General features: G+C 39.2%; 2 protein-coding genes across 4 annotated transcripts; both read left to right on the top strand.

Moving 5' to 3' along the window:
* Positions 1-20,989: 20,989 nt before the first annotated feature.
* VDAC1 (voltage dependent anion channel 1) lies at positions 20,990-48,035 on the top strand. Of its 2 annotated transcripts, none has more exons than XM_081935812.1 (9): positions 20,990-21,125; positions 32,213-32,282; positions 35,088-35,137; positions 35,548-35,700; positions 35,796-35,848; positions 38,277-38,504; positions 41,240-41,390; positions 43,075-43,132; positions 47,109-48,035. In XM_081935812.1, exons 2-9 carry the CDS (start codon positions 32,216-32,218, stop codon positions 47,198-47,200), a joined length of 852 nt encoding a protein of 283 aa, XP_081791938.1. In that variant the 5' UTR covers positions 20,990-21,125; positions 32,213-32,215; the 3' UTR covers positions 47,201-48,035. The 2 variants fall into 2 exon arrangements, with proteins under 2 accessions (XP_081791938.1, XP_081791939.1); XM_081935813.1 differs by having other exon boundaries at positions 21,024-21,276.
* Positions 48,036-49,718: 1,683 nt separating this feature from the next.
* Positions 49,719-56,666, top strand: LOC309383603 (keratinocyte-associated transmembrane protein 2). 2 transcript variants are annotated; one of them, XM_081936358.1, is made up of 4 exons: positions 49,719-49,979; positions 53,312-53,886; positions 55,027-55,107; positions 55,703-56,666. In XM_081936358.1, the coding sequence occupies exons 1-4, from the start codon at positions 49,841-49,843 to the stop codon at positions 55,802-55,804; spliced, it is 897 nt and encodes a 298-aa protein (XP_081792484.1). In that variant the 5' UTR covers positions 49,719-49,840; the 3' UTR covers positions 55,805-56,666. The 2 variants fall into 2 exon arrangements, with proteins under 2 accessions (XP_081792484.1, XP_081792485.1); XM_081936359.1 differs by having other exon boundaries at positions 55,027-56,666.
* The last annotated feature ends 15,423 nt before the right edge of the window (positions 56,667-72,089 follow it).

The raw sequence follows: 72,089 nt of genomic DNA, 5'->3' as shown, positions 1-72,089 counted from the left end.
CACAGGTGGCATGCGGAGACATTTGTCAGGGCACACGAGGCGTTTTAAGCGCTCCGAAGGCTTCAGAGACCTTCAAGAGGCTTCCCTGAAGCCCCTGGAGCAGTCTGGGGGGTCGCGCATTGCATTATGGGTGCGGCACGCCTGCACAAGACCCCCCTGCGCTCCCCCCACTTATGGTACGCGAGCCAAAAAAGGTTCGCCATCGCTGCACTGGCCAGCTGAGTTCACCCTTTTTTAAAGCCATTTTTGCCCTCCCCAGGCTCCAGAGGCTTTATAGGAGCCTGGGGAGGGCAAAAGGAGTCTCCCCCCCCCCGAGGCCCTCCGGAGGCTTCATGAGCTTCCCTGTAGCCTCCGGAGCGCAAAAAAACGGTCCTCCGGGCAAACCGGAAGTTCAGGGACGGACTTCCTGTTTGCTCGAAGGGTCATTTTGACTGCTCCGGAGGCTTCAGGGAAGCCTCTTGAAGGCCCCTGAAGCCTTCGGAGCGCTTAAAATGACCCTCCAAGCAAACTGGAAGTCACTTCTGGTTTGCTCGGAGGGTCGTTTTGACTGCTTCGGAGGCTTCAGGGAAGCCTCCTGAAGGTCCCTGAAGCCTCCGGAGGGCTTCCGGGGGGGGCGGGGGAGGCTGTTTTCACCCTCCCCATGCTCCTATAAAGCCTCTGGAGCCTGGGGAGGGTGAAAAAAGCATGCAAAAATGGGGGGTCCGCACCTGTGGTGCACGCATGCACATTGGGGGGGTCGCGCATTGCATTATGGGTGTGGCACGCCTGCACACAACCCACCTGCGCTCCCCCCACTTATGGCACGCGAGCCAAAAAAGGTTCGCCATCGCTGCACTACACCAAGGCTGGCTCACCTAAAATAAAGGTAGTCAGTCCTTGATTTATGACCATAGTTGAGCCCAACATTGCTGTTGCTAAGCAACACAGTTGTTAAGTGAGTTTTGTAAGTGTGCTAAACGGTCATAAATCTCTTTTTCAGGGTCATTGTAACTTGAAGCAGTCACTAAATGAATTGTATCTAATTAAGTATCTGTCTCTTTCAAGGCTGCAGCATGGCCACGTCATCAAACTTCGACACCTGGCAACTGACACATATTTATGATGGTTGCAATGTGATCCCTCTTTTTTGACCTTCTGACAAGCGAAGTCAATGGGGAAGCCAGATTCACTTAACAACCGTGCTATTAATTTAACAACTGAATTGATTCACTTAACAATTGTGGCAAGAAAGTTCGTAAAATGGGGCAAGACTCACATAACAACTGTCTTGCTTAACAGAAAATTTGGGCTCAGTTGTGGTTTTAAGTCAAGGACTATCTGAATTAATACAATTGGGTACGAGAGCAAACCTATATCTTCCCATCAAAAATGGAGAAAGCCAAAGCAGGCAACAAGGATTCAGCACAATACTTAAGCTGCTGAGAAAACATTTTAGAAATGTGAAGTCAAAATATAATATATAATAGATTAGAATACTTAGAATACTTAGGACAGTATAATCAAGAACATTAAACACTGCAAGAGTTTTGTACAACCATCTTGAATAAGAGATGCACATGAACTGGGAAAACCCTAATTTATAGCTTAGCTATTATGCTACAGTACAATGGAAAAAAATCATTCTTACTCTAAGCTGATGAAATAAACTTGAAATGTTCAGTTTTGTTATGTGCAATACAAATTTGGGAAAGATTTCCTATTATCAACTTCATATCTCCAGGTCACACACTTACTGGAGTTTTGTAGGCAGCTTAAAATTTCCTCAGTTATACTTTTCAAATGTGAATCGTTTTTGGTGTCATATCATACTGAATAATTCAAATAATAAAAACAAACTGTCAGAATTTGAGGGGAAAGTATGACATGAAAAAGGTCTTGGATTTGGGGTGCTCATTAACAGCACCCAAATGTTGAAACATCTTTGAAAAAGAATTGCTGTTGTTGGGAGTTGTTTTGTGTCCTTCCCTCCCCCAGATCATTTTTTTTTTGCAGCCAATATGATTTCAAATAAATTCAGGGATTGTGTAGCTTGATGTCACTTGACCCTGTGTCACCATGTGGTCAGAATTGGCAAAGAGAGGGCATTTTTCTTGGCAAACAATGATCTTGTAGTAAACCAACCCATGTAATATTTTTAAGCTATAGTATGCTTGTTCAAGGTGGCTTAGTGGATAAGACGTTGAGCTTGTCGATCAGAAAGGTCGGCAGTTCGGCAGTTCAAATCCCTAGCGCTGCATAACGGAGTGAGCTCCTGTTACTTGTCCCAGCTTCTGCCAACCTAGCAGTTCGAAAGCATGTAAAAATGCAAGTAGAAAAATAGGTCACCATGGAGACGTCTTCGGATAGGGCTGGCTCTTCAGCTTTGAAACTGAGATGAGCACCACCCCCTAGAGTCAAGAACAAATAGCACATATGTGCAAAGGGAACCTTTACCTTATGCTTGTTCAATTCAAAGACTTTTCATGAAAGGGTACATTTAGCAACTTCTTCCTTCCAGGGTGAAAAAATATTATTTCTCAAAACTTGACACAGAACTCAAATGAACTTGACACGAAGTAGGAAGGACATGATTGTCTTAACATTTTTTTTCTTTGGAAGCTGCTGCCTGCACTGCAAATTTGACAGGGGAAGTGGTCCTGAGTGTTTAGTAGATTCTCCTTTATCACACACACACACACAAAACCCTGCAGCTTCTCTCTGAGATTTCTATGGGTCTCTAATCCCCGTGTGAGGCTAACAACAGCTGGGGACAATTGAGTTTGAAGAAATGACATGGAAAAAAAAAATGACTCCTCTGGCACTGTACTGCTTCCCCCATCAAATTAACCCTCTCCCACAGTTGCTTTGAAGAAAAACAAAACATCTGTTTTGCCTTCAGGAGTAATAAAATTTTATAAAGTAGCACCATTATGTATGCATGCATGAAAAAGTGATCTTCAGAAGATGGCATCAGCAAATAGACATAAGGGGATATGGAACAGAGTAATGAAACCTAATCTCAATGTAAATATAATTACCAGTAGAACAATATAAAAGTATTTATCCAAGTTATTATGCCCATTGGAAGATAAAAAGGATGTTGAATTTCAGGAAGGATGGTTCCTCTCTCTTTTATCTTAAAAAAAAAAAAAAGAGGTGCTTGAAGGCTTTCAGTGTTGCATTTAAAGATCTGAAAAACTTCAGGGGCTGTTTTAAATGTTTATTGAATAGTTGAAAATGCCATGTTTCTCTTTTGCCTCCCTCTCCCCCAAGAGTCCACATTTTTTTTTTTTTACATGATGGGTCTATAATACGCACACTGTTCCATGAGATTCAGGAAAAATATTGGCAAATGTTTAAAACAAACACTTTACATAAAAATCCAGGAGACTATTTGTATAATGACATTGACATAGATTTCAGGAAATTATTCTGAATCCTATATTGTTCCCAATATTGTTCTATATTGAGAATGTTACATAACATTTTTATTTCTTTTTTAAAGATAAATTTAAATAACTAGATTTTTAAATAAAAAGATAAAACCAACCCAAACAATTAGGAGAGAAAAGAGAAAAAGAAAAGAAAAAATAAAGAAAGGAAAAAGAAATTCAGAGAAATTACTTGCAATTTTCTTTGACAACAGTTATAAAATGTAAACTTACCTCTTACAGCAACATAATTTACATGTTTTCCTATTATCTATTTTTCCCATCATCAAACACATATATCACAATGACAGTTTTTTCCTGTTTCACACAGAAAGTCCCAAAGGAGTTTCAAATCAGTATTAAAATAAATCAATGTCTTTTCTCTAATCAATATTATCAATTTTGCCATCTTGGCCAATTCAATCAACTTTATTTCCTTAGTTATTTGTAAAATTTATTGCCTGTCCATCTTACCACAAGGTACCATTAGTCGGCATTACCCTCTTTACCGATAATGTCAGATCTTTCCATCATTGTACATATAAAACTCTTGCTCCTGTTAATATGCATAAAAATAAACATGAGTGCCCCCCCCCCCAACTGTTTGTCAATCAGTTGCAGAAGAAACATCTCTGGCTTCAGTTGTATCATAATTTTTAACATCTTCCGAATTAATGTATGAACTTGAATCCAAACTTTTTTGGCTTTTTTACATGTCTGCCAAGGATGCTAAAATGCCTCTGCTTGTTCATATTTCCAACTTAAATTCAAAGTACATTTGTACATTTTAAACAATTTTTCTAGTAACACATACCAAAAATACATTGTTTTATAAAAGTTTTATTTAAGGGAACAATGCAAATTTTGATGCTTTTATTGCACATATTATTTGTATGTGTTAAAGCATTGATCTATTTGTATATTATAACCATATTTTTCATAAATTCTTTTAGTTGTTCTTCTTCCACTGTGAATTTTAGTAACAGTTTGTATATTTTAGATATAACTTGTTGATAAGTTCTGTTTTCAAATTCATTCCTACAATGTTCAAAACACAATTACTGAATAAAATTTCATTTCTACCAGTCCAGCAAAATTCCTGTGAGCCATTTAATAAAATCCCCTTAGGAGTCGTATTCTTTCAATAAATAAGTCTTTATTTTGAGGTCTTGAGTTTCTTCTTTATAGATCTTTCTGAGATGAGCAAGAGACGAGAGATTTTCATTTCCCAACTTTGGCTGTTTTTTTCTCTCTACTGCCTTTTCTTAGTGTTTAGGCACATGTTTGATTGTCTTCCAATAGTAGAGACAACTGTAAGGCCTCAGTATAGGAGTTTCTTGCCATCTTCTCTACACAACACCTGGGAGTCACAAAACCAGGGAGGAGACTAACCTATGTTCTTTCCATTTCTTTCTCATATATCTTCTATCTATCTTCCTCATCTAGCTAGATAGCTCTCTCCCCATCTTACCCCCTTACTAGGGATTCCATCTTTAATAGATTACCATTGTTCTTTTCTCTTGATACATTTCTCTCTAGCATATAGAGACTCTTCTTCCTTGACACATTCCTCTATACTTTCCCTTTAGGACACTCACCCCCAATTTCTCCCTTTCTTCAACCACTATTTTTGCTCTTTCTTGGCCACTGTATCCCTATGACTTTTCCCTCCAAATATTTTTTTTCTCTTTGCTGACGTTCTTTTAATTTCAGCCCGCTGTTCCTTGTTTCAGTAGAGAACATGTCTATAGCCCCTCTACAAAACAGCTTTCTAGCTGTATGTAGAACTGGATCATAGTGCATCTCCTCTTAGTTTTCTCTTTTGCAAACTAAAAACATCCAGCTCCTTTAACTGTTCCTTAGGGGTTTGGTTTCCAGACTCTTCTCATTTTGCTAGTTCTTCTTTAATCCAGTCCAGCTTTTCCATGTCTTTTTTATACTATAGTTCTGCTGAGAATGGCAGATTCAAGTGTGATCTTACCATTGCAGCAGAATTGAGTACTGTGTTTTGTTTGGTCGGGACACAATGGTTCTATTAATATTATTTCTCTACAAAATAAGTGTGTGTGTATATGTACACACCTACAAACACAATGGTTTCTATTTTTCCCATTTATTTAATGAAACATCTAAAGGGAAGAATATAAACCATGAAAGATAAATGAAACAGAAGAAAAAAATTTTAAAAACAGGAAAAACTAAAAATCATGTTTAAGCATTTAAATAAGAATCCCTGATTAATATGATATAAATTGCCAACTAAAATCAAGGTAGATATTTTAAGGAAGGTAATATTGAAGCACTCAGCAAAACTCACTGTTTAATTATCCAACTGATAATATCAGGGTATTAACTACAGAATCGAATTCAGAATAGACAGCTGCTGCAGTAACACTCACAAATAGAATCTAAAAATGCATCTTCAGTTTCAGAGGAATGCTAGACATGGTCGAATCTTGCTGCTTCTGATCTATCCAGCATATCACGATGATTTGCTAAGTGTTACGTGAAGCAAGATTTGTCTGTGAAAATTCTTAAGACATTTAGATTATGATTGTTTCAAAAGGTGCTTTTTCCCCCTTCCAAATGTTAGTTGGATTTTCTTGATTTTTTAAGATGATGTTTCACTTCTCATCCAAGAAGCTTCTACAGTTCAAATTAACTGGAGGGGAATGGAAATATTTATACTCTTTGCAGCCCGTTTCCATTCCTTCCATTCCACTCCAGTTAGTTTGAACCAAAGAAGCTTCTTGGATGAGAAGTGGAATGTCTTCAAGAAAAATCAAGAAAGTCCAGGTGCCATTTGGGAAAAAAAAGTATCTTTTGAACCAAAATTTATTTTCTTACATCACCTTGTCATGGAAGGTTTTAGTCTCCCCCTACAGATATTATGTGTGCATAACATGCTATTAATTCTACATGCCTGACAGTTTAACAAGGCCATATATATTTGTTCATTCACTGTCATTTGTTCAGTATTACTTTGAGAACCACAGTATCAGGGAAGTAGTAATCATTCTCTGTACATATACAGTATATATAAGTGTAAAATACTGAAGGATAGCTCTGAAAACAGAGAAGATATAAAGAGCAGGGAGGCTGTGTGTGAGTTCATGCAAGCTTGTCTGTCTGATTTCAAAACACTGCTGCCATTGACTTCCGCTACAATCTGAAGTATATCAAAATGATGATATATCTGGGCCTTGACTTATGTCTGTTCAAAGATACAACAGACCTCCCTAGGGATATTTATAATAGCAATAGCACTTCATCTTATATACCAGTTTACAGTCCTCTCTCTACGCTGTTTACAGAGTCAGCATATGGCCCCCAACAATCTAGGTCATAATTTTACCCACCTCGGAAGGATGGAAGGCTGAGTCAACCTTGAGCCTGGTGAGATTTGAAATGCCTGCAGTACTGCACTTTAACCACTGCACCACTGAGACTCTAGATTTGATCTGGATTTGAAGTTGTGACAACTGCCCCATATTGCATATGGGGTACTTGACAACTGGCACAAATTTTCAGGCATTTGAAGTGTCCTGCAGTTACATTAGTAGGGTTCAAATGTTTTGCCGGAAACTGGTGTTTGTTTCTGGCTAAAGAGGTCATAAAATTGGGCACTGTCACATGATAACCCCTTAATGTCTGGCATGACTTATGACTCTAATTCCACGCCTAATTATGGTTATAAGTTAAACATGTATGACATTGTGCTGTAAATCCTGCCCTTATGCACTTGCATCCTGACCTCTCATGCATCATGATGCGCAATTTGCCATTCTCCCTCCTCCTATTCTAGAACATGGCTGTTTGCTGTTCACTGGATGCTGAGATCTAAAACTTAATTGAAGAAACCTGTCCTCCTTTACTGCAAGCCAAGAATACAGCCAAAGAATCACTAACCAACTTGTAACTTTGGACATTTCATAGGCTCTTAGGCCTCTGTAGCAGTGGTGGGATTCGATTTTTTTTTACTACTGGTTCTGTGGGTGTGGCTTTGTGGGCATGGCAAGGGAAGGATACTGCAAAATCCACATTCCCTCCCCACCCCACTAACCTGCTTTCCAGCTCCGTTCTCCTGTTCAGGGCAACAAAAGAAGATCGGCTGGGAGGCTGGGAGGCAGCGGGGGCGGGGAGGCAGCCTTTTTGCCGGTTCTCCAAATTCATCAAAATTTCCGCTACCGGTTCTCTAGAACCTGTCAGAACTGGCTGAATACCAGCTCTGCTCTGTAAGGTAAATTGGACAGATGGCCTGCTCAGTAGCAGCCCATTTAAGAGACTACAGGATCACAGGACGTTGCTTAGAGCAGGGCTCTCCAACCACCAGTCCACAGCATGCCAGAAGCCAGGCCACACAAACAAATGTAGCCCTGTCCATGGGATGCAGGCAGCACATGTAACATGTCCCCTCCGATCAGTGGAAAAACCTCTCTCCACAGAACCAGTCCCTGGTGACCAAAAGGTTGGGGACCACTGGCTTAGAGGACCATTATCTAGGCTCTCAATTGTATGTTATCTGATGCCCATACGTTTCTCAGGCATTGCAAAAAGCTAAGAATTCCAGCTACTGCTATGAACAACATTTCCTTCCTCCAGTCTTCATATACCAAGACTTTAATCCTGTATAAAACAAGTCTAACTTAATTCAGTGAGCCTTCATTCTGAATAAATACACTTAGGATCACCTTACATTCATTACTTTATAAATATAATTATTTCAGCAGTAGGAAACATTTGATCTACTGATTTTGTTAAACTCTTCCCATCATGTAAGAGCGACCTGCACTTGTGAAGAATAGGGAGGAAATTCAAAGTACTATTATGTGACACATAACTCCTTGTGGTGTTTCTTTTCTTATATTTGTATATAGAAAACATATGATTTCAGAAGCCAAAGGCTTTGGAGGAAATAACTTTTTCTTTGTGTGATCTACTTTGTTTTTAAAGCATTTAAGAACAACTGCATGAAATTAATGTTACAAAAACAGTGTGGTTCATAGAGATTCTAGGATTCTTTGCCGAAAAGAAGGCTGTTCATAAAAGCAGCTTAAATCTGGGACTCCTTAGCTGCATTGCTACTTTAGAAATTCTGATTATTTTCAAGATATTATTAATGGTTATTTTACAGCAGGTGCTGTGCGCGTCGCTGAGCTCAATTTTCACTGGCAGAGGGCTGCAGGAGTTTGTTGCGGGCAAAAATGGATACGCCCACCCCCGGCCCTCTGAGGTCAAACACAACCCTGATGCGGTCCTCAATGAAATCAAGTTTGACACCCCTGTTCTATCAGTTCTGGATGCATAATTGTAGGAGAGTAGGAGTCTAGTCTCTGTAGGAGATTAGAAGTATGTGAATTCTAGTCTCATGTTAGGAATGAAAGCCAGCTAGGTGAATTTGGGCCAATCACTCTCAGTCCAATTCACCTCATTCCCCTGTTGTTATGGGGAAAATGGGAGGAGGAAATAATACAGGTAGTCTACGACTTACAACAGTTCATTTAGTGACCATCCAAAGTTATAACAGCCCTGAAAAAAGTGACCTATGACCATTTTTCACACTTATAACCAATGCAGCATCCCCTTGGTCATGTGATCAAAATTTGGATGCTTGGCAATTGGTTCATATTTATGACAGTCCGGGGGACATATGATCAGTTTTTGCAACTTTCTGACAAGCGAAGTCAGTGGAGAAGCCAGATTCACTTAACAACCATGTTACTAACTTAACAACAATGACTCACTTAACAACTGAGGCAAGAAAGTTTGTAAAATGGGGCAAAACTAATTTAACAAATGTTTTACTTAGAAACATAAATTTTGGGCTGGATTGTAGTTTAAGTCGAAGATTACGTATATTAGATATGTTTACCGCCTTGGGTGCATTAATAATAATAATAAAGCAGGATATAAATAAAATAAATATTTTTTCTGAGTTTAGTCTGGTTTGGCGGCTGGATCATTTTTCTTATTTTGATAGATGACCTCTTGTGGTAGGAGACAGAAAAAGTACAACTATTGATCTTACTAGATCCCTGGCTGTTTTTGATACTCTTGACCACAACATCCTTCTGAATTGAAGATTGGAATCATTCTTCTGTAGTGAATTTTCTCTACTTGGCAGAATGTTTGAAATGTCTGTATTGTGAACCATTATTCTCTGGGGTGTCAAATGGTAAACTATCTTTTTCCTAACACTCTCTACCACTACATGAAATGTTGAAGTAGTCGTCAGAAGCTTCACATAAAGCAACTATCAAAATGCTGATAACATCCAGCTGTTTTTCATGGTGACTTCTGAAATGAGAGAGGGTATGCAAGTCATAAACTGGAATATGGATTATGAAGGCCAATAAATTGAGGCTGAATCATGACAAGATGGAGATGCTGTAGACGGATGGTACCCTGAGCACAGTCTGCCTGTTCCAAATAGTTTTACATTTCTGCAAAAGAAGGTTTGTAGCAAGAAATATTTGTTTAAACTGGAACCAGGACACATTACACTGAAGCACAAATTGGTTTATTGACAGTGCTAGAGGCAAAGGCAGAAGTTAGGGTCCCTTTATAGACTTATAGAAGGTCTGTGGGTATGTAGCATGGAAATCATAACAAAAATAAGAGGAGGAATCAAGGAAAAAGAAAAAAAATCAGCCTAGCAAAAAACAAAGCTGAAGAGCCAATATAGGAAAGAATATTTCCCTAGGCATAGCCTACTTTATTTCAGATAGCCACAAACACAGAAATGTTTTTCTATGGAGTAATTTAAAAACTCATGGCTTTTAAAATCCTTCTCAAAATATGCTTCTGGAATGTCCTTTCCAATCTCCAATTTGTTTGATTCAGATTGTGGGATTTTCAATTGCATGAACCAATATTTTGGTAGTGGAATCTAAATGTGTATGGAGAGACATGATAGCAGTGTTCCAATATTTGAGGGGTTGCCACAAAGAAGAGGGAGTCATATTGTTTTCCAAAGTGCCAGAGGGCATGACAAGAAATAATGGATGGAAGCTAATCAAGGAGAGAAGCAACCTGGAATTAAGGAGAAACTTCCTAACAGTGAAAACAATTAACCAGTGGAACAGCTTCCCTGTAGAAATCGTGGACGCTTCATCACTGGAGGATTTTAAGAAGAGACTTGGACATTTTAGACATGTTGGATAACAACGTGTCTAAAATGGTGTAGGGTTTCCTGCTTGAACAGTGGCCTGGACTAGAAGACCTCCAAGGTTCCTCCCTATTCTATTCTATTCTATTCTATTCTATTCTATTCTATTCTGTTCTGTTCTATTCTAATTCCATTCCATTCCATTCCACAAAATTGTACCTATGTAGGAAGAACATGAGGGCTGCAGAGTCTGCTTCTGTATTGCTACCAAGACAACAATATGAATGGATCCATACCAGTGGTGGGATTCAATTTTTTTTTACTACTGGTTCTGTGAGCGTGGCTTGGTGGGCATGGCATGGCTTGGTGGGCGTGGCAGGGGAAGGATACTGTAAAATCTCAATTCACTCCCCACTCCAGGGGAAGGTTACTGCAAAATCCCCATTTCCTCCCAATCAGCTGGGACTCGGGAGGCAGAGAATAGATGGGGGCGGGGCCAGGCAGAGGTGGTATTTACTAGTTCTCCAAACTACTCACAATTTCCGCTACCTGTTCTCCAGAACTGGTCAGAGCCTGCTGAATACCACTTCTGGTCCATATTGCCTTTGGGATTCATACTTAATTCCTGACTTTACCTTGGAATTTTCTAGTTGCATCTTAAACTGACCTACTGTACACTGTTATGATGGCTCCATCATGGTTACTCTATTCCTCCAACCCTAGAAAACAATAACATACAGTAATAATAAATATAAATGACAGCTGCAACTTTAGCTGGACAGCTACAACTTTAGCTAAATCTTAGTTCATTTCCTTGTGGCTGAAGGAAATATTATGGGTCCATGGGTCTGCAGAACACTTTAAACCCATATCCAACATAGAGCTCTACAGTTCTGTTGCACTTCAATTCCCATCACTCCCAGCCAGCGTGGCCATTGTTAAAGCTGAAAGTTCAATATGTCTATAAAGTGTTGTGTTGGAGAGGGCTATGCTAACCATGTTTTAGAAATCCAAATGACTTTTTTATACTGTTGGAAGAAATGTCCTTCTGGGTTGAGTTCCAAGTGGGGAAAAAGACACTGGAGACATGGAGGCTCCTTGGAAAGATGGTTTAATGGTGGACAAGACCACATGGCTTGAGTCCTGAACAGAAAAGGTGATCACATGCTTCAGATATTGTGTGAAGAAGAAAAGAGAGCGAGATGCTAAAAGTTCCTGGTTTTATGTCCTCTCTGGGCTTTGATCTTGAGCGTGTATTCGGATTGGGTGTCAGCCTCCCATGGGGCCATGCAGGGGCAACTCTCTAGGCTATGTTTTGAGTCCAAGTTTGGTTGAGCATTGCTTCTTCACAGGTGCCCTGTGGTGAGACAGGTAAAGGGCTAATACTATCATGCCTTAATCCTATCACCCTGAAGCTGAAGGGAGGAGATCTTCGTTATGCAGAATAGACTGGCTCAGGCATTTTAATGGCCCATTGACAAAGGTGGGGGCTATTGAGAGTGAGTCTGTTTCCTACCTAAAAAACATGTTTCTCCATTTCTTATCCAGGGAAATATAATATTCTGCCTTTTTCAATATTTTCCAGGATATTTCATTTTTCTAGGAGAAGGGTGCATTTTAACTTCCTACAATAAGCACATAAATATGAAACTAAATCAAGCAACAAACAAAGGAAAATCACCATTTCCTTAAATAGAAGCATATCTGTAAGTGATCTCTGGGCATAAGAGGACCCACTTTATCAGGCACCAATTATTCTTTTACCACCAATCAGTGAGGGAAGCTAAATAGTGTATGTCACACCCTATAGTCATTTTTAAAGATTTCACATTTTGAAAAGTCAGTTGCACCCTTCAAAGTGTTCCTAACTAACTAGATGACCTACAAGGTCCCTTCCAACTCTGTTAACCTATTAAGAGGCTGGTTGATTGTCTCTTTTGCGCAGTCTATAGATGTTGTTAATGTCTATGTGTCTATGTCTATCTGAAGGTTGATTTGTCAGAGTGCCAGGCTTCTAGAAATTCCCTGGCATTTTTGGACTTGGCCTGGTCTAGGATTGTCACATTTTCCCAATTGAAACTATGGTTAAATCTATCTATATTTGGGGAAATTAAAGAATTTTTGTCATGTCTTCTGACTTCCAGTTGGTTTTCATGGATGTGTTCTCCCAGTCTTCTGCCTGCTTCTCCTGCATAGTAGTATGTTGCATGTTATAGATGACTCCTGTTTTTTCTTCTGGGGTTGCTGGGATCTTTTGGTTTGCTTAGGATGTTTTGAAGGGCTTTTTGAAGGATATTTTGAAGAGTTTTACTGCCATCTTCTGGAAGATAAGCATAACAACGAAAGCCTATTTTCATTTTCTTTTAGACGTAACAGTATACATTTTTAGTGGCCAGATGTGACCCCACATATGCATCATTATAACAAAGCAAAGTTACTGAAAGATATAGCCTGCTTCAAATTAATCTAGGACATTTTCTATAAAATCCTGAAACAGCTGATATTTGGGTCAGATCAAATTGCACCTCTGGATCATAGAAGACTACTGTATTTCCTAAGGACTCCCCTTGTTAATGGTGAAGTCATTTGATATGAATTTACAGAAATTAAAATAACATTTTTTCACTGAAATAATGTCTCCAAGATTAGAGTCAGGTAGCCCCTTTACTATGACAATTAATGATCTGTAGCAGCTAAATGAACAAGCACTACTGAAATAAAAGTAAGAAAATAAGACAGGGTCTTATTTTCTTTTGATCCCCGAAATAAGCACTTGGCCTTATTTTCAGGGAGGTCTTACTATTTTTGAGGTGCAGGAGGAGGCGAGCGTGGTCACCTCATGGCTGCTGCTGTGTTGCAATATTTTCTGGAAGGGCTTATTTTTGGGGGAGGGCTTATTTTAGCACATGGCTCAAAAGTCTGATTGGGCTTATTATCTGGGGAGAGCTTATTTTCAGGGAAACAGGGTATGTCTGAAAGCTGCTTTACCCACAATCTTGGCCTGCAGAAAGCAAGTGGCATCAGATAATATAGTAATTAAGTTTTTTTAAAAAAACATTAAAGCAACTAACACAAATAAGAATTGGTTTGTTGTACTAGTTAAGGCACTAGATTAGAAACTGGGAGACTGGGAGGTCCAGTCCCACTTTAGGCACAAAGCTGGGTGACCTCAGGCCAGTTATTGTCTCTTACTCATAGGAAGGAAGCAATAGCAAAACCACTTCTGAAATCTTGCCTGCAAAACTGCAGGGACTAGCTTGAAGCTTTTCCCCATCTCCCAAACTGCAACCTTAACAAACCAGTGGCGAATCAGACAGTAAAAGAAAGAAGCTACCAAAGAGAACTCAAGCAGCACACCGTGAGTATGTGAGACTGTAACAGGGAATGGCATCTGCTGTTTGTTTATATTATTTACAGATCATCAGATCTATAAGGACTCCCAGTTCTTTACACTGTATTCATAAAATCATAAAATAGAGAAAGACACAAAAATGTCAGCTCTGCCTCAGCATCCAAGTTCCAGCAGCTTTACAGACTAAGCTTTAGAACATAATTCTGTTTTCACTACTTTCCTAAGACTGTCAGGAAGCGGTTTATAAGGATCTCCAATAGTAAGCTTTCAAACTGTTCCCCGGGTGTGCAGGTGGAACTGAAAAACATTGTTCTCCTCCTTTCCTACATCTCAAATGGGGGGTGGGGGTGGGGAGATCCTCAACATCACAATTTGGGACTCAGACACCAAATGGATTGATAAGCTTGAAGCAGGTAATTGGCAGGTTCTTAAATTCAAAATAAGGTAAGGCTTGATAGATAACGAGGATTTTGCACTGTATTTGGATAACCAGTGAGTTTGTGATCCTGCCAGCTCTCATTCAACAGTGGACAGACTGTTGCATTCTGTTCTCATTTTACTTTATTTCCATATGCCAGTAAATGCAAAGCGAACGCCAGGGCAAACATAAGGTGGACAGTGGTATGATTTGCTATATTGTTGGCTGGGAACTGGGGGAGTAATTGGCCAGAGATTACTTGAGACCTGCCTTGAAACTTGAGGGAGCAATCAACAATCAATTAGCAGGAGAAAGGAGAGGTAGAGATATGAGTATTTCTTGTAACACTCCAGTTTTCTAGTGTCAAAGAATTCCATGAGTTGCTTCTGATGGATCACAAGGAGTTTGTGAGCAACAGGAATGCATATCCAGTGTTAGATAGTTAACTCTAATAGCTGGAAAAGGACCTGGGGCTGCTCTTATCTATAATCTCAGATACTGCTGCCCTTTCCTCTCAGAGATGTGTTTTACCTTTGTTTTGCCGTCTGTAGCTGCTGGCATGCTCTTGGGCTAGGCCCTCTTTATCTCAACTGGCCCCCATCTGCAGCAGCTCATTATCTCCAAGAGCTGCTTCAGGGGATCTGGATGCCTGCCAGGTCTTCAGACTGACAGTTTGGAAGGTCTGCCTTATTCAGCCTCTGATTCAGAGAAGTTCCACAACACTTCTGGGTAGTCTTTGGGAATTACTTCTGCTCTGCTCTGTTCTAGCGTCCAAAGAAAGTAACATCCACACTAAAAAAATGTTATTAAGTTATTGGCTATCATGAATGAAACACACCAGTGGTGGGATTCAATTTTTTACTACCGCTTCTGTGGGCATGGCTTGGTGGGTGTGGCATGGCTTGGTGGGCGTTGCAGGGGAAGGATACTGTAAAATCTCCATTTCCTCCCAATCAGCTGGGACTTGGGAGGCAGAGAATAGATGGGGGTGGAGGCAGTCAGAGGTGTTCTTCAAACTACTCAAAATTTCCGCTATCGGTTCTCCAGAACTGATCAGAATCTGCTGAATACCACCTCTGAAATACACCAATGATAGCATCTAAGCTGACCTTGGTTGATCTTGAGAAAATTAAGCAGAGTTGAATCTACTTATACTCTGAATAAGAGATCGAGCCTGTAACTGGGACATTTAAAAAATCTTATTACAAGGCAATGTAAATCCATTTCCATACTATTACCAAATATATCCATGGGACTGCAAGGAATAAATCCTGACTCAAGAGAAAATTGGTATTACGTATCTTGTCATAGTTGATGGCATGCCATGTGCTGAATTGCATTGTCTGCACAGCCACATTATTTAATCCGATGACATGAATGAAACTATTGAGTCTGAGAAGAAGCACTACCTCTACACAGAAATAATCAAAGACCATTACTCTCAAAGAAATAGATTATTGGAGACTATTAACTTACAAAAGTAATAAATTATTGGTCTATAATGCAAATAGCCAGGGGGAAAGAAATTCAAAAGCTTCAAAGATGAAGATGCTAATAAACGAAGGCTGCCTTAGTTGTCACGAGTCTGGACTCCCATCCTTAATTCTTGGCATTAAAACTAATGTAAGAAGCCCATGTGAATTTTGCTTCCTTGATTGTGCTCTATGGTTACGGATTTTGACAGGTACTGAAGGTTTTATAATCAAGCCTCAGAGAGAATATTGTATGAATATGAATATAATATGAAGTCTTAAAACCTATAGGGAAGCTATTGAGTTGCATCAGAAGATGCATCAAAGTCACAAAAACTGAAGTAGAGGAATAATTGTAATTGGCCCTGAGAACGTTACAAGTTCTCCATCATCTGAGTGCAGCAAGTTGGTTTAGGCAGCTCAAGGTAGGTTAAATTGTTATTCATGCCCTAATCACTTCTAGGATAACTCCCATGGATTGATGCATCTTGTGGGAGCTTTCTGGGGCCACTTGGAAGGAGGTTTGCTAAAAGGAGTGTGCCCCTATTGTATCTTTTATGGGTGGCACCCTTATTAGTTGGTCTGGCATGGGTCCTAGCAGAGTTTTTGTTTCTGGCACCAATGTGAAACTTTCCCAATTATGGTTTGCAACATCATCTAGTCACTGCTTTGCAATGTCATTTAGTGATGACATTTATAGTTTTTTTTTTTTTGAGAAAGTGTGATGAATCAATCTGTCCCAGGGAGAGAAGGCAGCACACCACAAGGTTTCATGGCCTTTGGATTAAGAAGCTATACAGAATTCTGCAAATGACTCAGAAGACTATCTGGTTCCCCCTTTTGGAGGAACTGGAAGGTTGTGACCAGCTGAGCTTTGAGGGTCAATCACAGCAGAAAGCAGGTGCCTCAGGACTGTCGTGTATCCCGTGTAGCAAAAGCTATTTTGTTTCTGGCTTTCAAGAGAAGGGAAAACTAGATTGTCCTTGGAGATCAATGAAAGTTGAATTTGACTGAACGTGGGTAATAGTTAACATTAAGATTTATCTTATTGTAGTAAGAACAGTGGTGAGAACACATCTCTGGCTTATTGTATCTACAGATTGCCATTCAGTGGTCTTGTTTCAGGTGTCCTGATCTTTCTGGGCAAAGACAACCCAGAAAATACTTGAAGGGCTCTCACAGAGAAGGGGGTGGGTCAATGCAGGGAGATAGGACTTATCTGGAGACCTAAGGGGAGGGCAAGAAGCAGTAGAGGGAATCTTGTCAGAGGAAGATACAACCTGGAACTAAGGAGAAATTTCCTGACAGTAAGAACAATTAGTCAATAGAACAGCTTGCCTCCCTAAGTTGTGTGACATCCATTGCTGGAGGTTTTCAAGAAAAGTCTGGACAACCATTTATTCAGGATAGAATAAGGATTTTTGCCCTGGACTGGAGGTTGGACTAGAAGATCTCCAAGGTCCCTTCCAGCATTATGATTCTATGATTCATCTGCAAGATTGAGCAGAAGAATTTTCACAGCATCTGTTGGACAAAATCACTCAAACTTGTTCCCAGTTGGAGGCTAGCGTTAGTATGGATCCAGGGTGGTGGTCTTACCATGTTGGGTTTGAAGAATTGGATAAGATCATTGGACCATGGGGACAGCTACCTGCTCCTTAGATCCATATTCCTGCAGGATGACTAAGGCTGGATCCCATGATATTGGACAATTTCCAGTCATTGTCCAACCTTCCTTTTCTAATGATCATGCAGCAGTGTTGTGGCCTATTGGCCACAGGCACCTCCAGCAGCCGAATCAGAGGAGGCAGCATGGGAGTCAGGGTCAGCATCAAGCAACCTGAAAGCTCCAAGGGGGAAGAAGGAATGGAGTTGGCAGAGAGAGAGACAGGTGGAGGTGGCTGATAGGGAAGAGGGGGAACAGCTGGGTCCAGTGCCTGATGCACAGATACACAGAAGGCAGAGAAGAGGAGAGCAGTGGAAATATGTGGGCCGATCATTGGGAAGGCAGAACCACCTAGCAAAACCCCACCCTAGCTCTGGGGATAAAAGGCAGGGGGTGGAGATGAATAGATGTGGCAGACAACTATTCATCTTCTGGCCAGCCGGACTTGTTAGCCTGCACTGAGAGAGAAACTTTTTTGCCAGGGCTTCCGGCACTCCTAATAATGAACCTTTCAGTTCAGAAGGTTTGTCGTCTTTGGGAAGCTGGGTCAGCACAAGCAGCTTCAGGGGATCCTGGATGAAGCAGATTATCTGGACTATTTTCTGTCAGGATCCAGGCTTGGCTTGAAATGAAAATGGCATTGATTATGCTTTTGGATGATTTCTGGTGGGTGTGAGATGAGGTACACATCCATCCTGACTCTTCTTGACATTGACCATTGACATTGTATTGTCCCGGTTCTCTTCTTTCTTCAGAGCTCAATACCAGTTGGTGTTGATTGGGAATGAGACCCTGCTAACCCCTACTATGTAACTGAGTGACTTTAGGTTTTAAGGTCTTCTTGACTACCATCTTTGATACTAAATGAGGTGGCACTACCCCAGACATATCCAATCTGGACTCACAACTCCTGCTTCTGGACTCACAACTCCTGCTGGAGGAGCAGCTGCCAGTAGCGGGCCAGGGAACCTTTGCATAACTATTTTGTACCAGTTGCACCTTTTCCTGGATTGTGAGGCTCTGCTCAGTTATTCATGCTCAAATCACCTACTATATGGTGACTTGCAGTCTACATGGGCTGCCCTTGAAGAAGTTGCAGCGAGTGCAAAAGTGGGCAGTACAGGCAGCTATGTATGTCCTAAGACAGGGGTGTCCAAACTTGGGAACTTTTAAGACTTGTGGACTTCAACTCCCAGAATTCCCCAGCCAGCCATGCTGGCTGGGGAATTCTGGGAGTTGAAATCCACAAGTCTTAAAGTTCCCAAGTTTGGACACCCCTGCCCTAAGAGGATACCTGCTATGCCTCTGGTTCCTTACTTTTATTGATTTCCACTTTGCTTCTGGTTCCAATTCAAGATGCTGGTTTTGATCTTTAAAACCTTACATGTCAGATGGCTGGGTTATCTGAGGGACTGCTGATTACATCTTCCTGTCCTCTCAAGTCTGGCCAAAAAAAAAAAAGGCATTCTGCTGGTTCCATTTACAATGAAATTCCATCTGATGGAACCTAGGAGGTGGCCTTTTCTGCTGTGGCACCACCCTCTGGAACATTAGTTCATCCTGTGGTGAGATTGGCACCAACTCTCATGGCTTTCCAGAAAGCTTAAAAATGTATTTTTTTCAATAAGCCTAGAAATCACTTCATACCTGGAAGCCCATGTGTTGGCTTTATATATAACATTCTCCTGCTTGTGGTTTTTTAAATCTTTACTTAGTTTAGTAAAAAAAACTAATTTACTTTAATTACTTGTAATCAATTTTGAACATATATTTTTTTAAAAAATAGGTATCATTGTATGCTGCCCAGAGTCACTTTCTGTGAGATGGCAGTCATATGTAAAGGTAAAAAATACATAAATAAATGAGAATATTTGTAGCTCAGGGTTCAATAAAGATGTGCTTGGTGCTATCTAAGCTTGGCTGTTTTCTTGCAGACATTTCCAAATGACGTAATCTTTTTGCTTTATACCAGCATTATTCATGACTTAATGTTTTTATGACTTCAAATGCCCACATCGTGATCTTGGTAATTGTAACCTGAAGAAGAGTTGCAACATATTTCTAAATTTCAGCAAAGTATTACTCCAGAGTTTCACCATAAGAAATATTTCTTTAAAAGCCCAGTCAAAGTAAAAGGGAAGAAAGAGGAGGCAGAAAATAAGAGTTCTAGAATAGCCACAGCAATTGACATATAAATAAAAAAATTTCTCTATGGAAATGAGCATCTGTTTTAAAGTGTTATTTACCAATATAAATGTTTGTAAATATATATTTACAAAAGTATACCTTTAAAAATATGCATATATTCCACATTGTTTTCACATAATGCTCAGTGCAGTCAGGAAAACAAACCAAGGGATCATCAAACAAATCAATCCAGAAATCTTACTTGAGACATTAATGACCAGGCTCAAATTATCCTACTTTGGACAAATTATGCAAAGACTAAGCTCCCTAGAAACGGATCTAAGGTTGGGAAAAGTATAAAGAAAGAGGAGGACCAGCAACATGGGGGGTAGATTTAGTTACAGAGGCAATCAATACACTGTTGGAAGACCTGAAATATCTGGTTAAGAACAAATTACCATGGAGAAAATGTATCAATATTATCACTAAGAGTCCACAAATAGTTGATGGCACACAATCAATCAATCAATTAGTCAGTCAGTCAGCCATAGCTCAAAGGATATTTTACATTTTTCCTGCAAAATTGGTACACTATAGGTACATTTGCAATTAAAGATGTTTGGAAAGGAGCATTAGTAGTATAAGTTGAACTGAAGTTCTTGAAAGAATACAAATGTACCTATAGTGATACCTTATTGACAAGTAAAGTCTGTAAAATTTGTACATGTATATGTGCATGTTACTTTTAGGAATTCAGAGTCATAAAGAATTTAACACATTTCTTTGCATGACCTCAAAAGTTATTTTTGAGCAGGAAGCTATCCCTCATATGGCGTAGCTTTATGTGAGAACATAAGCCATAAACACGGTTAAAGCAAACAATGAGAGCACCTGGACCTGTCCATCACATTATGCCACAATTGGATCAGTAAGGCTTAGTAAGTGAATCCATATCTTGTGATTCAGAATCTATGCTGCTTGAATCTTGCCAATTGTATCTTCTTCAATAAACCCTGGTTAAATAAAGTCTGGTTTAGGGCACGAAGCAATAGCATCTCATTGCTAGCTCCCATCTCTTTCCCCTTCAATGTGCTTAACGGAGTTTGCTCACTTCTTCATGGAGCTAAAGCTAAACCAACAGGTCCAGAATGAGGATGAACTGCTCATCCTAATTCAGTTCATCTCCTCCCCCAAGATGTTGACCTGCACGGATCTGGGTGAGGGCTAACAACAAGACCCTTTCCCCCTTCTTTTCACCACCTCTGTAGATACAGTTACCAAAGGCAACGACGGATCCCGCGCCTTGCAGCCAACAGCCCCCCCCCCCGCCTCCTCCTCCGGGCATCTGGCATCTTGGCGCACTCCCGGATGCGTAAAAGACGCAAGAGACGACGCCCTTGGATTGGCGGAGTCGCTGCCTTGGCACGGAAAGTCCTGCCTCGCTTTTCGCTGCCTCTCCAGCCCTCAGCCTATCCGCAGCCTGGGGGCAGGCGAGCGTGTGCTACGCCGGGGCACGCACGTCCTTCTGCGAGCCGGGTGGTTCCATCTGTTCGCTTGCCAGAGCCACTAAAGGTGCGTGCCGGGTTTCCTCGTTTTAGCTATGCTGGGCTCAGCGCAGGGGAGGCCCGCCCCGTTCCATTCCAACTCCGTCGCCGCTTCTGTCTCGCCAGCTGTCTCGCCTCCGAAGCCTTGCTGCAGTCACGAAAAAGACCGGGAGCACGCGGTAAGGCAGGCGAGGGCGCTTTGGGCTTTGGGGATACGGCGTCATGGTGGACCAGCCGCGGGAATCGGGAAGAAGAAACGGAACAGAGGGAGCTTGGGGGGGATTCGCTGGAGGCGGAAGACGAGCTAGCGCGGCTTTGCTTCTGCCGCCATTCGACACCCGCAGCGGTAGAAAAAGATGCTGGGAGAAGGAGGAGGGAGGGAAAGGCTGCAAGTCACGACGGGCCTCCGGAGACCGTCATTCGGAACGGTCGGGGACAACTTCCTCGCCCTCCAGCGGTGATCCGTGATTGCCCTACCTACAGCATTTCAAGGCCGAGGGCGCGCCCCGAAGCCCCGCTTCTCACGCCGGCTTGTTTTGGCGCGTTGCGGACGAAAGGGGCATCCGTTCCTATTCCCTTAAGGCTAAATTCGGGCATGGCTGCTTCGGGAAGTTTTGCAATTCCGTCTCCGCCAACCTCTCTTTTTCTGGCCCATCGTTTCTGCTTCTACCCCCATCTCAATCCCCGGATGGCGGCTCGGCTTGCCGGTCGGTCTCCCCTTCCCAGAAGCGTCTTTTTTGCCTGCCATTTGGCTCCTATTTTAAGCAGCGGCGGAGGATGCGTTTTGCCTGCCTGGCCTTGAGTCTGGGAACGACGAGGAGAGAAAGAGAGAGAAAGAAAGAGTCGTAGGGGGGAACTGGGATCGCTTTTCTTCGCTCTTGTTGCGCGCGCCGAGTTTCTGGGTGACCTTCCCGAAGCGTTTCCTTTGCTTCGGCGCTCGTCATTTGACTCCATGTGCGCGCCTTCTCTCTCGGGCACTCTAGAGGCCTCGGGCGAAATGCGAACTGCGCTCGTTGGGAAAAAAAAGCGGCGGACGGCACTGAAAGGAGAAGGAGAGCAAGGTCGGGCAGCCATGTCGTTGCCCACAGGCAGCAGCTCCTTCGCAAGGACTCGATTCCAAGGGATCCCTTTCTTAGCAGCCCTTGCTGGCTACTTTTCAGCCTCTTTCCTCTGGCCAGCTCCCTTCTCTTCAGCGCCTCAAGTGCCCTCCAAGTGCCCTTCGTGTCCTTGCCTGCCCTTACCCTTGTAGGAAGAAAGCGAGTGATGATGAAGTGAATTCCCGAGGTTTCGTTGAGGATAGTTATTTGTTTTTTGACTGAATTTCCAACCCTTTTTCAGTACAATGGAAGGCATAGAATGAATGAATGAATGGCATGTCTTCAAGGGTGTCTGGAGGCAGAGAGCAACAGGATTTGCAAATAATTATCTATCTATCTATCTATCTATCTATCTATCTATCATCTATCATCTATCAATTATCTATCTATCATCTATCTATCTATCTATCTATCTATCTATCTATCTATCTATCTATCTATCTATCTATCTATCTATCTATCTATCATTCTGATTTTATCGTCCCTCTTCCCCCACCCAAGAAAGCCAAACCGAACCAGATGCTTAAAAATAATGTCATTGATTAGAATAATGTAATCCAACTACATTTTGCTTTTCCAGTGGATACCAGTTTAATATATAGTAAAAAGGATCACATCTGAAATCCCTTGATAATGAATGAAGTCTAGATTTTTGGAATGCTACCAGTGTTGCAGTGGTAATAATTGATAGATAAAACATTTATGGCTGGATGGGTATCACTGGGTGGTAGCTCCTCGGGGAACTTGCCTGGGCTCTAAAATAAATATGGGTTGATTTTTGGATGAGAGAAATATCAGGAAAAACCAGAGCTGGCATTAAGTCTTCATTTCCAAAAATTCCTTCGTATCCCATAAGCTTCTTTAGAACATCAAAATAATGAGAGCTGCCACTGGGGAGCATGTACTTTAAGAATACATACTTTATTTATTTGCTAAATAAGTTGCAGAAATCTACCCACTGTTTATTTGATAAATAACATTTAATGATTTCTATCCATTCCATATCTTCATCTTCTTTACCAACTTGGCAATGGGCTTACAATGTTTCATCCCGAGTTTGTCAATATGTATCAGTGTGGTAGATGAGCTTCACAGTGATTACACTAGCATGAACAATACGTTTCAATATGGAAACAGAAAATGAATAACCTACATTTACTTGTTTTATCAGCTACAGAAAAGTGCAAATTAATCTATATGGTTAATCTATGGTTGAATGTTGGATGAGTCAAGCATAATTAAATGCAATAAAATGCAATAATATCTTTGCAAAAGGGTTTTCTATTTCCTTATACAAAGTAGCAATATAATTCATGCAATTGTGTAACCTCTAAAGGCTCGTTGTGCAGAAATGGAGGTATTTATGATGCAGGAAGTCAGGGCAAAAGTTAGTCTCCCAATTTCCCCCTTTTCAAAAGTAGACCTGTGCATTTTGACACGCAGGCTTATCACATAACTGTCTGCTATAATTCTAATTTCCACTGCCTTCTGTATATCTTCAAAGAGTATAACAGGGCAGAATAAGGAAGGTGTTGCAGCATGGAGCATTTTCTAATGAAAACTTGAAATAAAGTTAGTAGCATTGGTGTTGCTTAAAGAGAAAATCACTTGATTGAGAGTTATGCTGACCCTGTTCTACATTGTCATAAACCTCTACAGAAGCAGGGTGCGCACATTTTTGCTGTACTGATAAGGAACAACAAAAATCTAGAGGAATTTTTTGGGAGGATGTGGGGTTTTGCTTGCTTATACCTTAATATAATGAAATAGCTCAGGAAGAACTTATTTCCTTCCTTCCTGTCTGTTCTGCAAGCAGAAAGCACAAAATAGTGCACTTTAAAATAAAAGATACTTGATCCATCTTTTAAAGCTACTTTTAAAAAAGAAGGAAAAAGAGGCCAGCATTTGCACTTCTTTCCAACAAGAAAACATCACTGAATTTCTCCTGTCATTTTTCTAGAGCTGTTTCTTTTGACCTTTCCTACGTCTACGGCTAAAAATAATTTCTAGTCAGGGCACTGCTTGTGGCAGCTGCAATTCATTACATTCTCTCTGCTGTTAACCAAAAGAAAAGCTAAACTCTGTACTGTAAAATCTAACATGATTTAGCAAACACCCGCAATGCAAATTTGTTGCCTTCACAGCATTTTGCTTGCCATATTTGGATTGCTTGATCAACATCAGTATCTCAGGATCAACCTTTTTATTTTGTGGTTGTTGGTTAGCTAGAATTCTGTATCAGCTATCAGACACTGGGAAAAAAATCTTATGTCACTTAAACTTTTCATTAGGTGTATAATGTAGAGCTGGGGTGGGGAAACTGGTTCATTACCAATATAACTTTTCTGGTTGCTTTGTTGCCCTTTCTTATTCTCAGATGCAACTCTGAAAGCTTTTGCTTTTCCACTTTTATTTTTTGTGAAAACATGGAAAAGTATAGAAGGGATACAGTGATTTCCTTGGAGAAGGAACAATGCGGTCTTGCGGCACTCTACATTTTGCCTACCATTGGAAATAGCTTTGACCATCATTTAGTCTAGATATGTCTGTAATTCTCCATCAAATGGATATTTCCCATGGGTAATGATCCTTTATGTGCAAAAAAAAAGTTTGTGATAGATTATTCTTCTCATTTTGTTACATGTGTGACAATTTTATACATATTTTCCCTGAAGAAAGTGGGAGAATTAATGTCTACTAGTGTTTCAGTCCTTGCCATTGTATAAGCTAAGTCAAAACATTAGAAAATATTTAATTTGTGAAAAGTTGCTGCATGCTCACAAGGATCAAAAGTGAAACATTTTTAAAGGGAGCAAAATTTTAACTTTTTTTCCCTAAATCATTTTTCTGAAATGATGATTCAGATGATTCAGATACACAGGCATTTCGGGAATTTCAACTTTAACTTTTCATTCATCAGTGCTAAGATAGGTAAGAATGGACTGTGATTGAGCAAGCTCTGAGCCAATCCTTCTATAATTTATGAAGCAAGCAGTGGAATAAAATGATGGTTCAGGTGGTGGAAAACAATAGCTACAAACATTTATCTGGATGTAGGTTTGTTAAGAAGCTGAATTCTACTAAAACCAAAGACTTGAAGTTCCTGAGTTTTAGTTTGAACTGCTAATAATATATTTTATATATTCAGCTTTGGCACTTGCCAAACATTGTATATTCAGCTTTGGCACTTGCCAAACATTACATTGTATTATATTTTCTGATGGTGTTTTGGTTTGGTTTTGGCTTAGCCAAAGAGTGAACTGGTGGCTTAGGATGATAGGAGTTTTGATGTTTGAAAGACTTCCAGGAAAAATCATTCTGGTAGTCTTACTCATAGTTTAAACCAGGGGTTTCCAAACTAGGTAACTTTAAAGATTTGTGAACTACAACTCCTAGAATTCTTCAACCAGTCATGAATGGTTGAGCCATGAGGAATTCTGTAAGTTAAAGTCCACAAGTCTTGAAGTTGCCAAGTTTGGAGGCCCTTGGTTTAAACTCTTTTTTTCAAACAAGAAGAGCCTCCTAAGATTATCAAGACTATTTTTCCTACATTAGATAGTTTCATATCTAGGTTTCACATCAATTATAGGCTCTGATGAAATTTACAGCATCTATAATAAACTGCAATGTAGGAAGATGCTGGAGGCAGATGCCACTTTAGTGACAATGGCAAAGCATTAATTCATACTGTGTAGGAGAAGGCAGTGGTAAATCACTTCTGTATGTTTACCAGGAAAGCTATATGGATTGAAAAAATAAAATGATTGATGATATTGTGCTGAATAATGGACCTTTCATCTTGGATAGTACTCAACATACTACTGAAAGAAAATGAGAATCCTTCCAAATACTAATCAAGTTTATGACATGGTTGGATTAAAGTCTTCATCTAGTTGCTAATATTGTCATATAGATGAAAAAAGTCTGAGCCTTGAAGGACAGTATTACAGTAGGAGCATGAAGATGTGAAATCTTAACACAGTGAAAATATTAAATGAAACAGCTATAAACTGACATCTTAGACAAAAGAGATGGACTGGGATTGGATATTTTCAGTCATAAGATCACAGTTTTTGTTACTCAGGATATAAAAAACAAAAGGAATGGTTCTATTTTATAGTTATGAAAGGTATAGCAAGACTGGTAGAGTAATTGGCTATAGTGTAGTCAATGACTGAATAATATTGATTGGACAATCCTTTAAATATGAGTTTATGCTTTGCTTAACTACTGATGCAGAAGAAGAGTAAGTTAATAAGTTTTATGACCAAGTTCTATTTGAAATCAACAGAAGATGCATGCAAGTTTGTTGTGAATCACCGAGAGTTCTTTAAGATAAGCAGCTATATAAATATTTAAATAAATAAATAAATAAATCGTGTGCTGTTTGTAATTGGAGACTGAAATACCAAAGCTGAAAACATGAAAGAGGAAAATGTAGTCAGACCTATGGCTTAGGAAACAGGAGACTGTTTATAGGTAATCCTCAATTTACAACAGCTTATTTAGTGATTGTTCAAAGTTACAACAGCATTGAAAAAGTTGACTTATGACTATTTTTTCACCAGCATGGCTACATGATCAAAATTCAGATGCTTGGCAACTGGCTCATATTTATGGCAGTAGCAATATCATGTGATCAGCTTTTGCTACCTTCTCACAAGCAAAGTCAATGGGGAAGCTAGAAATAACTTAACAACCATGTTTCTAGCTTAACAAATGCAATGATTCAGTTAATAAGCATGGCAAGAAAAGTCATAAAATGGGGCAAACTCACTTAACAAATGTTTCAGTTAGCAACATAAATTTTGGGGTCAATTGTGGTTGTAACTTGAGGACTACCTGTAATCAATTTCTGCCACTCCAATATCTTCATAGCTAAAACTATTCAAAGCACTAAAATGACACCTCTGTATGTGGACATCACCAAATAGAATATATTGGAGGAGGAACTCAATTACAGAAAGATGTGCAAGTTTCAAGTTATATTAAAGAAGAAGAAAGCCAATTAGTTTCAATGATGTGATCTCCATCATTTCCAAGACGAACAGCAGGAATCACATTGAAGTCCTGAACTTCTTTGATGGAGAACCTGAGGGACTATGGAATGAACTTATGTCATTAAAGATCAGAGAGAGTGAAAAAAGAGTGCCAAAGATGAAGAAACAGAAGAAAGCAAACTGTCAGAATGAACCGGGGAAATTGTCAAGATAAAAAGAGAAGTCTAAGCTAAGAAAGATTAAAATCTCAGAAAGCAATTTATAAAAGACAAGAATTACAAAAAACATCTGTAAAGACATTGAAGATGGAAATAGGCATGGAAGAACAAGGAAAATCTTTTTTAAAAAATAACTGAACTTAGAAGGAGTCCAACTTTGAATTGATATGCTAAAGGATGCCAGTAGACACAGAGTAACTGAGAAGTAGCTGATTTAAAGGAGATCAAGGGAAGATAGAAGTGGTATACTGAAACATTGTACAGTAGCAGTGTCAACATCCAAGAGAGCTGAAAAGATACCCTGACTTACGAGAACACTGCTAACACTAGAAGATGACGTTAGATCAGCATTCTAATCATTAACAAGTTGGAAGGATACAGGAACTGTTAGAATACCCACTGAAATATGGCAAACAGTAGCAGAAAAAAAAATAGTAAATTTTCTAACTGAGCTATACCAGTAAACCTGGAGAATAAAATAGTGGCCAACAGATTGGAAGAGGCCAATCACTCCAATATAAAAAAGTGTGCCAGCTATTATACAATTGCCTTAATTTCACATCACAGCAAAATAATCCATAGGATCGTCCAACACAGATTGGAGCCCTATATGGAAGAAAAAAATGGCAGATATTCAAGACAGCTTTAGAAAAGGCCAAGGAACTTAAGACATTATTGCTTATGCATTCTAAGGAACAAGGCATTGTTGATGTATAATAGAGAAAGCCAATCATAGACTTTTATATCTGTTTTTCTGGTGGGTAGTAGAATAGAATAGAATAACAGAGTTGGAAGGGACCTTGGAGGTCTTCTAGTCCAACCCCCTGCTCAGGCAGAAAACCTACACCATTTCAGACAAATGGTTGTCCAATCTCTTCTTTAAAACTTCCAGTGTGGGAGCACTCGCAACTTCTGGAGGCAAGATGTTCCACTGATTACGGTAATTGTTCTAACTGCCAGGAAACTTCTTCTTAGTTCTAGGTTGCTTTTCATCTTGGTTAGTTTCCCTCCATTGTTTCTTGTCCTGCCCTTGGGTGCTTTGGAGAATAGCTTGACTCCCTCTTTGTGACAATCCCTGACATATTGGAACATTGCTATCATGTCACCCTAGTCCTTCTTTTCATTAAACTAGACATGCCCAATATAAAGTATTCTTATAGCACTTACATTAAAGACTCTTAGTATAATTTGTGCGGATCACTGGTGGGTTCCAGATCCCCTTCCAACTGGTATGGTTGGAATGAGCCCGGCGGTGTCCACATGGACGTGCACAGTGTGCGCACGCATCTTAGCACCTCCGTGTGCCTCTGCGATGCTCCAGCTGCTCAATGGAGTGTCGTGCAGGTGCTGTACGTGCCGTGCGCGGAAGCACTGAAGACTTAAAAGACCGGTAAGGAGCTCAGGCGGGCGGGCAGGCCCTCCGGAGCACCATACTGGAACGGTATCCGGTGCTCCAGGCAGGCTCTGGTACGCCCATACTGGGGTGTACCGCTTGCAACCCACCATCGGTGGGGATGTAAAAGTTAATGATATTTAGTAGATAAATGGCAGATTGGAAAACAGATTCAATGTTTAAAATTCATTTCATTATATTATACATTTTCAGGCTGTTTTCAGGCCATTTTTGGGCTGTTTTCCAGCATTTGCAAAGAACAGCTGGTGATGGCATGCATGTCCGCAGAGAGGGCTCTGTGTGCCACCTCTGGCATGTGTGCCATAGGTTTGCCATCAGGGATCTAGAGTCACTCTATGAGATGTATAGCCATATCAATCAGTCAATCAATCAATTTCAGCAACTTCCATTGTTTTGTAGAGGCATGTTAATCCCCCCTTCTTTTCTTACATATTTATATCTGAAATTTGAATGGATATGCTAACTTCTTGGTGAGGAGGAGAGACACTGTAACTGGAAGCATCATTTGTGAACTCATAATTTACCTCTGTTTTTTTAAACAGTATCCTAGGTTTACTGCTAGGTTTACTGAAGAAGGGGAGAAGATGGGAAGAACATCAATAGGGCCTGGAAGATATGCTCCCAAAATAGAGCTACCACATATCCAAAAAGGCAAAGGATGACACAACCAATTGAAAAGAAATGGGAGGGGAAGGGAGAGAACACACTAAATGTTTAGCTTTCTTGACACTTGCAACAAAAATTACAAAAAAAACTATTTAGGCCTACATGTATACAGTATATTGCATCAGGAAGACCCTTTCTTCATGGCAGAAATGTACTAAACTGAGTTTAGTACAATAGCTTGTAACTGATTTAAAGTCTTGTCAATTTCAGGCAGCAGCTGCAAAGGGAGGGAGAGTACTAATCAACTAATTGAGTCACAGAGCTGAGCTTGTTAACTTGCAGTTACCACTAATTAGGAAAGTGCTGCACTGTGCAAAAACCGATTTAGGAAGATGTAGTTTGTTAGGTCCTGAAAAAAGACAGACAATATTTGATTTCAAAGCTATGCCTGCTAGATAGAGACTGTGAGGACCCCCCCCCCCCCAAAAAAAGGAGGACGTGTCTTCTTTTTGCCTCAGCTTCTGGTAACCCCACTCAAAGTAGTCAGTTGCTCCCTTATTTAGCTAATATAATTAGCTAGGCATCTTTACAACAAACCTCCTAGGTATGATTAGGATAGTAATTCCATTGAGCTCAAATTGGCAAAGAAAATTTCTTAACTTATCCAGCAACAATATTCTGTTCTGGCACTTAATGCTTCATGCTGGAAGTAGCTATTAAAATACTTAGGAAGCATCACTGCATTTGTAATACCCTTATAACATAAATTGATTCTCCCAGGGAGCCAAAATGAGCAATAATTCAAAACCTGATGTTTCTAACTAAGTGATATATAGGGACCCATGCCAATTGAGAATGCTTACCATCTATTGCACATTCCTAGTTTTAATTTATTTTCTGCTTGAACAAAATTAAGATAATGCAAACTGTAAATGACAAAATATTTGCCAAACAGTAGGCTTCCTTAGCTGCTGCTTGTTCAGAGGCCAAGAGGTAGTGGTGAGTGCAAAATAAATTAACCTATGCAGTTTAAAGTGTCCTGAATCTTCTGCTTCATTAAAGAACTGAGGGCGAAACTTTTACAATGAACCCTTTTACATTATGCATAAGTGAGATAACGTGGTTCTTTTTCACCGATAAGTTAAATCACCAGGGTCTCGTGTATTGAATTCTTCTTGGCTATGCCATTCAAGCTTATATTATGGCTTTTGTAGGGGGAAAATTAAACAAATTAGACAGTGTTTTTCTTTGGTGGGAATATTTGAAAAAAAAGGTAATGTAAAACACGAACTTTTAACTGGAAGAAGAGAAGTACTGTTATATTGCAATGGAATGTGTGAATGATCTGAAGGGGAAAGATGCTGCCTAGGAAACAATCAGACGAGAGGCAAGAACCTCCAGATGCTTAACATCTAGGGCAGCGATGGCGAACCTTTTTTGGCTCGCGTGCCACAAGTGGGGGGAGCGCAGGGAGGTCGTGTGCGGGCGTGCTGCACCATAATGCAATGCGCGACTCCCCCAGTGCGAATGCGCGCACAAAAGGCACTCCCCCCCATTTTTACATGCTTTTTTTGCCCTCCCCAGGCTCCAGAGGCTTTATAGGAGCCTGGGGAGGGTGAAAAGAACCTCCCCCGCCCCCTTGGAGGCCCTCCGGAGGCTTCAGGGATCGTCCGGAGGCTTCAGATTTGCAAGATTCTGTTAATGTAGCCCAGGGGTGTCAAACGTGATTTCATTGAGGGCTGCATCAGGGTTGTGTTTGATCCCTGCAGGCTAGAGTGGGTGTGGCCATCTTAACGTCATTTCTGTTGGTGCCTGAGATGGCCCAAGTGCTCTGCCAGTGAAAACGGGTTCCCGAGCTCCATTGTTGGCTGCGACGGCCTCCCGCAACCCTCTGCCAGTGAAAATGGAGCTCAACCCTTCTGAGTTCCATTTTCACTGGCAGAGGGTTGCAGGAGGCCATTGCAGTCGATAATGGAGCTCGGGACACCATTTTCACTGATAGAGGCATTGCGGGCTGGTCCTTCACCATTTCTAGGACAGTCCTGCTGGCCAGATCTAAGCACCCCGTGGGCTTTCAGTTTGACACCACTGATGTAGCCTGGCAGTAAAGTAGATTTAGTTCATCTAGTGATGTTTCCTGTCTGGTTTACCTGAGACAGCTGACAAATATCCAAAACATTTTCTGGATAATATAATAAGCTAAGCTAGAGTTTGTTGTCCAGGCAAGTCAGGTTTGCATATTGCAAAATTAATAGTTACTTGAAAATTTCTAGTTTGTTTCACCTCTGTTTTTAGTTGCTTTTATCTTGTCCATGGTTAGGAGCCCAAGTACAAATGAAGAACTAGGAAAGTATAAATCATGTTTTTTCAATGCTGGCTAGGCAATTTTGGGAGTTCACAAAGTTGCCAAGTTTGAAAAACACTGCTATAAATCAACCATGTATTTCTACCAGCTCACTATGAATTCAAAGCCTGAGTGTGAATCAGCCATTGGGAAGAGTTGTAGTAGATCACATGGACTCAGAGCTTAGTTTTGGTAGCACCTGGTACAGAGAATCTTGCATGAATCAAAATAGATAAAGCAATTAAATATTTAATCTTGTTTTAACTTTTTTTTTATAACAAAAACTGATCAAGTGTGTTCAAGGCCTCTGAATTCCTCACAGAGCTAAAGTCTGGAATTTGGGATCCAAAAGGAAAATTATTTGCTACAGGTAACTTCAGCTTGTTTCTTTTACCAAGATTCTAAAATTATAATTGTGACATCTTTATTTTAACAGAAAATGGCAGTGCCTCCTCCATATACTGATTTAGGAAAAGCTGCTCGAGACATCTTCACCAAGGGATATGGTAAATATTGCCAAGTGAAACTTTTACTTTCTATCACTTTCATCCAAATGAAATTACAACATTTTAACATTTTCCACTTGTGGGGAATCAAATTTACTATACTAAATGGCATTTTGGTGGTCAATGTTAGGCTCAAAGAAGAATTTATATTGCACTGTCATTGTATAGCTAATTAATCTGCTGAGTCATGGCTTGTTTTATAAACTATATATCTTGGAGTATTGAAAACAAGTAAACCACAGTATGGCTTAGTCCAGTGTATGAATTCATATTGCTATTATATTCTGTGTTTTAAATTAATGTTATTTTGTTAAACTTTAGGATATTATATCGTATGTAGTGAATTAACTTCTCTATGACTTCCTTAGTGATAGGGAAGCTATATAACAATAAGATTGATGCATAAATAATCAATGAATATAATTTGAATATTCTTTTGTATATACTCTATTGCTTTCAATTGGTTTAAAAACAAAATGAACTTGTGGTATTGTCAGATAGCAAATCAATGTGTTATACTTCTCATTTTTATCCAGGTTTAATAGCCTGTTTGACAGCTTATGTAATCATGTATGTGCTTTACTTCTTATTTGAGATCTAGCAACATTTGATTTTTGAGTCTGAGAGTTTTATATTGCATTTGGGTTTATTCTAGAAAGTGCCAGCCCTAGTTGTCTTTATATAATTCTGGGGGGAAAACATGTTTGGTTAGTACTTACAGGTAGATGGCAGAAAACAAAAAATCCCAAGGATGTGGCTTAGAAAAGCATCCCAGAAGGATATGGCAAATTTGTTGTCAAGGCTTGTCCTTGTAGTTACCAGAAACTGAGCTTATAATATTTTCCTTAGCAATGCATTTCCTACTCTTATCAATGTATAACTATATGCTAGGCTATTTGAACCCAATTGCATTATTGATCCAGAATCCAGTTGTTATTTATGGATGGCCTGTAACTTAACCTAGTTATGTCTTTATTATGCAATCAGCATACATAATGCATCTCCATAACATTCATTGTTTTCATTCTCCAATAAATAAGTAGAAAATTGCAAATCTAACTGTTAAAGGACAAGCTGGTGGAACAAGCTTAAGGACTCTTGAAGTAATTTAACAATTTTTATAATATGATAGAAGTTTCCAGCCTTTTCTCCTTCCTCTAATTTTCTTAGTTCAAGAAAATGGGTTATTAGTTCAAGCAATGGGTTATTCCAGGGGTGTCAAACTTGTGTTGTCAAATGACAACAGTTTGTCATGCACTGGGTTATTTCCCAAGTAAAGAAGAGCCTTAGAAAAGTTGAAAAATCCAGTTCACTTAATGATTAAGTGGCCGTATCTTCTCTGCTGCTAAAGAAAGAACCTACTATGGAGCCTTTTCTATTCTATTTTAGATTGAGCACATACAGGCCAGCTTGATTTACAAATGGTGAATGATGAATAGCAAGGAGTCAAATGCAAAGGTAGATAGCGCATGTGTGTAGCAAGTACACAAATTATATATAGCAGAATAGGTGATTGTTTCAGAACCAGGCAATTAGTTTAGTCTAAAACCAAATCTTGACGTAGAGCCACAAGTGTAGTCCCAGACAGTCCAGGGGTCCAAATGCCAAATACTTGAGTCAACTGATCTGGTTCGAAGAGCCGAGATGTAGGAGACAGAACAGGAAACAAGACACAAGGCTGAAAATCCGAGGATGGCAATTATTCCCAGCCAAGAGGCCAGCCCCTGGTGGTTTCTCTGAAATAAATGCAGGCATGACTCAGTTATGGGTATTGGAACCTTTATTTCTAAAATAACTGAGCAGAACAGTTCTGCCTGTTCCTGAAAAGTTAGGGAGGGCTCCTTAGACTTGGTACTCTGCCGAGATGGGGCCTGCCAGCCTCAGGATCGCTTGAGTCTCCTGCCCACCCATTGGATCAGCCTTTACACCCTGAGACCTTAACACAGCCTCAGGGACTGTTCTGCAGTTTGTTTTTCACAGGCTGAAGTTTGAATGACTTTGTCCAAGCTGTCCTTTGTTAGTCCTTGACTTACAACCATTTGTTTACTAACCATTCAAAGTTACAGCGGCACTGAAAAAAGTGGCTTATAACTGTTTTTCACACTTAAGACCATTCCAAATTGGTCATGGTGACAGGATCAAAATTTGGATGCTTGGCAACCAACTCATATTTATGACCTTTGCTGGGGTCATGTGTTCACCTTTTGCAACCTTCTCTGACAAGCAAAGCCAATGGGGAAGCCAGATTAATTTAGCGACCGTGTTACTAACTTAACAATTGATTCACTGAATGAATGTGGCAAGAAAGGGCGTAAAATGGGACAAAATTCATTCTTAGCAAGAATCAGGAAGAAATTTTGGGTTAAGTTGTGATAGTAAGTCAAGGACTACCTATGCTTCAATTTACTTTTCAGCACTGCAAAAAGCAGAGGGTGCTGAAACTGCCAAGGCATAGTTTAAATATTTTTTTCTTATTCTTTAGAAAGGGCTCTATTTTTAATATTTTTTCAAAGTATTGAAAAAATAATGGGAAAATAAGTTCCAAAGAGATGATGCATTCCCGGTAAAATTCCATAAATAGGGTTGGCTAGATTGCAAAGCATCATTTGGAAACACCCCAAATATTTTCAGTAGTCTTGTGGGCAATATTCAGTGTGATTAAAAGAAGCCAAACAAAACAAAATAAACCTGATTTCTTAAATGTTCTTCTTCCTGCATAAGAAGCTCAAATTTTATAATGAGATATACTGTGTATTTTCTCTTGACCTGTGTGTTATTAATACTTGCCTACTTTTACTTGTTTAGGATTTGGTTTAATAAAACTGGATTTGAAAACAAAATCTGAAAATGGACTGGTGAGTAGGAAAAACTGAGCATTCATTTTGTTATTTAAATATAAGCTTGAATTTTATCTCTTGACCATTTTGGATTTTAACTTGCATTTCATCTTGTTATAACATTTTGGGTTTTTTTGTAATTATTCAACTTCCACAGAAACATGAATCGGGGTTACTCAAGATTATGCCCTTCATGTCATTATTGTACATGTTACAGTACATGGGTTTGGTAGGTGAGGGATATTGATCATTACTTACCTCAAATGACAAATGCTTATCATTTCCAGTGGTGTCCGAATTAGCGCAACTGACATAAAAATCAAAACAAGATTTTCTTTTCAATAGATTATAACATGCTTCATAGCACAGAACATGGATATCTCATCTAAGGTATCTTTGTGAATAAAAATATTCTATTTTGATCTCAGGAATTTACAAGTTCAGGTTCTGCAAATACAGAAACAAGCAAAGTTACTGGAGGTTTGGAAACTAAGTACAGATGGAAAGAATATGGCTTGACATTTACAGAGAAGTGGAACACAGACAATACATTAGGAACAGAAATAACTTTAGAAGACCAGGTGAGTGAACATTCACTTGCAAAATACCTTAATTGATCAAATATTTAAACAAACTTCTTTCAAACTATATATTCAACTACTGGATTTTCTTTCAGCTGACACATGGACTGAAATTGACTTTTGACTCCTCATTCTCACCTAACACTGGGTAAGTAATAAGTACATTTCAACAATTTAATATTGATTACCTAGTTTGTGGAAAATTGCTTCCTTAGGGCTGAGAGATTGTGACACACCAAAGATCACCCACCTGGCTTTGTGCCTAAGGCAGAAGTAGAACTCACAATCTCCTGATTTCTGGCCTGTGTCTTAACCCTTACTACAAACTGGTCCATATGTTTACCTGTTGTTCTTTTATTAAATACTGTAAACATTGTTTAGAAGGGAGCCAGGCGCATTGCTAGTAATGCAAAACTTTATGAGGTGTACAGTCTTTTATTTCAGAATTCTTAAGTAGGAAGTTTAGCAAAATGACCAGTTTTGACCAGGAAACCTCATACAGTTTGGAAGTGTTCTGAATATAAAAGCAGAGTGTTAGAAAAGCAGTTCTGCAAGCTTGACACGTTCTCAAAATTCTTAGTATTGTGCATTTTGCACTTGAGGTGGGATGTTTCATGAAGTTTATTGCTCAAAACTTGAATGAAATGTTTTGCATACCTACACTACCTATATAGAGCTATAACAGAGAAGATTAGAATCATGTAAGATGAACACATTTGGGAATGGGTGGTATGTAAACGTCTTTTATTTACAAAGTAAAAATTGTACTATTTCAGACAAGAACTGACTCCTTCCATCTTCTTCTAACACAAAACATATTCAATCTCTGAATTGTATTTAAAAATATTTAATATTTGAGCTTATTGCCCTAATTATTGCTAATTTCTGCCTATAATAAATAGATGTGTCAGAAGTTGGCAGTGCAAGATTTCATTGGTGCTTTTGAACTGTTAGCTGCCTCCTCTCTATTATCAGCCATACTATTTTGGAGGCTTATTTTCTTCAGGCTGGATTTTTTTTCTGATTGTTTTTGCCTTTTTAAAGAAAGTGTATGGCTTTTCATAAAGTTCGTTAGCCATACAAGCTTCTACTGGACTGCTGTTATTATTATTATTATTATTATTATTATTATTATTATTATTATTATTATTATTATTATTATTATTATTATTATTATTATTATTATTATTATTATTGTTATTGTTATTATTATTATTATTGTAAGGAAATTTCTGTCACTTCCTTTTTGGGGTTTTTTGGACCTCTATTAAGAGTTTGGAAGTGGGAAGAATGGATTAGGGCAGAGAGAAGTGACCAAATGCTGTGGCCTGCCGGCAGCCAGCAAAACTGGCAACAAAGTCAGGCAATGAGGAAGTTGGGGAGGAACATGGGCCAGTCCTGGGGACTGAGGAAAGCTCAGATGAGAGCTCTGTGTCAGAGACAGAGAGGGAGCTAGACAGCAGTGAGTCAGAGGAACAGCTGGAGCCTGTTCCCAGGGTGCGCATGCGCAGAGCTGCCAGAAGACAAGAAAAACTTAAGAAAGCAGGTTGACTTGGGAGTAAAGCCATACCTTGGAGGTGATTGGCCCCTCCCAAAGGAAACAAAAGAGGAGTGAACAGGGAGTGGGATTTTGCAGGAAACAATTTGTTCCTTTGGTCATTTCAAGAGTGGAAAGTTCTGTTTGTGACTATAAGAGACTCTGTACCAAGAGTTGCCTTGCCCTGCGTTTGAAAACCAGTTATCTGGCAGATTGCCAAGCGAGATAAGGTTTGTGTTGATAAATATTCCTCTGAAAGACTGTTTGCCAAGCCTTGCTGACTGTGAATGAAAGGAATTCACAGTCGTGTAAATAAAAGAGGTTTTGCCGGGACCAAAACCCTGCTTCATGCTTTTTAAGGAAGCCTTTACCAATTCATCTGCTCTGCTTAATTCTCAGGTTCATCTATTACTTGCCTGCCCCCTTGGTTTCTTTTCTTCCACTTCTTTCTTCATTTTTATCCATGATTACACAATGCTTTGTTTTATGCTAAACTGTTTGAAGATCCACTTTATCAAACACTTATCAAACCATCCAGCCTCAGCTTAACCACTACTCTGCCTTCTTACTCTTTGTGGTTCATTAGTATAGCTCTCTCATCTAAATTAGAGTAATAAGTCAATTGGGTTACACAATAATATGCTATTTTATTGCTAGTAGTGGCATATATATTCAGCTGGAGGGCACAGGCTTTCCTGAAACCCCAGTATAGTTAAATAAAGATGTTGTGGGTTGACCATTTATATCTTGTCTTACTAAGCCAAAATATGCAAAACATGTGAAAGCCAAGAATGGGTTATAAAAATGCCCCGGTATTATGGAAAGCAAAGTCTGTCAGTCAAGTGAACTTTGTAGCATATTGATGCCAACTGGTAAGCAGACTACTATACATTTTTAATTGGTTTATTTCATATGCTTTTTGTTTGCTATGTTCTTGAGACCAGAATCAAAATGTGTGTGTCATCCTCCTTTGCAGCTAATAAGAGGTTCCCCGAACATTTAAAAAAGTAGCAATATAACACTTTGTTTTCCCATCTAGAAAGAAGAATGCTAAGATCAAGTCTGGATACAAGCGGGAACATATCAATGTGGGCTGTGATATGGATTTCGATATTGCGGGTTCTTCAGTACGTGGTGCCTTTGTTTTTGGCTATGAAGGCTGGCTGGCTGGCTACCAAATGACTTTTGAGACAGCTAAAACCAGAGTAACTCAGAGTAACTTTGCTGTTGGCTATAAGACTGATGAGTTTCAGCTTCACACTAATGTGTAAGTACTGATGATATTGTGCTGGGTGAAAATTTATAACCAAAAGAAAAAAACCTGGGTAAAAACGAAGAAACTATTTTCAGTATTTTTTTCCATTTAAAAAAAAATTCTGAGAGAAAGCTAAACATATTTTGGGTACCCTAAATACAAGTTTTGAAAGGATTAATTTTGCACATGTGTGCGCGCTTGTATAATTTTCCTTATGAGGAACAGTTTTGGAGATGGGGATGGAGAACCTCCCCCCAACCAATATTGCTGAATTATAAGTTCCAGAGTCCCTTACTATTGCATTGGTAGAAGTATTGGTATCTGAACTTCAGGTAACAGCTAGAGGGTCACATTCTGTGCCCCCTGCTTTATGACCTTACTTCGCCTTTTTGAATTAGTACTAGTACTTTCTGAATGCATCGTAATGGTATATACAATATAATATCCATATATGATAGACTAGGAATAAACAATATTTTAGACCAAAATGTAGTTCCTTGCCACTGGATATATGCCTCCTGGGTTTTATGGAAAACAAAATCTAAAAGATTTAGGGGATGTACTGTAAATTCCTGTCTCAGGCAGTAGATCAGTAGCTTTAAAACATTTTGTGGTTTAAGGTAACCTGAACATTGTTTTCAGTCTCAGTAAGACATTGAGTTAAGAAACCGCTTTTGATTCAATGTTAACATTCTTATCAAAACCAATACCATGTTGTGAAAATCATTATCCAAAAATAAGGTCTTGCTGACATAATTAGAATTCTGCTAATGGATTTCTATTGTCAGGAAATTCATGTAAGGTAAAGTACAGATAATTCTTTGCTGTCCCACAGCATTCTATCAGAATGAAGCTGTGCTATATGAATAAAGTCGTACTACAGCACAGATGGAAGGAGAAGATCTAAAAATAAAGCTCATTGGAATGAGAGTGATATTGTTGTTCTACTCTTTCACTTTAGGAACAAGAGTCTGACTACCATAAAATAATGTACAGTATCAGAGTAACCATTAAAAAGTACCCAACCACTGCAGCTGATGCATGAGATAGGTGCTTCATGAAGGGATAACAGTACATACATTTTGTATTTATCTGTATTAAGATTTTTTTTAATCTCCAAAATCATCTGGAGTTCATAAGCATGGGATTGTAAGCTGATCAGCTGTTTTATTTTTAAAAATAGTAGCTCAAATGATTTTCTTCTTTAAGAAGCTTTCAGGCTATTAGGTAAGGATTTTCAATAGTTTTGCTGAATTTTGATGATTTTATGAATTGTTTGCTACCTTACTGACCAATAACCTGACCAATTAAAAGTAAGCAGAGTCAGGCCATTTAGTATTTTATTAAGAAATGCCATGGTTTTAAGGTTCATATGGGAAATCAACAAAATGTCTGGAAAAAAGGCTGGTTGTTGCCAAGAAAACATAGACATAATCCTATGAAATCACCAGGAGTCAAGCTGAACTGATGATGGAGAAATTATTAGGCTAAATGTACAGTTTTTCTGTTTACAATTTAACCTAGACATGTATTGCATTCTGAAAGTAGAATATACTTTTTAGAATAAACTGAAAACCAAATAATTAAACAAAAGGGAATAGAGTTAAGTTTGGATCATGATCTATTTAAATTGATCCACAAAGGCCTGTAATCCCTGGAAAGGTATAAAACAAATAAACTCGGGAGAACATCAAATCTTATCAGATTTTGGCTTTCTTATCCATAGCCTGCAAGGTTTGATAGGAATGTATCCCGAGATTTCGGTAATCAAGTAAATGAATTTCATTTGGTGTTTGGCACTTGCTTTGGAATCTTCAGGCAATTATGTGCCACATGTGGTCATGGTAAAAAATTTGGTATAGTGACCTGCATAAGCAAAAAGGTTGAAAAAGAATTGATAGAAAAGCAGGATGAATGATATCCAGGGAGATTTAGTTCTACATCAGTTTTCTGTACTCAGATCGTTTTTATTTCTAGAGTTAGCACCCTAAATGTACTTTTTAAAAAATAATGCGAAAGCCACTGAAGAACATGAATATGTTCCATTCTCCATGGAAAGCTAATAGATTCCAAAATACACAAGCAAAGGAATTAATTCAAATGATATCATTTTTGCTTTTACAAGTAGTTCTCAACTTAGTACCACAATTGAGCACAAAATGTATGTTGCTAAGCAAGACAGTTAATGGATTTTTGTCCCATTTTATGACCTTTCTTGCCACAGCTGTTAAATTAAACATTGCAGTTGTTAAATTCCCCACTGACTTTGCTTGTCAGAAGGTCACAAGAGGTGACCACATGACCCCGAGATACCACAATAGTCATAAATACATGCCAGTTGCCAAGAGTCTGAATTTTGATCACGAGACCATGAGGATGTTGCAACAGTCATATGCATGAAAAACGGTCATAAGTCAAATTTTCAGCACTGTTGTAACTTCAAATGGTCAATAAACCATATGGTTGTAAGTTGAGGACTACCTGTACTCATATTGAAGCACTCATCTGCTTTTACTCACATGTTTGCATTAGCTATAAACATGCAGAATATACACATAATTGTTACTGCATTAGGGATGTGAGTTGGTTGGGCCCTTGGGATATTTTTCTTTACATTGGGAAGGATTGTGCAAATCTTTCTGTAACTTGAAGTAAGTTTTAAAAGTGTTTTAAAAATATCTTTCAAAACGAATCTATATTTTCATGAATAAGATTCTCATGACATGTAACATTTGAATGTATTATAGAAATGATGGCACGGAATTTGGAGGCTCCATTTATCAGAAGGTGAATGATAAATTAGAAACTGCTGTCAATCTTGCTTGGACAGCTGGGAACAGCAACACTCGCTTTGGAATAGCAGCCAAATATCAGATGGATTCAGATGCATCTTTTTCTGTAAGTAGAATTTGATTCCAGTGACAATAATGGACTAGAGAGCCTTCCATTTCAAAGGCAATTGTTGTTTGAACAAATGATTTCCCTACAATATTTAGTCAATGCTCCCTTTTCTTGTTTCACAGAATTGTTTCTTTATCAAATGAGGTACAAGCAAGTAAAGAAGCATTGGGAGAAAAGAGAAACTTGTACCATTTGCTTTGTCATAAATTCAGGTTCTTAAAATGCTGCTTTCCACTCAGTGGCATGGTCTTAAAATCATTTCACCTTTTTTCTGATTACCTTTAGATAGGTTTGGTGTATGCAACTTATCTCTCACTGAATTTCCCATATCAGTATATTAACACTGCCTGATTGTGAGTAACCGACACTTTTGGATTATCACAAATACCCTGATAATTATCACACCCTGATAATATTTGGGTGGAAGTGTGTATGAACTACCATATTTTTGTTCTGAGTTAACAATAAGCCACATGGAAATTGTTATTATTCTTTTTCTAAAACTCAAGATTATAACAGGAAAGTGTCAAAAGAAGTATCTGGTTTTCTTGTTTTTAAACAGAGGGTGGAGTGAGTGCTTCTTATTTAGTGGATTCATTAATAGATTATGGTTGAGTTTTGATGCTAAAAGGAGAAAACCTACTCAGGTTTCAATTATTTATTACATTATTTACTGGAAGACAGGTTTTTTTTGGCTGTTCACTAAATCTAATTTAATTTGTGCCATTTGAAAGTCAATGAAATGTTCTACTCAGATAATCTTTTTTGTTTAGCATTCAAATCAATTTGTCCAAAATGTTGTCATAAATATTGTCACCAATTTTTTTTGAGGATTGATTCTAGAGAGATGGGAATCAATGGCTTACAGGATACAGAACCCTTCTGCAAATATGTAGAATATGTCCATTATTGGCTGAGAAAAAAAATTCCAAATTCCTTCCTTCCTTCCTTCCTTCCTTCCTTCCTTCCTTCCTTCCTTCCTTCCTTCCTTCCTTCCTTCCTTCCCTCCCTCCCTCCCTCCCTCCCTCCCTCCCCTTTTTAACAAGTTAAAAGGTACTAATATTATAAAGGACTATAGAAAACTGTGTACATCTGGTCTGAAAGAAAGGCTGTGTTTAATATTTATACTTGCTGTCTCGTGCACATACATACAATCTTCACTACAAAATTTTTCATACTCTGCTTTAAATCTATAGTTATGTGCTCTTTTAAACATATTTGAATGCAGAGAAATAAAAAATCAGTTTTGCAACAGTAATAAATGTGATAAACGTAGCTCTCAGCGTATTATTATTCATTTCTATATAATTGAAAAACTTAGCTACAAATTTCATCTCATTCTAATTAAAACAAAAATGCTATAGAGGTTTCTGTTTTTTCCCATCTTAAAATAGAGTCAATATGCAATGCAAATTGTAGACAGATGTAGGTATCAAATCATACTGAACTATTTTAGTTGAACAGTTTTAGTTGAACAACTTCAAACTAAAATGTGACCTGCATATCTCTAGTTGTCATAAAGTTTACACATGAACTTAGTTGCAGTTTCACTGAATTTAGTAAAATAATAAAATATTATTTGACATACTCACTTTCTTGTATCTGACCTGATGGATTGTTTATGAGCTATGTAGCAAACACTTTGAAAAAATACTGTTACATGATTGACTTTGTTTTGCAGGCTAAAGTGAATAATTCCAGTCTGATTGGTTTAGGATATACTCAGATTCTGAAGCCAGGTATGTAAACATAAAATGTGTTTGATATGACTGACATTTTTTTAATTTAAATCTTTTTTTGCCAGTAATTAAATTGTGTGTCATTTATATGAACCCTAATCATATAAATGTAATGAAAACTAATCAGTTCTTTCAGGCTCTGAATTTTTATTTAATTGAAGAAATATTATCTGCTACTACCTTTGCCAAAGGAAAGCCAGCAAATGCTTTCCTTCTGTGAATTCATAAAATTAAGTCCTGATGTATCTGTGGTTTATCATCAAACTAAATCTAAATAGATAAGAATGTCAGTTGGTCTTAACTGAACTGCATGTCTAGAAGCGGTCGTGGGAGGAGTCACATGTGGGTATTAACATGGCCCATTTGCCCAGAGACTGAGGTAAATTTGAGGCCACTCCCTCTGCTTCCTCCTCGTGACTCCCCAGATTAACCGACGGTTCAGTCCAAGAAGAACCTGGGAAGGAAGGAAACAAGAACAAGGGACAACAACTCCCTCCCCCCAGCCCTGACTGACCAACCACTTAGCCCCTTCAGGCTCCCCATGCGCAGGTGCACACAGTACAGGTGGGGAGTGACTCCTCCCACGACCGCTTCTAGACATGCAGTTCAGGTAAGACCAACTGACAGTCTCCGAAGCAAGGCGTGGGAGGAGTCACATGTGGGACATACCAAAGCTAGATGTCCATGAGAGGGAATCATTGGGCCTGAGCCCCCCGAGTGTCCAACACACCCTGAAGAACCCTTCTGCCAAAGGAGCCTCCGCAGAGGCAGAGGCATCCAATCGGTAATGTCTAATGAAGGGAGAAGGCAAAACCCAAGAGGCCGCCCTGCAGATGTCCTCAATGGGCACCTGGGTAGCCCAGGCCACAGAGGTAGCCACACTCCCCCCTCTGGGACTGGAATCCCCCGTGCCTCATAGGCTTTAGTGATAGCTAGCCGTATCCACCTGCTGATGGTGGTGGGTGAAAACTTTGCCCCCCTGGAGGAAGGCTGGAGGGATACGAACAGTGCCTCCGACTTCCTGAAGGCAGCCGCGCGTTTGAGGTAGATGCGCAGGACCCTACGGACATCAAGGTGGTGCCAGGACCTCTCCCTTTCTCTGGAAGGTGCCAGACAGAAGTCCCGAAGCACCACCTTCTGGAAAGGGGTGTTGACCTTGGGCAGAAAAGCAGGGTCTACCCCAGCGATGGCGAATCTTTTTTGGCTCGCCCAGCGATGGCGAATCTTTTTTGGCTCGCGTGCCACAAGTGGGGGGAGCGCAGGGGGGTCATGGACAGGTGTGCCGCACCCATAATGCAATGCGCAACCCCCCCAGTGCGCATGCGTGCACCAGACGTGACCCCTCCCATTTTTACATGCTTTTTCACCCTCCCTAGGCTCCAGAGGCTTTATAGGAGCCTGGGGAGGGTGAAAAGAACCTCTTCCGCCCCCCCGGAGGCCCTCTGGAGGCTTCCCTGAAGCCTTCGAAACGCTTAAAATGACCCTCCGAGCAAACCGGAAGTGACTTTCTGGTTTGCTCGGAGGGTCGTTTTGAGCACTCTGAAGGCTTCAGGGACGGTCCAGAGGCTTCCCTGATGCCTTCGGAACGCTTAAAACGACCCTCCGAGCAAACAAAGTAATTTCCGGTTTGCTCGGAGGGTCATTTTAAGCGTTCCGAAGGCTTCAGGGAAGCCTCAGGATGGTCCCTGAACCCTCCGGAGCGCCTCCGGGGGGGGGCAGGCTCTTTTTGCCCTCCCCAGGCTCCTATAAAGCCTCTGGAGCCTGGGGAGGGCGAAAAAATGGCTTTTAAAAACGGTGAACTCAGCTGGCCAGCGCGCGCATGCGCGCTGGCCAGCTGACAGGGCAGCGTCTCGCCTGCCCTGACAAATGGCTCCGTGTGCCACCTGTGGCATGCGTGCCATAGGTTCGACATCACTGGTCTACCCTGTTGTCATGGAAGGTGCACAAATCCGCCCTGGTAGATAAGGCATTGATCTCAGACATCCGCCTAGCTGAGGTGATGTCTACTAGGAAAATCACCTTGAGAGTTAGGAGCTGGAAGAATACTTCCCTCAGAGGCTCAAAGGGCGCCTCAATAAGAGCCTGGAGCACCATGGGCAAATCTTAGATGGGAAACCTATGGATGACCGGAGGCCGAAGGTTAGCAGCACTTCTGAGGAATCTCTTTATGACTGGATGTTGGGATAGGGATCTAGATCCTCCCCCCGCCAATGACTGTCGCCAAGGCTGATACCTGCCTTCTGAGGGTACTGGGAACTAGACCTTTCTCCAACCCATCCTGGAAGAACTCCAGTACCTGCGGTGCTGAAGCTGAGGCCAGCTCTACCTGGGCTGACCTACACCAAATTACGAAGGAACTCCAGGTCGCATTGTAAATGCACATGGTCGACTTCCGCCTGGAAGCCTCAATGGTCCTGATCATCCTGACTGAGAACTGCGCCTCCCTCAGTTGCTCTCACTCAAGCGCCAAGCGGTTAGCTGGAACCACTCTGGATCCGGATGCTCTAGACTTGCCTGGCACAGAGCTACCACCTCCCTGGGAATCCTCCAATGAGGTAAAACTGACAGACCCACAAGGTCCGTGAACCAGGGCCGTCGGGGCCAATGGGGCGCTATCAGAATCACTTCTGCCCTCTCTAGCACTAGCTTCCTCAGAACTCCGGGAAGGAGAGGAAGGGGAGGGAAGGCTTAAAGGAGTCCGGATGGCCATCTGCAGTGAAGGGCATCGACGTTCACTGCTCCCCGAGCTGGGAACTGCAAGATGAACCTCGGAACTTGGGCGTTCAATGGGGTGGCAAAGAGATCCACTTTTGGCCGACCGAACCTCTGACAAATCTGCTCAAAGGTGCTGGGATGTAATTGCCACTCCCCATGGTCCACCGTTTCCCTGCTGAGCCAATCTGCCTGTTGGTTGTCCACCCCGGAGATGTGCTCCATCTGAATCGATAAGAGATTCCGTTCCGCCCAGTTGCCCAGCCGAACTGCTTCGTTGCGTAGTGCCAAGGAGTGTGTGCCCCCTTGCTTGTTCACATGGGCCTTGGCCGCCACGTTGTCCGTCAGGACCAGGATATGCTGACCGACCACTGCTTCCTTGAGGAACCGAAGCGCCAAGTGAATCGCCCTGAGCATCAGCCAGTTGATGTTGATCCACAGATCCGTGTGCATCCACCTGCCCTGTGCTATCTGGGACTGCAGGTGTGCCCCCCAGCCGAATAAACTCGCATCTGTAGTCAGGACCAACCTGTCCAGCTCCCTGAAGAGGGAACCCTTGGCCAGGGCTGGGGACATCCACCAACGGAAGGAGAGAAACACCTGGGGTGGCACCAGAACTTTGAAGATGGCATCGCACGTCCTGTCTCTCTGGTGCGGCAGCAGGAACCACTGTAGCTCTCTGGCATGAAGGCAAGCCCAAGGCACTATCCCGATGCAGGAGATGAACTTGCCCAGGATCCTGGAGAGAAGGACTACGGGAACAGAACATGTCTTGTTGATCTCCCGGATCAACTCCAAAATACTGTCCCTACGCTCCTGTAACAAAAACAGCACAGAGACGCAAGGAGAGAGGTGGGAGGAATCACAAAGATACAAGGAACAAAAAACCTCTAAAACCAAGTGGAGAGTCAAAAAGTTACTCCTTCTGGGCTGAAGACTGAGGTTAATCGGGGAGTCACGAGGAGGAAGCAGAGTGAGTGGCCTCAAATTTAGCTCAGTCTCCGGGCAAATGGGCCGTGTTAATACCCACATGTGACTTCTCCTATGCCTCGCTTCGGAGACTCATAGATATTATTCTGATCAATCCTTTACTTTATAAGTATTGCAGCAATTGAGTTGGATTCATTGCATATCAGGAAAGGTAAATGTGTCTCTCCATAAGTTTCTTTTTATAGAACTTCATTTTTCCTAATTAGGTTCTTTGAAATATCCTTGCAATGCTAACAAATAAATGCTAATAACTTTTCTCTTATTTCCTGCCTAGGTATCAAATTGACATTGTCTGCTTTACTGGATGGGAAGAATATTAATGCAGGTGGCCACAAGCTGGGTCTAGGACTGGAATTCGAAGCATAAAAGAAGGGATTTTACCATCACTAATTCTGAAACACTATACAGCATAGCTACCTTCTGGATTTAGTGTATTTTTCAATGTTTTACGTCTGGGATGCAATTTGCTGTGTGTCAGTCATATTAAATCTGGTTAAAGGTTAAACCTCAGAGCATGTATTTTCAGAGAAAGATGGAATTACTTTCTCTAGTTCCAGGCATTTGGGGTATGTTGTTGATTGGAGCTACGTGCTTATCAACTCTTGTATGAAGGAATGATGATGATTGTAGTGGAAGACACATCTGAAATTCATGCTGTGAAAATGCTGGTTCATCACAGGGTGCAAAAAACACAGTTTCCTGCTATCTAAGTCATCAGGCTTTCATTCTCTAATGGAGCATTCACGTTTATTCAAGAGGCTGTCAAGGCAGGTGCATCACACCCATTTAAGTCTCACTTTTCCCTCCTAAAGCTCTCTTTTACACCCAACAGCTTTAGAGTGCTTTAGAATGTTCACATTGTACTATTTTGGTGTGTAGAAAGTTTGATGTAAATCAGCCAATCCAACTTAGAATTTCACATCCTTTCCCTTATGCTGATTATTGAAAAGCTTTTACAGTGGAGCAATGGACTGAAAAAAAAAACTGTTGTTATTGTAATCCCTTAGTGGCACTGCATTAAAGAAAAATGGACTTTTTTGTTTTATCACTTTTTTTAAGCAGTCTTAATGGACACATCTTCAGTCTTCCATTTTTGTGTGTGTGGAACTAGACCCTAAATGCTGTACTGGACACCACTTAAAATTAAAGATAAACAAAGTTCATCTTCCTTCCAACATAAATAAAACATCTTCATCTCTAATTGTGTCTGTCTTATTAAATAGTTTTAACATTTCTATCTGGAGTTTATGAAACACTCTTAGCTTTTTTGTTTATAACTAGTGAAACAGCTAGCATTATGACCTCTGTGAAACGGTTCTGCTCATTATGATAGAACAAACAGTTCTGGTTATTTTGATAGAATATCTTTTAAAAAAACCATTGCTCTCTCATGTGCATTTCAACATTCTTAATTGGCAATAAAATTGTACAAAAAAGCAATATGTAAGGAATTTTATCTTCTCATAGATATAGCTGTGCATGCTCACTTCTGTTTCTAGAATCAAAGGAAGTGAGGATATAGTATGAAGTGCAAACTGAGTTTTTGGGTTATTTCGGTCAGATCACTGTGTGAATCCGCAATAATTGTCTCAGGTGAACATGAAGTAACATGATATTCTTGATCTTGCCTTTATCTCTAAATTAATATATTGTAGATTTTTCTTCACCACTTGAGACTGCTATAAATCTTTCTAATCCTTCCTTCCAAATAGTGAGTCCCTAGTTCTAATATGTGAGGTATGGCACTAGGTATTTTTCTCAACAAAGAAAACAAGTGTTGAGCAAAATGAGCTTACCTGGCCCTTTGTAACATTCCGTGAATAATACAAGTTGATATAAACACCTTGGCAGAAAATAATTTCAGTCTAAGCCAGTGGAAAAATATTGGAGAATAATTGAGTAAAGGATTTGAATGTAGGCTTTTTAGAAATCTAGCATAATAAAAGAAAGTTGTGACAGGCCAGTTAAAAAGAGTCGTCGTCAAGTCAAAGATATGATCCTTTGGGCTTATCAATATGGTAATTAAGAAATATGCTTAGAGAGACTATTACTTCATCCTGAACATAGGATAAGATCCATGAATCAATTAAATGCTAAGTTATAGCTATACCTTTGAATATTCTGTGAAAGAATATAATTATGTGTTTTGCATATGTACAAAAGGAAAAGCTGTAGGTGCCATATCTCCATGATAAAGAGTACTATCCACCTTGCTAGTAGCAAATGGAATTTCTTTTTTGGTAGTGCAGATATTAGATTATGCTACAGAATAAATGTGAATTCTAGTCCTGCCTTAGGCATGCGAGCCTTCTGGGTGACTTTGGACTGGTGACACTCAGCCCAAACCCACCTCACAGGGTGACTGTTGTGGGTAAAACATGAGGCAGGACTACAGGCAATCCTCGCTTAACAACTATTATGGCAGATTTCAAGAAAACGAGTTAAGTTACAGTAAACAGCCCAAACAAAAACAAAAAGAAGACCATTGGACAAGGCAAGCCACTTGAATATAAAACTGAGCAAACCCCATTCCTTACTAGCACTGATGATGTTACCTAGTTTGGGTAATGAAGCTTCTGCAAGAAAACAAGGCCAGGGAACCCCACATTTTATTTTCCAATACAAATTACGTAAGAATTCGTACAGTATTATACCATCAAAGCCGGAAAAAAAATATGCCTGGCGCCTTTTAGGTGATTTCGCATTTTTACTAGACTCCGTGAGAGATAGAAACGTGAAGAGTGACATACACAGAGCTTCCTTTTCCAAGAGATATTTTTTAAATATGTAGGAAACCCGGAAGTGTATTGAGACGAAGCGCCCCTCTACAACGATATCGTACATATATCTTCGCAGGAAGTTATATTCTTGAGCTGATCAGGAAGCCTGACCAGCTCAAGGGAGGAGAGGCTCGTTTCGTCAGAGGCTTCCCCCCTCCTGCCGAACGCAGTTGCCTAGCAGCGCGGGTGGGTGGGTCTGGACGAAGCCACCTCCCACGGCGACGGTATGGCGGCAGCCATGGTGGCCACCGAGCAGAGAGCGAAGTGTACCGACATGGGGGAGGCGCCGTCGCTGGCGTCCTTGTCGCGGACGTCGCTCTTCCTTCTGCTCCTGGCCTTGCCGCTTCGGGGCCAGCTTACAGACGGTAAGGCGGGAAAGGTGGCTAAGCGGGGTGCGCCAAGTGGCGGCGGAGAAAGCGGCGAGTCCGGGGTCGGCTGGAAGAGGAAAGTCACGCAGCCGACGCCGCTGTCCCATCTGCTCCCCCACCCCCTCTACCAGTCTTGGGCGACCTGCTTCTTTCTGCCCTCTGCGTAGACGGCGTGGACCGCGCACCTATTGTCCACAGCCGGGCGGAATGGCCGTTCTGGTTGGGGACGATGGGGTTTGTTGCCTCTACTCGGGACGGTTTCCGCCTTTTTTTGTTCCGCCTCACCCGGTGAGAAAGGAAGGGAGCCTCTCGGGCATAGGAGGAGGTTTCTGGAGAGGAAAGTGGTGCTTTCTTTCTTGCTTTTTGTTGGTTCGGACGGGTCTGCCTGGGTTGCCCCTAAACCTGGCTCCCGCCTAATTAACAAGTTCTCTTATCAATATTATAAAGGGATGTACAGAACTGTGTACGATGGCTCTAAAAGAAAGGCAGTTTTTAACCTTTCTGCCTTTCTCAAACACACTACGCAGCTACACTGTGTATAGTCATACGTACGTATGAGACAAAATCTGCTTCCTCTTTTGGTTCAATTGCTCCTAGTTGTGTAATGGAGGGAATTGCATGACTACAGGGATTCTAACCGTCCTTTTCAAAGGGGTGTGTGTGTGTATACATACATACATACATACATACATACATACACACATACATACACACACACACACACACACACACACACACACACGCCTAAGTTGTAATACTGTTTAGTTTTGAGGCAAGTTAAATGGCTGGGTTTCTGGAAAGGAAAAGATGGCAACTTCCATATATTCTTAATTCTTGCTACTTAAGCATAGAGTACAGAGTAGTTCACAGAATAAATATACAATTTATGAATAGTTCTTGGGTTGATTTATGTATATTTGGGCGTTGGGAACTTGGTTAGTGAACAAACCCATTTCAAGAAAAAGGCTTGGCAATCCTGTTTGATAACTTCATTCATTTCTTAGCTACCTTTCAAGAAGAGGCACTTCTCAAAGCAATTTATAGGGTAACATGAAAAAGAAACATAATATTATTAAATATAAGAACAGATTCCAGTACAATTTAAGTACCCATTAAGAAAAAAAATCTTTTAAACTACAAATTGGAAAATAGAATGGCTAATTTCTAAAAGCAGCCATAATGTTGTCAGTAGGCAATTTAGTAGAGTAATGCCATCACTAGAAAAACTCTTATTTCTAATGCATTTGTATTGATCGTAGTGGTAGCCTCATGAGCAGTCTATTCATAATTGATGTTAAACACAAACAGGCTCATGAATGTAAGCAATTTTTCAAATAGTTTTATAAAAACAAATTAAATCCCACCTTTATTATTCTTATAAATAACTCAAGGCAGTGACTGTACCTAATGCTGTACTTTTTCCTGCTGTTTTCTCCAAAACATCAATTCTGATCTGAGTTGATCTGAGAGTGAATGAGGGGCTCAAAATCATGCAGCCTGTTTTCATTCTTGAGGCAGGACTAGAACTCCCAGCTTCCTGGCTTTTAGCTTGATGCTTTAACTACTAGCCCAACCTTTTGGGCTTGTCAAAATTTTATTAAATTAAATTCCAGTTTGCATTCTGTCATTGATGTAAAAACCATATCCACACATCTGTTCAAGACTTTCACAGTCTCTTTGATGCTAATGGATTAAAAATATTTGTGTATATTTGAGATGCCACATACTTGAATTCCAGTAGACATGAAACATCCATGTCTATACACAAGGCAGTTCAGACCTGTTCATTTATCCTCTTGTACTGTATTTTAACAAAATTTAATAAAACTATCCTCCTGGAATTGTTTAATTTATATTGATGTAGCCCAACATTGTGTGAAGGAAGACTCATTTTTAATATACTGTATTATGCATATTTTTAGGTTAATGATTTGTAGGAACAGTTTTCCTCTAGTCTTCATATGTGCCATTTAAATGCCTTCTTTTCTGATACATTATTCTAATACTTATCTCAGTTCTTAACTAGAATCTTCTAAGTGCGTAGTTACATAAAATGTTAGGGGTTCAACAAGAGTCACAACCTCAACATTTCATGGTAAATGGGAAGCAAGTTCATTGGTTTTGGAGCTTATTTCTCTCTCTTTTTTAAAAAAGAATTTTATTGATTTTTATACGTTTATAGGAAGGGTAGGTGGATATACAAAATTTTTTGGCAGCTACATCATGCTGAAAGTAGAAATCTTTCCAAATCTCACAACTTTTACAGAAAGAAAAACAAAAGATAAAAGATAAGCAAAAACAGCATCTTATTATACATTGTATCAACCATATGTTCAATCATCTCTTTTACAACTTTCTAATATATCAACAATTACAATAATATTTCAAATACATTTATTTTTGTGACCTGAGTCTTTTCAGTATTGCTCCCTCCCCCTTGTCCCCTGGCGGAGCCGCAGCCCCTCCCTCCCTCATATCTTGTACATTATCACCTTTTTCACTACCTCTTATAGGTTCATCCTCTAGGAGGGAACTGTGTTTTTTCATGAAGGCCTCTGCCTCCACAACTGAATTAATTCTAATTCTATTTCCCTCCCAGTTTATTTCTTAATTTCTTTTTCACAAAGCTTTTCTTCGTAGATGACCATGTCGAAACAAAGAAAATATGGTATTTTGCTTCCCATTTACCATGAAATGTATGCAAATAAATTTGTTCATTTTAATTAAATATGAATCAAATAGCTTCCGATCCCATTGATTTCTGTGGTTCTATTTTCAATACAGCTCTGGATCAAAGTCATTATCTGACTTGACACATAAATCATAATAGGTGGGATCATATACCAAGCTTAGCAAAAAACAAACCAATGAATTATGTGTGGATCAGGGCTTAATCAATTTAACTAGAAGCAATGTTAATAGTAATATAGATCCGACGTATGTCATATGAATCATGAGATAGTGTTGATCTGGAAAATGCCTTGTGCAGCTGTATCTCGTTTTCACAAATTTCTATGTTGCTTGATTGTTATACACATGCATATTTCTGCTTAAAACAGGCACAACTCTGTTTTGCTAAAGGCTTCAATACTTAAAATAGTAACAATTTTAAGCAAATTTCTATTGTAGCCTATCAATTTTTTGTTTTTGATATGCTAATACTAGTTTTTACTCTTCCGTGTTTTATTTGCTATAAATTTTGGATGCATGTTTGTCAGCTGAGATACGGCTAATCCTCAGACCTCAAACCATATCAATCTGTGTATCCTTGTACATTGTAAAATTATTTGTTAAAAGTTTCAAATTATTCTTATCTTTCCCTCTTCAAGATACTACACCTAATGCAGAAATAACTCAGAACTTTAAGTCAATTCATAAGGATGAAAAAGAGAATTTATCCTCAATTATTTCTGCAACCAGTGAAAACAGCATGAGGAATAAAACAAATGAAGATCTGATCCTAACTTCTTTGAAAGTTGATGATTCTGTTGTACATCCACCCATTCTAGCAGAAGATAAAGTAGTCCAACCTCCTGTGTCACCTTCAGAAACTGTTAGTATTAATCAACAAAATATCGATGTTTCAGAAGATGCAGATAGTAAAGAATATGACGTGACGGACAGAAATATATTTACTAGTTCCCTACCAACAGCAAAAGAACCTAAAAATTATGTCATCTATGATCTAGCTTCTAACTCTCAAAATAATCAAGATGACCAAGATGTATCAGAATTTGCAGAAGAGTCAAGTATGAGGAACTTGGAGACTAAGAAGTCATTTGCTCATAACATGAAGGATGCTACAGTCTCGGGATTGGAAGATGACAGTCATTTCTTTTTTCATCTTGTTATTTTTGCCTTTTTGGTTGCAGTAGTTTATATCACATATCACAATAAAAGAAAGGTAGGATGGGCTTTTTAACAATTTTCAGTTTGATGTTAATATTAGAATATTGTTATTGAAATAAATTTAGAGGCAGTTAATTAGCTTATTGGTAAATTTTATAAACTGAAAATCTAATACTCCAATAACAAATCTTTTTTTTCCTTGATTATTCTGGAAAATAAGGGCTAAGCAAAGTTGGATACTATAAATTATAAAATGCAAAGTTGCAAACTTCAGAAAATATCAGAACATTATAAATTTTAAATTTGTTTTTCTGAGCCATGTACATTTGTTTTAAGTATCATTGGTATTCATGGCTTCCTTTCATTGTGGATTTCTAATCAGACATGATGAATTGATGACAAAAGTACTTATTCAAGAGTAGACTTTGTCCATAAACCTATTTAAATCTGAGATTTGTCTTCTTCATCAGTAGTTATATTTTCTACAATATCTGATATAGAAACCTTTTTTGTTACAAGCTTTTAAGGACAGGCAATTTTTCCATTGAAGCTTTTTTAAAATTTTAATCCAAAACATTGATTTTTATAGTTTAAGGACCTGCTATTGGTAATGCATTTTAACTGAGTTTTAGATTCACAAATGCAACCTAGACTAGGGCAAATTAAAAAAATACATCCAACATCCATGGAAGTAAAAATCCTTTCTCTTAAATCTTCACTCAGTTTCATTAATAGGACATTGGGTTTTCTCTTGCAGTTTATCCATTGTTATAATCTGATTATAACTGGGGTCTTGTTGAATGGCATAAGGATGTGTATCAGGGTTTATCATTCATTTCAGCTTTTTCTTTAATTGCAGCATGTCAGGTTTGTCCTAGTGTAAAGCTGGCATCGATTTATAAGAAAAATGTTTGATAGTAAATCATTTTCAGCTCAGTCATAAATAACCAAAATCAACCAAAATATATTTTATGTAATTAATGCTATGAAACTTATCAGTCAAGGATAAGGTAGGCAGTTTGCTTATTAAACACAAATAATTGTTATTACAAACCTAAAAGATTTGACATGAATATGAAGATTTCATGAAAAGTATATAAAATTTGCAAAGAATAATCTGAAAATATTGTTATAAATCTTTTTAAACATGCCGATATTTAATTTAATATGATCTAATTAGTTCTTTTCTTTTCAGATAATTTTATTGGTTCAGAATAGAAGATGGCGAGATGGCTTGTGTTCCAGAACAGTTGGATATCAACGTTTAGATCAAAATGTGAATGAGGCTATGCCTTCATTAAAAATTACCAACGAATATATTTTTTAAAAGTAGCATGACCCAAATTTGCAGAATTAGGAATTTTCATTGCCTCTCAAAATATAATATGAATGATTGCCATAAGCACTGATGTGTGTGCTCTCTTTTTACTTTGAAGGTTTTAGCCTTATATGAGGGTATGCAAAGTGTTTATTTTGGTGAAAGTTGGACTTTATTATTTTTATACATACAGCTTATTGTTTATCAGTTGATTTATTTTTCTTTCATTCTCTGCCTGGAACAGTTAATAGTCCTAGCCACAATTTTTCCAATTGATCAATATTCAGTATATTAAAGAATGTACCAGATTCCCTATTTGGATAATTGACCTTATTTCTCTCTTAATTCAAACTGCTAAATAATACATAGAGTGTATTAATTTAATTCTAGCCTAATGATTTCTTAAAAGATCGGGCTAATATTCCTTCTCTGGAAAATTTGCACGAACACATTTTTTAAAAGAATATGATTTCTTTTCACAAATTGCCTATTCATTGATCTTACACAATTTAGAAATAGGATGTCTGATGATTCTGATCTTGGTTTTTCTTAGCAAGAAGAAGAAAAGAAGGCACCATTCAGAATGAAGACAACATTTTTCTGGCTAGAAAGTGCCAAAAACCATTTACTCATTTGCTTTTTCCATGTTAAATAAGGTTTGTGAAGGCAGATCTTTGTAGTAGGTAAATCTGAATGTTGAAGGGAGGTAAATCTGAAAAACAAATATTACATCCAATGGTGGCATTCTGCCGACAAGTGCAAGATGAGCATAGATGGCAGAACTGATTCCTTTTTCCTCTTTATTCTATGCCTCCCCAAAGTTCTGGAGAAAATTTAATGTAGTGCAAGGTATGGATATAAAAAGAATAGAAAATTCCACTGTATTAGTTGACTATTATGGATGTCGATGTGAACAATTTAAATTGTTTAGGTATAAATACAGTATAATATTAATTGCATGTAGTAAAAAAAACCTCCAGGATTTGAAGCTAGGATTTGATGCCCATTTTTGGAGAATACTGCACCATTTTCTTTATCTTTGAAAATTTCTTCTACTTGAAAAGAGTGACAAATTACTGGTATGATTGCAATTTTTTTGAATGCATATTTTGCTATTTATATTAATTGACATAAATTGTAAAATATTTGTTAGCAGTTTTACTTACTGTACAAATACTGTTTGTGAACTGTAATTACCATAGGGCTGAAAAACATGTAAATACTAATGACTTTATTTTCAAGTGATGCAATGTTATGAAAACTCTGATCTGAGAAAATTTACAGTGAGCATGGTATTCTTTCTTTTAGTAAATTAAGCTTTTTAATTTACTTTTCTTAAATGTGAATAAGTGAAATACAGAAATACATGTAGGACTGTTTCCTTTCAGAATTCTTATGAACTTGAATCATTTTTAATAGAATCTTTCAAATAAACTCTATAATGTTGTAACTAGCTTGATTTGTATACCCTTGCAAAAATGCTTTTTTGGCCCTACAGTGCAATACAATTTCAATCAGGTGAAGGCCAGCTGTTTATGTCACTTTTTATTTTTGAAATATGAAGCTTATTTTGTCCCAGAGTTCACTGAGATTAAAAAAAAATCATTCCTTCTTTGATGGAACTTGGAAAAACTTTCAAGTGTTGTACCATTTTTGGAGGATAAAAATGTCAAATTACAGAATAACATTTAGAAGACTTTTATGTGAAAGCCACTTCAATTTGAAGGAATATTTTAAAATATTTGATTATTTTTAGGAGAAATAAGTGTGTGTATACATATTTGTATAAATAAATAAATAGAAACTACCATGTAGAGACATGGGTCAATTTCAAGTTGATACAAAGTTGTATCTTTTTTTTAGTCAGGAAACAATAACTCTGTGTAAATAACATGGATTAATGTATTATTTGGCATTAATTATTCCTTAGATATGGATCTGATAGTTCATAACATAGCAAGAAAATCCTTGCTTATATTTTTAGATGTCTTTTCCCTAGTTTTTATATACCAATAGTGATCTTTACTTGGATTGTCGTGTAGATACTATCTATAGATCAAGATCGATAAGCTGTCATATAATTAATCCAAGATTTGCATATTCTCTAATTAAAGATGCCTGTCTTTGCATATCACCAGGATCACCACTGATTAGCAAATATCTATTAATAATAGATGGATATACATCTCCTTTCAATCTCATGGCTCACTAAAGTTCTTGTCTGAGCAAATGGTGTACAAGACCCATGTTTTAATAATTACGGAATAGTTAAAACTAGGCTTCTAGGCTGAATGCTGTTAGGGGTACTCAAAGGTTGTGACATGCCTTGGGGAATGTAAAGATATTTTGATTACTTTAATATAATTTAGATATGATAGTTAAATAACTACATAAGTGTCATAACTTTTTAATGTTAGTTTCATTTCACAGGTTCAGCTGTCTTTCTCTTTGTTAAATGTTCTTTTGTCTTGAGTGTTAATACTTCTGGCTTTGTTTCCTGTGAGTTTGATAACTGATCTGCAATGGCTTCTAAAAAAGTGTTCCCAAGACTGGGAACATTCACTCATAGAACAACCTAATAGGGACTGGCAGAGACCTGTTGCTGTCTGAACTCCCAACACTGAGAGACACTGTCAGGTATAGCCTTCTGTTAAGAGAACAAAATAGTGATGATGCTAATAAGTATCCAGCAGCCAGTCGTGCAAGAGACATATATCCAAAAGTGCTTGAAAAGTGGGAATGAGCAAACATATCTTTTGTGACTCCTGTTGTAAGTTCACGAGTGGCAATCTTGAACAAGATCCAGGAGAGCTGGAAACAAGCCAAAAACATACCTTGGTAGAGAAAAGCTAGATGTCAAAGAGACTTTCACTGTGAAACTTGACAAACACTTTGACATCCACATCTCCAAGTATCGAATTGTGTGTGCTGAATTCGGTTTCCCTGTTGGCTGCAAAAAAGAAGCTCACATTAACTGTATGTGCCCTAAGGGGAGGAAGATACCATTGAAGGAACTTGCTTTTGTTAAAGGTCAGAGGGACAAGATTGGTTCTTTTGGATCACACTAGATTGGTTTGCCAGATGTGCCCAAGCAGAAATGCTGTTGGCAAAAGGCAAAAGCGGCAAGATGATGAAAGTCAAAGGCTCACTAAATAGAAACAGAAGTATTCCAGACATTTTGATGCTGACAAATGAAATAATTATCGTATGCTGAAAATGAAGAATAGATGACTGATGAAAATGTTATGGAAGTTATGAAGAGCCTTTAGACCAAACACGTGCCCCTCTATTTCAAAGAAAAGGCAGAATACAATAGATTAAAAATAACAAATGTCGCTATGCAGAGCATAAGAGGTGGTGTTAATGCTGCTATTACCACAGCTGCCTTCATGGATGCTGACTTGATCATCAAAGAAAACTAGAAACTTGTAATTTTAATAAAGTCAAGGGAGCCCAGGAATATGAAGTCCCTAGATCAAGAATTTGATGAGCTTTGTAAAGGAAGGGGAAAATAGAACACATCTTGTTTGACGGTCGTATAAATGCAACTAAAGTTATGCTGAAAGCAAACAATCCAGACCAGCAATTCACCAGTACCATCAAAGAAGAACATTCTCTGTGCAGTGAGCCTGGTGGACGATCTCTTTATCATTTCCTCCCTATAAAGGCTGAAAAACAGGAAGACCTGCTCAAGTGATTGCAGATAAGTTGGTGTATATGATGAAGAAGAATGACATTGACAAAAGTTTGAAGGCTGTTGGAGGAGATTCTACAAATTAATACTGGCTGTGAAGGTGGTACCATGTACTGGGTAGAAGTCAAGCTTGACTGGAAGTTTGTGTGTGCACTCCACATGAATGAATTATTCCTATGACACATAATCACAAAATTGGATGGAAAGACCTTGTCTAACAACAAATGGGCAAGTAAAATTGGCAACGTTCTAGATACTATAACAGAACGTGACATTGATTCTTCATTCCCCAGAGTTTCAGTTGGTGAGCCTCTCATTTCACTAAGCGACAGTGTTGTAAAGGATCTCTCTACCGATCAAGTGTATGGATATAGGATCACACAGGCAATGACAGGAGAATTCCCCACAGATCTGCCTCTTCTAGAAATTGACCCCGTAAGCCATTCACACTGGTTGACAACTGCAAATAGGCTTTGTCGAATATGGGTTTCAAAATAAGGCAAAAGTCTCCAAAACTTAAGAATGATAATGGAATATACCTTGTTGGTGTGTATTACCCTTTCTGGTTTAACATCAAAACAAAACATTCCTGAATTGAAGGCCCGTGTTGTGTTCCAGCTGCAGCAAGTCAGACTGCAAAATAAATCTCTAGTAGATGCTGTTTTGCTAAGTATTCAGCGTGCAACATGGTACGCTTTCAGTTAAATGATAATCCAGACACTCTTGTGTTCAGATGGTATTCAAGAGAGGAGAGCTGGTATGCAAAAGATCATTGACTTGAGGGGTGCAGATGATTACGTGCTGGGAAATTTTTCTGTACAAGAAAAACATCTTTAACACCAGAGCATTCACTCTACTGGTCTGAAGGTGTATATGAGCCACCTGCAAACTGACTGTAGCGGAAATAAAGAAGTTGGCCCTGTCATGACCAATCAATAGAGACACATGTGAAACAGGTCAGAGGCAGCAAGCACAGAGTATACACATGAGAAATGTGAGGGTTGTATCAGAGGCAAAGAAGGAAGTTGGCAGCTGATGTCAAATAACAAATCAAAACAACTTGATGAAACTGACTTAAATGCTTTTGTAACTCAGCTGATTGCTTTCTGATGTTTGTTTATGATTACAGTGATTTTTGCTTACCTAGATAAGATTCATACAGAAACACTAATTTTTGTAGCACAGTGTGCAATTTTGAGAAGATAAAGTTAACAGTATTTGGATTACAAGAGACTTGTGGGCTATATGATCAGATGTGGATTTACCATACCAAGCTAAATGTGCAAATGCACAAATAACAGCAAATTTAAATTCTTGATGTAAAAACACGTTTTTAGAATTCTTCACTGAACAAAATGGCAAAGATTAATTTTCAGCCCATTGATTGACACACCCTAAATTATATATGTGTGCGTGTGTGTAATTAATTTATAGTATAAAGTACAAAAGCAAATAGGAAATGGAAAAAGAAAGAAAAGGCATTGATTTCTGACTCCCTTTGGTGCAGTAGAATAAGATAATATCAAACCTCAGCTTTTCACTTTTAAATAACAATATAATCTAGCCATTTCTATAAGAACAAATGTAATTGGTAAATCCTAAAATCAAAACTTCATTTTTTCCGCCTCAAATACAAAGTTCAGAAGCCGTTTCCAAATAGAACTTAATGAATGGATTTTTAAAATGACTCTTATAAAATGTTAATTGGTTAATTGGTAATGAGGTAAGCAGAATTGTGATGGTTAGTGATAATAAGCAACATTTTAGCTCATAAGTTTCAAAAAGAAAAATGGTGACTAGGAAAATCGATTGATACCCATATCTTCACCCTCCAAAGCCAAATGCTAACGCCAAGCATTTGAGAAGGCCCTTTTCAAAAGTATGGACATGCACATTAGATATGTTGCTTGAAGCATCAAGGGAGTTGCAGCTCTGAAAAGCACAATCTTGGTAGAACCTTTACATTGGTAAGAATCCTGGTAGAAATGGTTTTTTGCCTGCTTGTAAAGGCCAGAACAGGCTTCAGAGTAGCTATTCTAAGCTTTGAGACAATACAATTATTAAAATGTTATTGTAAATGTAAGCTGATTTACATTTATGTAAATTGGAGGCAATTTGGGATGACTTCATGATGCACCATCCATTGGCAAAGCTTTTCTGCTCTGCCTTCTGAGAAGATGCCCTTTGCTGGTAATTACTCATGGTATCTTAAGTATACTCCCATGCCTACCTAATGTATACTGTTTAGGGCTCGTACACTCTTGGCCGGGGGCCCTGTAATCAATGCAGTCTTCACATATTCAATAAAGAGACTTGTGGCAGATCTCCATTTGGTTTGGTTCCTTATAAAAGTAGTCCAAATTTTCCACAATGGTTTGTAAACAAAGGTTTATAATATAGCATGAAGTGTGATAAACCAGTTTAGTCAGCAAACCATGGTTGCACTAACAATGCTATTCTGTTATGGGTAGAGATCAGTGGTGGGTTGCAGGCGGTTAGTGCTAGGAGCACTGGGTTCCGGTACGGTGCTCTGGGAGGCCCACCTGCCTGCCGTCCTTACCTGTATTTGAGCTCTTTGGTGCTTCCGCGCACGGAGCGTACAGCGCCTGTGTGATGCTCCACCGAGCAGCTGGAGCATCGCAGAGGCATCATGGAATGTCGCAGGAGGTAAGGACACATGCGTTACAATGTGATCCGGAACCCATCACAGGTAGAGATGTAAAATTTCTGGAAATTTTGAAGCCATGAGGGGAAAAAATGCCCTTCCCCCTGTTTTTTTCTGTGAAAAATAGAAATTTTGGAAAAATAGAATTGTGTGGAGTAGTTTTACCTGTTGTGTAAAATGCAGTATATATAAAAGTATTATCCTTGCAATGAAACATGTAACCCCCCCCCCCCCCCCCCGCTTTCCTCAAAACCAACAAAAACAAGAAACCAACATCAGATTTGTCCTTTAGCACCAATAGCAAATAAAGTTAAAATTCACCTCAATATTTAAGCTCCATGGAAGGTTTATCTTTTGAGTGAAAAAAAGAAACGACACAACACATACATGCAGTTTTTTCTATCTCATTTTCTGAACTCTCATTTTCCATTTCTTCTTCCTCTTTCATTTTTCTCATGAACTTCTAAAAACTAGGTTTGCATAGCTTGAAACAAGCTTTTCTGCCATTTCACAGGTCAGTTAGTTTATTGATTTGGTATGAATATTACCAAAACATAGACCAGATTCTTCCATGTGCAGCAGAAGATGCAGGAATCTGCAGTAAGCGAGACGCAAGGTGTCAGAGACTGGTGCAGAGACCTTGCCACCATGCTGCAGGAGGGGTATGTTTTGCAGAATCCCAGAATGCATTCCTGGCCCAAATCCCTGAAGATGTTCTATATTCCGAAACATTTGAAAGTACTTTTCCAACATCAAGTCCTAAGGGCACAGCTTGTTTTGTAATCCAGTAAAATGCAGTAGCTGTAATTCAGATGCACGGATTGCTGAAAAAAAAATGGTGTTAAAATCTGTTGGGAGTTCTGCAGCTGAACCCAAAACACGTCATCAAGGACATCCTTATAATTATCCTCAATTATTTCTGTTGCTTGAAGAGCTGCTTTGTTTTTTAAAGTAAGCTTTCAAAGGAGATCACCACTCCACCCCAACGTGTTTTACTACAGAGGTTCAGTATCACTATTCTGTGCATTTTTTTTCTTGCTTCTTGAAGACTGGTGACAACATGAGTGAGTAGCTTTTACAGATTTGATAACTTCTTTAACTCTTCTACAAATCCTCTGAAGGGTGTCCAGTTTCATTAAGTCACTAAGAAGTAAGTTTAGACCATGAGATCCACATCCTATGTGGATGCTTGTCCATTATGATTTCCAATGCAGCTTTCATATTATTTGTACTGTCGGTCAGCAAAGAAAGTACTTTACCACTCTCAATTTTCTCTAAAACCACGCATATTTCATTGCTGATATACTCTGCTGGTATACTACGTCTGTTCTCTCCAGTTTTGATGCTCGTATAAAAGATTGGTTGAGGTGTTATCACAAAGTTGATTCTTTCTCCCCAAACATTTGTTTGTCCATCTGTAAGACATAGTGCTTCATTGATTTTTCCTTGTATAAATTCCATCACACTCATATTCTGACTCCCAAAGAGGCTTGCTGAAGGAATGTCTGCTTGGCAAATGGTACGGTGGTCATAATAATTTAAAAGCTTACTGCCACTATGCGTTTTCAGTTATTGACAATACTGATCCAGAAGCATATATTGCTCTTGCAAGATCAATGTGATCAATTTTCTCCTGATTTTCAGGTGCCATTTAATCTATAACAAAGGCATTGTGTATTTTTGTGATGCATTGGTTTGCAACACTTCCGTACTTGAAGATGCCGCTAGTGAAGAAATACTTGTGATGATCCAGAAGCAGCAGAAAGAGTGTTTCTGGAATTAGAACTCTGGAAGGAAAAGCTACTTGCACTTTCATTCTGGTCCTCATCATTTAATTCCACAAAGGATTTTTTAAACGTCATTAGGTCACCTCTGGCATGCAAGGATGCATTTTATCATCCTTGTAGCATTTGGAAAAGAACATTTCTTCTTACAATATTTGCAAATTGCAGCTTTGCAAAAGCAGCAGAAATTGCACTGTGGAAATGTTTCTAAACTCTAGATGTTGGGAGTTTGGATTTTACTGAGAGGAGGAAAAGAAAAAACAATTTACTGACCAGACTATAGGTAAACATTATGCTGTGATGGTGGTGAACATTAATAGGAATCATTTAAGGTTTATAAAAGATAAACTAATTTGTCAGATAAATTTACCCTCTTACCTGTCAAAGTTTGGGAGGAGGACAGAAACTGTCATCTACTGTATAACAACAATTACCCAATTGTAGGAGATCGGAAGTACAAAAGCAAACTAAACTGAAGTCTTTTCCCTGCAGTGCCTCCTAGTGGCAAAAATGCATATTTCTCTTGTTTGAGAACTGTATTGAGAAGTATAGAAGTGTAGAAATACTTGAATTGCATTCCAGGATTTGCTTGTCTTCAGCTGAGAGAACTTGCAATAATTTAAGACATTACAAAAAATCTCAGAAATCTTTCATTAAGGTCTTCATGTTATATAGGTTGTCACAGATATATTATTTATCATGAAAAAAAAAACATATACCATACCCCCCCCCCAATTTTTCCAGAAAAAAATCGGCTTTGGAAAAAAATGGAAAAAAACCTGTTTTTTCTTCAATTTTTCTGTTTTTCCCCCCAGGCCTTCCCATCTTTAGTTGTGGGTGAGTCAGTGAACAGTGCAGGATCCTGACATGCATTTATTTTGCCTTCATCGGTGGATAGTGTTTAATTTTGCTCTTTTTTGTCTTTAGTTAAAACTAAATTGGTGCAGGTATCTGTGTTACATGAAACACCCACTTATTTCCTTACATCAAAAGAGATCTGCTGACTGTGCAGCAGAGGGCAGTGTGACTATGTATTACAACTTTTAAAACCTGAAAAAACCTTTTAAACCTGAAAAGAGGAATTAACAAACAGACACTGAAAGCTGTTCAGACAATAAGTCTCTGTGTTAACAACACACATCCTTTTGTTTTATGTTGTTTGTCTTAGTAAGATGGAACAATTCTGGAAAGCAAGATAAAAAGTTTTGAATGCCTCTTCTCATTGGCATTGATCACTTTCCCCACTGAACTCCCCTGTTTTGCATGATTTTCATCTGTCATCTCCAAACATTGTATTACCACTAGAACTCAATCTTACTATGTGACACAATGTTCACAGTGAAAGGGATCTTGGAGTCCTAGTGGACAACTATTTAAATATGAGCCAGCAGTGTGCAGCAGCTGCCAAAAAGGCCAACACAGTTCTAGGGTGCATCAACAGAGGGATAGAATCAAGATCACGTGAAGTGTTAATACCACTTTATAATGCCTTGGTAAGGCCACACTTGGAATACTGCATTCAGTTCTGGTCGCCACGATGTAAAAAAGATGTGGAGACTCTAGAAAGAGTGCAGAGAAGAGCAACAAAGATGATTAGGGGACTGGAGACTAAAACATATGAAGAACAGTTGCAGGAACTGGGTATGTCTAGTTTAATAGAAAGAAGGACTAGGGGAGACATGATAGCAGTGTTCCAATATCTCAGGAGTTGCCACAAAGAAGAGGGAGTCAAACTATTTTCCAAGGCACCTGAAGGTAGAACAAGAAGCAATGGGTGGAAACTAATCAAGGAGAGAAGCAACTTAGAACTGAGGAGAAACTTCCTGACAGTTAGAACAATTAATCAGTGGAACAGCTTGCCTCCAGAAGTTGTGAATGCCCCAACACTGGAAGTCTTTAAGAAGATGTTGGATAGCTATTTGTCTGAAACGGTATAGGGTTTCCTGCCTAGGCAGGGGGTTGGACTAGAAGACCTCCAAGGTCCCTTCCAACTCTGCTATTGTATTGTATTGTATTGTATTGTATTGTATTGTATTGTATTGTATTGTAAGAAAGAAAGAAAGAAAAGTCAGTTTTCTTCTTCCCATGAAATAAGAGCAAAACACTTTGCCAAGGTTAAGAATTGTATTTGAAGGATGATGGACATAACTAAATCCAAGAGTAAATTGGGACTTTCTTATTGGACTTACAATCCATATGTATATTTATGGTTTCAACTCTTGCTTGATTGCTGCAATACATTTCTTGTGATATCTTTCTGTAACCTGAAAATGAATGTTAGTTTAAAATTAGTTTTTAATTTGAACTTGTTAAACAATTGTATGAATTCTGATATGATCCCATGAGATTAGCAACCTACTACTATTATCAGATATTTGTAAATTTTATTTAAAATAGACTTTATAGTACTGAGTCTACTAAATAAAGATTTTGATGGTCTAAAACATCTGGAATGTACCAGATTGCCAATTGTGGTAGAAACAATGATATCAGAGCAATCCATATATCAGTAGACAAAGGGATGGTCTGGGACTGACCTTTACCTATTTTTCATAGTTTCAGCTGACCGTGAAAACTTTTGCTATGATTTTCATAATGAATGTTGGGTGTCCTTTTTAAAGCTTATTCCGTGTCTTAAAATGCAATCATCATTGTTTTATATTTGATCCCTTGTAAGATTTCCGCTAGACTGGCCCAAGGCATTCTGCTATCAGTACCTTTCCTATTCTGTCTACAGAAGCTGACTGGGCTGCCATTTTTCATCAAACTCAAGAAAGAAAACTAGTATAAAGGGCCATAGATAGATTAGCATATTTAGGGGAAAAGTTGGGGACCTCAAGAATCTGCCATTATTGTGCCTCAGCTTCTGCCACCAGCAATAAACTCTTGGCTGCCTGATGGTTGTCTTCTTTTGCTGATCTAAGCATGGAAATAAGGTCACCCGAATTAAGAGGAAGGGAGAACAAACACTGTGGAGGCTACATAACCTTCTTACAAATAACAGATTTGAATTTTGAAAGATAATTCAGTACTATTTAGAGAATTAAGCTGATCCACTTCCCTTTCTATTTTTGGTTTGCCAGCTTCATTTTTATAGGAGGCCAGCTGTTCTCCAAGCCAATTTTAGTTGTCCATATTTGTATTCACTAGTGAGGTAACATTACTTCAGTCAATCTCCTGTCAAATTCTCGATTACCTCATATGATAGATCTAAAATCAATTGAAGATAGGATATTGTGTGAAATGAGATTATAGTAAGATGAATCTTGTGCAATAACACAACATATTCCGGAGCAACACTTTATCTGATAAAAGGCTGAGGGTTTTTTCCTCGAGGTAATTATCCAGAAGTACTGATTGTTATGGTGAGGATATGGTCTTGTTTTGATTGCAGAAGATTCCCTTGAAGATAAATGGATGGCAGATAAAACATGCTACTGAAAAGTGTGATGACTCTGATTGTCACCACTCTGTGGAATGATTGTTGTCCTGGCTGTCCACCTTTGGCATCTTTAAGACTTGTGGACTTCAAGTCACAGAATTCTGGGATTTGAAGTCCACAAATCTTAAAATTGCCAAGGTTGGACACCCCTGCCTTAGTCCTTACTGGAAGTTTGCTTCCCTGTGAATTTTAACCCTTTCTGTGTGATGCCTCAACATGACTTCCCTTCCCTTCGCTTCTTTCTACCCATTTTTTCATTCATTGTCTCTTCACCGCTTCTTTTTCATGGGGATATCTATTCGTCTGACTCATCTCCACCCTGTTTTCTTCCTCTTGTAGTTTTGTAGTTCTTGTAGTTTCTACTTAAAGGAGGCAGGGGAATGTATGACCCTGGGTCCCTATAAACTTTGCATGAAAATAGTTCAGATATAGAACAATAACTGGTTATGATACGCATTTACAATCATGAATTATCAATTCAATTTCTTTTTTAAAAAAAAATCTTTGCTCTATCTTTTGATTGTAACTTCCAGGAGGCAGGCAAATGTATTTATAAACAAATAGGCACACATACGTAAATGTACATCAAACATATTTGTATTTCAAACACAAACTTATCTTTCTTTTCAATAAATACTATATACTGTATGGGTAATCATTGGATCCTGTAACAAATACAGATTTAGGAAGACTTTGCTAAAATGACTGGCTAAATAATTCTGATCAAATCATTTGAATAGCTTTATTGAACCACTGCTTAACAATTCCATGTCTGACAAGTGATTGTTCGTTAAGGAGAGATCTGTAGAATTTATGAAGCTTTATGCAGTTTCTGCACATTTATATTGATCAACAGTGAGATCAAAGCAACCAAATTCAGGCCATGTATACTTCCAACTTTGGTCTCTGTGTGAAACCAAAATCACCTGCTGGAGCCTAAAGATCTTATTCACTGTAATCTAGATTGCTGAGGGGGTAAAAATGCACCAGGCTGACTTAGTTGGCGCTGGAATTAATTATTTGACTCTTGGTTCATATAATATCGTAATTCAAAGAGCTGTGAAGGAATACACTCTAAAATGTAGAATCAAAATAGTGGTTTAATTGTTTTAATATTTTCAATGTGGTAAACTGAGAATTACTGCTATTCAGTTGCAGCATGAATTGCTATATAATTCTATAGTTGATGTGTGGCAATATATATTCCCCCTCCTTTATAACAGAGGGTAGCCAGGAACTTCTGACCTCTGCCAGGAGCTGCCTTGTCAGCTTATTAAAAGAGGGAGATGTTGGCCTGCTCCTTCCTATTCTTCGGAAGTAAACTATTTTAAAGATAGTTTACCTCTATCATCAAGTAGACCAAATAGAAAATATTAAAACAGACAATGGAACATAGAAAAGCACTAAAAACCATGAAAGTTTTAAAAAATGAAAAATATTGTGCAGTTAAAGGGGACTTTTAACAATGTTTTGCAGTAACTTATTTTCCTAGAGCACAGGTTAGTCTGTAAACAAAATCTATATAATTAGATATAATTAGAAAGGTAAGGTATTCCAAGCCCCCAAAATAAAGTGTTACGTAATTTTTAGAGTGAAGACATAGTGATGCAAGTTTTAGAGGGTGAAGGCATAGTGATGCATCTTCTAGTACAGAGGTGGGCATTTATGACCCCTTTATGACTTGTGGGCTTCAACACCCAGAATTCCTGAGCTAGTCATGCTGGTTTAGCATTCTGGGAGTTGCAGTCTATAGGTTGTAAAAGGGGCATAGTTCCCACTCCTGATCTAGTGATTATTCTGGTTTTTATGCTTTGGCAGTTGATTCCTGATAACGGACCAGCCAAGATCTTAATCAGATGGATTCACACATTAAGGCATGGATTACTTACTAATGGCTTGTATAAACCTCTATTATTTGGGTTCATACTAAACCATAAACCATGATTAATAAATCTAGGTCTATCGGGGTAGATACTAAATCTCGGGATAGCAGCTAAGGGCAAGAGTTTTCTGAATTGCAACCTGGATCTGGCAGCTCTAATAAATCAAAATAGCTGAAAGCATGGAATATGTCAAGCCAAAACTGAACAGAGCATGTTATAGCTTAATGTAATAAGTCACAATCTAGCTATAGTGACAAATGGTATGCTATACTGTATGCATTTCTAAAATGATTAGGAAGGAGTGATTGCATTCTATGTGTCAGTGACTCCTATGTGAGAGTTAGATGTTATGTCACCTTCTGTTCTTGTAGGCTTTTCAGCAGGTCATTTGTAGTATATGTAGATGTGTTGCCCATGTCCCATTCTGTTCTCTTTGAAGTTTTGCATGATGCTGCATCCAACTATGAGTATTGCTCCGGCAGCATTTACTGCTGGCACATTACGCTGGGTTGACTTGCGCAATGTCAAAATTTATGACAGTGATTTGTGCAAAAACGGCAATCAAGAAAAAGTTGAATTCTTGTATGCAAAGTTTGTTAGTTCAGATACTTGTTCTTCCATGGACTTTTTCAATTTCTTTCCTGTATTATTATGTAAATATGTAGTCAATAGAATACATTCTTTATAACGTGCCCTTGGAATGCATATTCTTTATTCTTCTGCCAGAAGGCAAAAGTTCAAGTACTATATTAATGTTACTGATTTCAAGACTTGCATGTCCGTTCTCCCTGATGTCAAATGTTTTCTGAATGCATGAGCTTCCTTAAGGCATTACGATGCTATACTGAATCTGTTTCAAGCACGCAGCAAAAGATCTTCCTGCTGTATGGAATTATTCCATGAGAAAGCTAGCTCGCAATACAAGAGGTTTGTAGATCAGGACTGAATTGGGTAATCCTTTGTGCCCTCTGAGCACCAAGGTTGGAGTTCACCAAGGACTCCAAAGTTAGGTCTTTAGCTGAGTGCTTCTTATTTTAAGGTATATTTGGGCTTCTTTTCGATAAGGTGCTACTTAAGATTCTTTAAATTGCTTGGATCGAAAAACAAGCATTCTCAGAAACATTACTCATTCACCCCCATCAAACTGTAGAAAAATATATATTCATGTACACATGGGTGGATTCAAGGTATTTTAATTTTATGTAAAATAAATAGAGATATCTTCTGATGGATGCCCACTAGATGTCAGTATAGGGCTTCGTGTCAATATAAGCCTGACTCTTTTTCTTATCTAAAAAGGAAAGAGAATGGAGGCTAAATCACCTTCTAAGTAATGACAATTCATATCTCAATTCTTCTCTTGGGGATTATTAAGTCTGTCCTGTGGAAGGGAAAAAAGAACTTGAATCTGGACTGTTCCACAGATGTACCTTTGTCATCAGAGAGGTAACTCTACTCCTGCAATGATTTGTAAAAAGCAGACGTGGTATCAGCAGGTTTTGACCCGTTCTGGAGAACTGGTAGCGGAAATTTTAAGTAGTTTGGAGAACCGGTAAATACCACCTCTGACTGGTCCCGCTCCCATCTATTCGCTGCCTTCCAAATCCCAGATGATCGGGAGGAAATGGGGATTTTGCAGTAACCTTCCCCTGGAGTGTGGAGGGAATGGAGGTTTTGCAGTATCCTTCCCCTGCCACACCCACCAAGCCATGCCTACCAAGCCACACCATGCACACCAAGCCATGCCCACAGAACCGGTAGTAAAAATGTTTGAATCCCACCACCAATGTTCCCTCTAATTTTTTTTCAATGTGAGCAGAAAAGTATAGTGTTTGAGCGGCACATTTTCATGCCTGAGCACCTGAATTTTTTTCACAGATGTCACCTAAGACAACAACGAAATCAGTATTATTTGAAACTCAAAGTTATATTTCTTCAAGGTACCCGCTTAATTAAAAGTGTTATATAATATCAGTATCACTTAACAACGCTCCTGCTTAGCAACCAAAACTCTGGCATTTGAAGCATGCAAGTCTTAAAGCTGTCAAGTTACAAGACCCTTGCACTCTTAACCCTTTAGAAAAAAAACCAGGGGTCTTCAAAACTGACAGCTTTAAGACTTGTGGACTTCAACTCCCAAAATTCCTCCTCCGGTCATGTTGGTTCAGGAACTCTGGCATTGAAGTGTGCAAGTCTTAAAGCTGTCAAGTTACAAGATCCTTGCACCCCTAACGCTTTAGAAAAAAAACCCCAGGGGTGTTCAAACTTGACAGCTTTAAGACTTGTGGACTTCAACTCCCAGAATTCCCCCTCCAGTCATGTTGCAGCGACGTCATCTGCATAGATCTGCTCCATCTTTGGTTTCTTCATCGTGGGCAGGGCTGCCGCTGAAGATGCCGACGAGCCCCCGCCACCACCAGAATAACTGCTGCCACCTCCTCCAACAGCACCACCACATTTGCTGCCCAGCGCTGTGGCTGAGGTGAAGCGGGCAAAGCTCCCACTGGTACCCCCACCCATGGCAGCCTTGCCTCCCCCTCCGTTCGGAGCACCTGAGCTGGGCCCCGCATTACCCCTGCCCCCTTCTCCTCCGTGCTTTTGAGGAGCCATGAGGCCTTTTTCCCCCTGCTCCCACCCCCTCCGTCGCCTTCCTACTGGCTCCCCGCAGCCTCATGGCTCCTCAAAAGCACGGCAGAGGAGGAGGGGGCAGCGGTGACATGGGGCTCAGCTCAGGTGCTCCGAGTGGAAGGGGAGGCACCGCTACCATGCACGGGGATGCCGGCTGGAGCTTTGGCGGCTTCACCTCAGCCGCAACGCCGGGCGACAAATCTGGCATTGCTGTTAGAGGAGGAGGAGGTGGCAGCAGTTATTCCGGTGGCAGCGTCAGTCGCCCCATGCTCATCAAAACAAGTCCAGGGAGGTCCTTTGTGGGCGGCCAGTTCTAGCTGCCTGCAAAGGACCTCCCCAGCTTACGGAGCCTGTGGCAGTAGAAATCATCGTGCGGCGTTTTCTTGCCACGTGCGCGGCCGCGCACCTTAGAGGGAACATTGCCCACCACTGGTACAAAGATATAAATTTTAATCCTGGGCATTTCCAGGGAGACCTGAGTAAGGTTCTGATTTGAAACCCAGTTGAGCATCCAGTCAGATTAGGCCTCAGGTTTGAAGCCCACAGCTGGTCTCCCAAGAGCCTCTAAAATCTGCTAGTTGTAATTTTTAATGGCATTTAATTAAAATAACAGTGATTAAATCAAATAGAGGGGTGGTGGTCTTGGCTTCCCCGATTAATTTACAACTGCTAGCTCAGTGCACCATTTAAATGCCAAACGCGGGTCTTGACTTTGAAAAATAATGTGGGCAATGCTGTCCTAGATAGACAGAAGGATTTTCAAATTCCGAAGAGGGCATTTCAATAGTGCCTGCCTTGCTTCAGGACTGTAATAATTGCAATAACTGGGGCCAATATGTTGGAT

The sequence above is a fragment of the Natrix helvetica genome (genome assembly GCF_964273705.1).
Source record: "Natrix helvetica genome assembly, chromosome: 1".
NCBI lineage: Eukaryota > Metazoa > Chordata > Lepidosauria > Squamata > Natricidae > Natrix > Natrix helvetica.
This window is presented reverse-complemented; position numbering and strand designations above follow the sequence as displayed.

Bases quoted from the DNA above. Each gene is read 5' to 3' on its own strand.
- VDAC1 (XM_081935813.1), top strand. From the start codon at position 21,154: ATGCTGGGCTCAGCGCAGGGGAGGCCCGCCCCGTTCCATTCCAACTCC. The intron at 21,277-32,212 runs GTAAGGCAGGCG...TTATTTTAACAG, and splicing joins AAAAAGACCGGGAGCACGCG to AAAATGGCAGTGCCTCCTCC. The intron at 35,138-35,547 runs GTGAGTAGGAAA...TTTTGATCTCAG, and splicing joins CAAAATCTGAAAATGGACTG to GAATTTACAAGTTCAGGTTC.
- LOC309383603 (XM_081936358.1), top strand. From the start codon at position 49,841: ATGGCGGCAGCCATGGTGGCCACCGAGCAGAGAGCGAAGTGTACCGAC. The intron at 49,980-53,311 runs GTAAGGCGGGAA...TCCCTCTTCAAG, and splicing joins TCGGGGCCAGCTTACAGACG to ATACTACACCTAATGCAGAA. The intron at 53,887-55,026 runs GTAGGATGGGCT...TTTTCTTTTCAG, and splicing joins CATATCACAATAAAAGAAAG to ATAATTTTATTGGTTCAGAA.